Genomic DNA, 72089 nt, shown 5'->3' on the forward strand with positions numbered 1-72089 from the left:
CAGAGTGCTATTTTGAACAAAAGAACTATACACTTAGAGTAAAAAGAAAAAATAGAATTACATTCTCTAAGACTTTGCTTTTCTGGTCAGAAATTCTAAGTTCACATATAAAAAGGGTCCATTAATGTTCAGTTGTGCTTCACTTTTCAGGCCAGAAATACTATTAGAGTGATTACCTCTTATTTTGTATAATGTATGTCTTAATGGAAGTCTTTTTGTTGTATAATTCTTACAGTACGATTTCTTTATTCTTTCCTTTTTTTTTTTTTTAAGGTTTAAAATATTTTAGTCACCAATCTTTTGCGTGATTATGACTCTTAACATTTTCCACATTTGAGTGTGACTATAAATATAAGTTCCAATAAAATTTCCCTTAATCCAAATTAAAATCGAGTAGAGCAACATTGCAAGAGTCATGTTTAAAAGTTTTAGATTTCGTTTTGAACAATTCCTAGTCTAAGGCCCATGCCTAAACGGTGTGCAAGCCTGGAGATGACATGGGAAAAATTTAGTTGTATATCTGAAGATTGTGTTGACATGACATTTGGGTAATTGAATGAATTTCTTTGACTTCATCTGCATACTTGGCATTGAATACCCTCAGCCATGCTCTATTAAATAACGAAAATGACTTCACCATTAAAGGTGTCAATCTGGAGCCTTTTTGTGAGTTATTAATTATGTACTGTTAGAGGTCAATATGGTAAATTGTTACTTTGTTTTTAACAAGGTTATAATTTTAAGTGGACTAATAATACTAGTAATCATGCAAGCTGATATAATGTGAAGTGTAATCAAATCCTGTATTTATGGTACTAGCCTGAGCTAGTAGCACTAATGTCTTAGTTTATGCCTTTGCTTCCATGTATAGCTACTATGGCAACAGGAACCTAAAAATACCCAATGTGTAATGGACATATATTGTAGAATTGGATTATTTTCTCAATTGAGAGTTTTTTAAACTCTTTAATGGATTCTGTAGTAAACTAAAAATAGTGCTGTCTATTGGCAGTAGCCATAAAAGTATCCCTAAAACAGAGTTCATAAGCCCACTGAGTTGGAAATTATTCACTTTGGCATTTAACCAGTTACCGTTTTATTATTGTTTTTTTTTTTTTCCTGTCAAAAATCATTCAAGAAGGACAAAACAATCTGGCATGCGTAAACATGGTCAGAGACAAAGCAGAGTTTCCCCTTTAACCAGTTCCATTGCTCTTTGGTATATATTTAATTTATCTCAGGGTTAAGGTCATACCCAAATAGCAAGAAAAATAAAAAAAAAAAAAAAAGACCTATCACTTGTTAAGCACCTATTTGGTGCCCCTTCCTTTCTGTGGAAAAATGAAAAGCTATATGGCATAATAGTTGATAGTACTGACTAGCTTTAAAACCAAATGATTGTCACTTAACCCCTCTGTGCCTCAGTGGTCTCAACTGTAAAATGGGGATAGCAACAGCACGTAAAGCATAGATAGTTGGGATAATAAATAATAAGTGTCTGCCATATGCTAATGGCTTGATAAATATTATTATTATTATGTTATATTATTATCTTTAAATCTCACAAAAACATTGAAAGGTAGTTATTATTAGGAAAAGGAATTAGGTGGGTTAGTTAAGACCCACACAAGGATGTAACTCAAATGGAAATCTAGCTAATGCCTGATCTAGCTTATATGTGACACACAACTAAAGCTTAGAGAAGAGAAGACCTGCCTGCACCATTCCACCAACGGATATCTAGGCGTGCAATGGAGAAAGCGATTGATTCACCACTGACTCCAATTTTTACCTGTTTTTCTGTAAACATAAATTACATAAATTTATCCTAAAAGAAATTTTAAAAGACTATAATAAGATGTTTCAGGAGCCCTGGTGGCACAATTGTTAAGTGCTTGGCTGCTAACCATAATGTTGGCAGTTCAAACCCACCAGTGGCTCTGCAGGAGAAAAGACCTGGCAATCTGCTCCCATAAACATTTCAGCCTAGGAAACTCTATGGGGCAGTTCTACTCTGTTATATAGAGTCGCTGTGAGTTGGAATCAACTCAATGGCATACAACAACAACATAATAAGGTGTTTACAATGTGGCAAGCATTTTTTAAAACCTGTATGTGGGTTAAATTATCAAATATTCACTGCACAGAATGGTTCAATAAATTTCCAAAGGTCTCACAGAAAGGGAAGGACAAAGGCTGCACTCCTCAACACTATACTTTAAATAAATGAACCAACAAAACCAACCGGTTGCCGTCAAGTCAATTCCGACTTATAGGAACTCTATAGAACAGAGTAGAACTGCCCCCTTTGAGTTTCCAAGGAGCACCTGGTGGATTTGAACTGCTGACCTTTTGGTTAGCAGCCGTAGAACTTAACCACTACGCCACCAGGGTTTCCAAGTAAATGAAAAGACAGATTATTTTCCTGGATATGGAGACACAATAATAATAAGAATCTATTAATGCAGTCCAAATCAATATCCCAGCTATATCTATAAAAAAAAGTGGAATTTAAAATGATGACTTTAAAATTTACAAAAAAAAGTTCAATAATAGAAAAACATTAAAGAATAAGATCAAATCTTGCATTGGTCAAATCTGTTGCAAAAGACCCCTTTAAAGTGTTAAAAAGCAAAAATGTCACCTTGAGAACTAAGGTGTGCCTAACCCAAACCATGGTATTTTCAATTGCCTCATATGCATGTGAAAGGTGGACAATGAATAAAGAAGAGTGAAAAAGAATTGATGCATTTGAATTATGGCGTTGACAAAGAATATTGAATATACCATGAACAGCCAGAAGAATGAACAAATTTGTCTTAGAAGAAGTACAGCCAGAATGCTCCTTAGAAGCCAGGATGATGAAACTTTGTTTCACATACATTGGACGTGTTATGAGGAAGGACCAGCCCTTGGAGAAGGACATCATGCTTGGTAAAGCACAGGGTGTCATAGGTGAAAAAACCTACGAAGTTTAGAAGAGCAAAAAGAAAGTTTTATTCAGCATATATTCAAAAAGACAAAAGTGGGAAGCAGACAAGCATGCTGCCAGAGCTAATATCTGCCTGAGTCCGAGGAAGGTTAGAGAATCACCAGTATATAGTATCACAAAAATGGGTAGAATCATTGAAAGCTTCATCTTTTCACAGATTGTCTAGAAACTGTGATCTTACATTTTGAATTGCCTTTCTTAACCATCGTTGGTATAATTTTCAGTAACTGACAGTCAGGAGGGTCTTCATTGGTCCAACAAATTTCTATTCGCTAAATGTTAATAGAAAAAGATAAGAGTGGAAAGTCTTTTATGTTCTGTTTGATTGGCTTTATGTGAAAAGTTCCCTAAAAGATATTTTTCCTCCCTAAAAGATAATTTCTAAGTTTGTCCCATCCATTGTCTTTATCTCAGGGCCCAGTTGATGTGCCCTTGTGAGTCCTTGTGGGCCCAGCTCCAGCTGGGTCACATTCGCTGTGCTCAAGGACAGGGAATAATAATTCCAATATTATTTTCTAAATCAAGGGTCAGTTAAAAAAAGGAAGACCCTTAAAAAGATGGACTGAAGCAATGGGCCCAAACATAGCAATGATTGTGAGGATGGCCCAGGACCAGGCAATTTTTTTTTCTGTTGCACATGGGGCTACTATGAGTTAGAACCAATTTGACAGCACCTAACAACAACAGCAATACATATTATAAAAGATATAATAATTAAAATATTATGAGCCTGGTATAAGAGCAGAAAAACAGATAAAACTGGAAAAGTCTAAGGAGTCCTGAAATAGGCTTATACAGAGGTAGTCCCTGACTTATGACATACTTGAGTTACGATGAACCACACTTATGACTGTATGTTTGTTGCTGTTTTGTTTTGCTTTTGGTGCATCTGATCATTAGTAATATGTATTACGTACAATGTTAAAATATATCTTTAAGTTTATATGTTATGTTTCTAACCCCCAAAGACAAATAAAGATAGCATTTATAAAGATATTGATAATAAAAGGCAGTAATAAAGAAAACTGAAAAAAAAAAAAAAAAGGAGGTATTTGACTTATGTCAGAACTGACTTACAATGGAGTCATTGAGACAGAACCCTGTCATAAGTTGGGGACTAGCTGTACTTGTAAAAACTTAATAAATGGTCAAGTTTACAATTTAAACCATTTCAACTTCAAGGAGAGAAAACGGTGAACCCTTCAATAAACATCATTGTTTAATAGCAATACAACTGGAGGGGATGATACCTGATTGTTCATTCACAGGATGCCGAAACTAAATTCCTTATGGTTTTCTTAAAAAAAAAAAAAAAATTAAAAAACACACACATAAACATATTAGAAGAAATTTTAGAATAAAATTTTTATGATTATGAACAAAGAAAGGAAGGCTAACATATAAAATATATAGGCTATTAAAGCAAAATGAATAAACTGGCTACTTAGGTTTTTTCCATGACATTTTTAATATTGTTAACAAGGTGTATGTACATTTGCAATGTTTACATTGGATTCACTTTATTGAACTTTCCAGTCACTCACATAGTGTCTGCTCTTCTATTCATCTTGTTGATTCAAATCCAATTATACTCACAGTAATATAAAGAATAGAAAAGGAGCTAATTTTGGGGTGTAAAACTTAGATATTCACATTTTTTTTATAGTTTCTTGGGATAAACAACATGATGTGGTTGATTCTCTCCTCCATAAGTTACATGAACTTAAGAAAGAGGAATTTTTGAATCGTATTATATATCTTCATGATCATTTCCAGAATTTTGGGGTTTATGTAGCTACCTTTATTGAAGTTCTTTATTTCTTTCTATGACTGTTACTGCCTACTGTGCTTTCATTTTAGACTGAAAGAGTCCCTTTAGTATAAGAATATAGTGCAGGTCTAACCACTAGTTGCCCTTGGTCTACTCGTAATGGATTTCCTCAGCTTTCATTCACCTGGAAATACCTCAATTTTTGAAGAACAATTTTGCTGGATATAGAATTCTTGCTTGATAGTGTTTTTTTGTTTGTTCGTTTCTTTCTTTCTTTCAACACTTTAAAAATGCCACTGTACTTCTTTCTGGTTTCTATGGCTTCTTATAAGAAATCTTCCGTTAATCTTATTGAAGATCCTTTATACAGGAGGAGTTGCTTTTCTTTTGCTGCTTTCAAGCTTCCCTCTTTGTCCTTGGCTTTTGACAATTTGAGTACTATATATATATATATATATGTCTCCGTGTGGATCTCTTTGCATTATCCTTCTTGGAGTTTGTTGATATTCTTGAATGTGTAGATTCATGTCTTTTATCAAATTTGGGAAGTTTTCAGCATCATTTGTTCAAATGTTCTTTCTGCCCCTTTACCTCTTTCCTCTCCTTCTGGTATCCCCATTGTGTGTATATTGGTTCACTTGATGATGTTCCACAGGTCTCTTAGATTTTATTCATTTTTGTTCATTCTTTGCCCTTTCTGCTTCTCAGAGTGGATGATTTTAGTTGGCTTGTCTTCAAGTTCAGTGATTCTTTGATCTGTCTGAAAAATCTGCTATTGAAAACCTCTTTCATTTTGGTTATTGTGCTTTTTCAGCCCTCGAATTTCTGTTTGTTTTCTTCTTATGATTCATATTTTTATTGATACTCTCTATTTTGTTTATACATTGTACTCCTGGTTTCCTTTAGCCTTTTCAGCATATTTCAGACTGTTAATTTAAAATATTTTTCTAGTAAGTTCAGTATTTGTTCTTCTTTAGAGAGAGTTTCTGTTAATTTCATCTCTGAATGGGCCGTGCTTTCTTATTTCTTTTCATGCTTCATAACTTTTTGTGGGAAAATGGGCATTTTGAATATGTTCATGTGATAACTCTGGAAACCAGATTCTTCCCTCTGCAGTTTGCTTTTGGTTATAGCTATAGGCTCTTACGTTTCATTTGCTTGGTGACTTTTATAAATTATCTATGTAAAGTTTGCATTCTTTGTTATGTGCAGTCTCTGAAGTCTCTGCTCCTTTAGCGTGTGTTCAGCTAGTACCTTGACAGATATTGCTTGAGCACAAGAAGTTAAGGAGAATGAGAAAGGAAGCAGCTGTTGTAGTTGGGGGGTGGGGGCAGAGGTGTGAATTTTTAGGCAGTTCCTGCAAAAACTATAGGTACTCACTGCAGGAAGTGAATATCTAACCAGAATGCTTACGTAGGGAAACAGTAAAGTGAAGGGATATGGTGGAATACGAATAACATCTGATATAGCAATTTAGTACACTAGAGTCCCAGGAACAATATGTTTACTGCCCTGGACACAAAAAGAATGATATAAAGAACATAAGACCAGCTATGTAGATTATAAAACATAAGTCAGTCTGTTCATTTTACAAAAACTTAAAAAAAAGTACTAGATCATTGGATGTCTGATTATATAGTTAATAAGATAAAGGTGACAGAGGTAAATGTAAGCTCCTCTACTTAAATACTCCCCCCAGTTGTCCAATTATAGAAACACAGAGAAAGGGAATTCATTAGCTATAATATTAATGAGTAAACCATGTCTCACAGCTTCTCCTTCCCCCCCCAAAAAAAATCTGTGGAAATCACTGATTGAAGTATCATGTAATACTTATCTCTTTTCACTCTGCTTGTCAGATTAAACTTGGGTGCCATGGTCTACTCCTAAGTACAGCATGTAAAAAAGGACACAGACCAAGTAAAATATTCTTTAAGAAGGGGGATTAGTTACCCTGATGCCTGTGATAATAGGGAATTATTTGACTAGTATTTAGGAGCTTCTGTGATGGGTCAGTTTCTCAGGAAAGCTACTGAAGGCAGTAATATATTACATTCTATTCTCAACACAGCAGCAAAAGACAGGTCATGTCACGGCTCTGCTCAAAATCTACCTTTGGCTTCTCACCTTACATAGCTTAAACATCAAAGTTCTTTCCATGGCTACAAAACCCTGAAGGATACCTCCCATAACAACTCTCTGACTTCATGTCCTTCTCTTATTCCTCAGTCCCTCTATTTCAGCCACCTAGGATTCCTGGTTATTTCTCAACTACTCCAAATGTTCTCTGGCTTGGGCCCTTTGCACTTGTTCCCTGTGCTTGGGATGCTCTTGCCCCAGATATCCAGAGCTTGATCCTTCCTTTCCTTCAGAGTCACCTTATCAGAGAGATCTTCCCTGATAACCATGTATTAATCGACAATTTTCCATACTCACACACACACACACACACACATGCACGCGCACACACACACACACACACAACCTCATGACCTTGCTTTGTATTTTGGCAGGTACTTATCACCATCTGGCATAATATACATTTATAGACATATTTGTCTGCTGTCTCCCCCACTAGAATGCTAACTTCCTGAGGACAGGGATTTGGTCTCTCTTGTTAACTACAACTAGAATAGTTATTGGCATTCTATAAAGTAGTCAAAAACTATTTTGAAAAGCTGTATGATTACATAAATCTAAATATGAATAAGACATGCATGCACTATAAAATCAGACTAATAGAGATAACTTGCATGAACAAACATGATATAAGACAAGGTAATAACTCAAACAGTTATGTAGAATAAAGAATGCAGGAGGAGAGGGAGGAAGGGTATGTTTCACTTAGAAGATAAGTTGAAGAGTCAATACACTTTCTCTTTTATGTAGTCATATAAGAGTTTAGGAGGTGGGGATTAAGTATGGAGAAAAGGCATTGGAAGCACAGAGAACAATAACTGTAAAGACCTTGAAATATGAAACTGCTAGTAGATAGTTCAGTATGACTGGGGTGGTGATGGAAAGTGAGAGAAGAGACCGGAAAAGTGGGCACTGGCCAGATTATGAAGTCTTTGATTTCCATGCTTAGAAGTTTAGATTCATTCTATCCTGAAGGCAATAAAGAGTTACAAAGTAATCCTAAGCAGGGGAATGATATGTTTAGAATTTTGTGTTTCAAAGATAAACCTAAGATATACTGAGTGTATGATCTGGAAATTTGAGTAGATGGCAGTGTATTTATGCACGATAGACTAAACATTTTTTAGAGCAGATTGGCTGAAAATGAAGAATAAGTTTATTCTGATCTTGCGAGTTTGATGTACTTGTTGGCATCAGGGAGAGCTGAGCAGGAGGCAGGCAGAAACACAGGTGTACAGAGGGGGAGATACATAGTGGTTGAAGGCTTGCAAGTGAGATGACCTAGAAAGAAGATCTAGAGTGAGAAAGCAGGGCAGAGGATAAATGGGCTGAAGGGATTGAGAATAGCTTACCCAGAGAACAGAAGAATTAGATTTACTATCATATGGAATCTGATAGTTTGCTATTGGTGATGGTTAAGGTTGTGTGTCAACTTGGCTGGGCCATGATTCTCAGTGGTTTGGGAGTTACGTAATGATATAATTTGGTAGTTGTGTAATGATATATTTATCCTCCATTTGGTGATAGGCACAGTGGTTAAGAGCTAGGATGCAAACTGAAAGGTCAGCAGTTTGAATCCACCAGCCGCTCCTTGGAAACTCTATAGGGCAGTTCTACTCGGCTACAACAATGGGTGTGTGTGATAGTTAAGATTGTGTGTCAATTTGGCTAGGCCATGATTCTCAGTGTTTTGGCAGTCGTATAATGTTGTGATCACTTCCATGTTGAAATTTGATACATGATCACCCCCACAATGGTATCTGCAGAGAGTGGTACTGGTGGGGGTGGGGTCTGTGGCAGCTTATCACCCTCTCATCCTTCATCTCTCCACCGTCTGTTGCCTAGTCCTCCCTGCTCTCCTTGCAGGGGGTTTTGCTTATTCTTGATCCTGTAGCTGGTTCCTGTTCATCTGACCTTCAGTTCTTGGGAATTGAGCTAGCAGTCTTGCCTGCCAATCTTGAGATTCATTAATCTTCACAGCCTACAACAGCCCTGCTCTCTGCCTGCCAATCTTGGATTCACCAGCCCCTGCAGCTATGTGAATCAGAAGCCTGCAACAGCCCTGCTTTGTGGCCTGCCAATCTTAGGTTCACCAGCCCCTGTGGCTACATGAATCTGGAGAAGCCTCTTCCCTGTCCCACGGGCCTGGGACCTTACAGCCTCTAAAAACCGTGTGAGCCCTTTCCTTGATACAAATCTCTCTCTATGTATATGTTTATATGCTTTACTTCTCTAGAGAACCCAGCCTAAGACAGTGGTGAATCACCTCCATGGTGTGATCAGCCAATCAGTTGTAAGGGGAATTTCTTCAGAGGTGTGGTCTATATTCAATATATATGGACGTTTTGGCAAGGCTCACTGGCTTTTGCTTACTCTGGATCCTGTATCTGGCTCATTATCATCTGACCTCCGGTTCTTGAGGTTTGAGCCAGCGGCCTGCTGTATTGCCTGCTGATCTTCAGATTTGTCAACCTCGGCATCCTCTGAACCAGCAGCCTACCATCTTACCTGGCAATCTTGGATTCATCAGCCTCCACAGCCTCTGAGCCAGCAGCCTGCTGTCTGACCTGCTGATCTTTGGTTTGGCAGCCTCTGCAGTTATATGGGTAGGAAGAAACCTTCAGCCTAACACCTGCCGCATGGACTTGGGAGCTGTCAGCCTCTACAACCACATGAGCCATTTCCTTCAGATAAATTTCTCTCTTTCTTTATATATATATATATAATATGGAAACCCTGGTGGAGTAGTGATTAAGTGCTACGGCTGCTAAGCAAAAGTTGGTAGTTAGAATCTACCAGGTGCTCCTTGGAAACTCTGTGGGGCAGTTTTACTCTGTCCTGTAGGGTCGCTATGAGTCGAAATCAACTCTATGGCAACGGGTACAGTATGGTATAAATATATATACATTTTACTGGTTTTGCTTCTCTAGAGAACCAAGCCTAAAACGCTATGATATTCAATAATTTTCTATAACATGAAATCTATGAAATTGGGATTTAATTGATTTTCTAAGAGTTCAATGGGTGAGACAGGAAGAACAAAATGATTTTAATGCAATCTCTATCAGTTGTCACATATACTCCATAAAATATGCTACATAAAAAAAAAAATTACCCTAGATATAATAGCTTAAAACAACAATAAACACTTATTACCTCTCAGTTTCTATGGGTCAGGGTTTCAGGAGTGATCTTAGCTGACAGCTTCTGGCTTGGGATCTCTCACAAAGTTGCAGACAAGTTTTTGGCTACAACTATCTGAAGGCTCACTGAAGTTAAATGATCCACTTCCAAAGTGACTAGCTCATATGGCTGGCAACTGGCTTCTGTTTTTTGGCGGGAGGCATAGTGTCTCCTAACATGAATCTCCACACATATGGACCTCTCCACAAGGCTGTTTTAGTGTCCTCATACCACGGAAGCTGGTTTTCTCAAGAACTGGTGATCCAGGAGATAACAAGTCAAAACTGTAATATATTTTGACTTGGTCTTAGAAGTCACATATTATCACTTCTGCCATATCCCATTAGGCATGCAGGTAAGTTCTACTCTATTGTGGGTAGGACTAGCCAACCTGTATAAAAAAAAAAAAAAAAAAAACCTGTATACCGGGAGGCAAAATCATTGGGAGCCATCTTTGGAGGCTGGCTATCACAGAATAGTGGAGGCGGGGGGTACTTTATGATAGAACTGTCAAATGACTGAATAAGCTGCTTCATGAGACGGTAATTTTCTTGTCATTGGAGGGGTGTAAACAAAGCCTGGGATGAAACCAGGCAAAATGAGGGAGGTGAGATTAAGGATAGCACTGGAGATGATTAGCTACGACAAGATTCCTCCTTTCAGTACTGTTCTCTTAAGAATATTTAAACTGACTTTGAGGAAGGAAAAAAAAAATGATTAAAGGAAAGAGAGAGAAATTAAGAGAATTGAAAACATCCAGTTTTCATTTTTATAGTAAAAATATTTTATAAGGTATTTGAGGGTTACATTTATTAAGTGAGCCTAGAGGAGAGGGCAAACCAGAGCCATCCCTCAAGATGAGATGATTGGCAGTGTACCCGGGAGAATGTAGCAAGAATTTAAACACTGAGAATTGTTTAATTAGCCTAACTTCATTCAAGACCTCTCAGCCTAATTTTCACTGTTTGTATTACACACCATAACATCTTTCAATATCAGCCCATTTTTTTTGCAGCATCAAGCCCCAAGACTCCAAAACAGTGTTTTAGATAACCTACTAAGCATTTCATTCTCTAAAGAAACCAATTATATATGAAATTAATAATTAAAAATTATAAATAGAAAGAACAAGAAAACATGCACACACCATGTCCTGCGGGGAGATTTTTGCATGGTGTGTAGGGAATTAGGTGCAAAAAAATCCATTTATGTTAATGGCCATTGCATGTCTAATTTCTCATGCACCATACTGCCGATTTCCCCCTTGTGTCTTTGTCAGTACATGGGACCAGTGAAGGGGGGAATAAAAGTGAATGATTTATTTGATGGTCTGTCAATCATAACAGCAACCAGAGAAATTCCAAAGCTGTTTTTAACCTCTATAGAAACAGTTAGTTAGACCATATGCTTTTTTCTTCCTGCCAGATGCTGTCATTCATCAATTTCCTATTAAGAAAATGGGATTCTGCAAAAACCACTGAGGTTTCTCTCTCTCTGTCTCTCCTTTTTTCTCATTTGTAATAGATATCCCACAAAATCAGATTGCAAACATATTCTGCAGCTTCTGCAAAATAACTTTGGACGCTTAATCATATGCATATTAATTTGGACTGACCTTTAGTGGTGTTTCTTCTGTGTGGTCGGCACATCATCCTAAAATGTTATTTTATGGTTACCTTTCCTGGGATTTTAAGCCTAGAGATTCAATAGATCTGTTTGTGAGTATCCAATCTGTGAAGAAAAAAATATATATACATATATACATAAAAAAATTAAATGACTGTTCAAAAATATCAATGACCTAATAAAACATGTCTTAGAGAGTAAAGAGAAATAAAGAAATGTTCAAGAATTGAAGGAAGCAGCATGAACTGAACGTTGCTTACCCAAAGATGTCAAAGCAAGTGAATATAAAGATCATTTTGTTTAGAGCCAAGGAAGTACTTGATTGCTGTAAAATCCTGCATGGATTTGTTTTTTTGCCGATCTGTTTATTGCCAAGGATGAAAACACCTAGAAAACCTAAGAGCTCCTTCTCTTAGGGACAATAAAAATCCTTTCATGTTGTGTGTAGCTGCAGCGTGTCTTCGGGGCTTGGCAGGCCACTCTCACAATTGTATTTTGGTTTTAAAATTTCAGCGCTCTAGAAAGTTGGAATATATTGACAGTTGCCATCATTGCTAACACAGATTTTCTTAAAGTGTTCTTACAATAACATTGGGTGGCTTCAAATGTTTACTTGCCGTGCCATATTCACTGAGTAAGTCGGCTAACGTGGAAGTTTAAGGGAAGAGAATAGCTTTGCATAACTTAAGATCGGCAGCCTTTTACATCACCTTATTAATAGGAACGGACTCTTCCACAAACCCTGCAAATAGCTTATAGAACTGAGGAGTACTCTGAAAAAAAAGAAAAAAATCTTTTTTTTTTTTGCAGTGCGAATTTCTTTCAATAGTTAAGCATGGATCAAAATTCTAAATTTTCTTGGGCTGTCAGCCAGCAGGAAACATGCAGGGTCTGCTTATTGTTTAAGATTTTAGTAGAAAGCCATTCACAAAGGGGGAAAAAAAATCTATAACTTTATAGCTGTCAGACTTTGTTGTATCCACTTCGACCTAATATTCTGAAGTCTAATTTTTTGTAAAGGTCACAAACGAGCTATAATATAGTTTTTAACATTTTAATTTTCCGTTTTCTTCCCCTGCTGTTTTTTTCCCCTGCTGGGATGGCTCCGCTCATGAAGGTCAGGGGAATGATAATACTGAGATAGCCCTGTCTTTTTATTCTTAGACCAGGTAGAGAGTGCATATAGTCATAAACGTAAGCGTCCATCACCCGCCATTACTATTGACCTCTGCCCTGGGCTGAAGATTGTACCTTCTCCAGGGATAACAAATGATTCACTTTGCAGGTAGGCAGAGGACCGGAGCTTGCTAAGCCAGACACTGCCAATTTTCCTGAATGATCTCTTGTGATCGGTTTTCTCATATGAATAGACTGTTTGTGAGTACACCACTGAACTCTGTTTACTTAAGAATTTGTCTTTGACAGAAACAGCTGTCCTAGACTTGAGATGATTAGTACTTTATCTGCTAATGCACGTTTCTATTTGGCTGTTTGCTAGAAAACATATGTTTATCCTGGCAAAACATTGGTGTTACTCTTTGACACCAGAACAAATTTTTGGTGTTTTCAACAATTAAAAAAATAAATATATTTGAGGCCACCGTGGCTTAAACTCTAACTGCCAACTAAAGTTATAGTTCTGTGAAGTGACCCAGAAAAAGGAGACAGTTGTATATATAGATAAAGATTAGCCAAGTGCCCTCTTCTTTCTAACCCAGGTTCAACTGGGAGCATGGTCAAAGTAAGGATGGAGTAAGCACAAAGAGGGACAGCACCCTGATCCTGACCTTGGTTTTACTTAGGGAGAAAAGTCATTTACAGGGCCTATGAGAGGAGGAGAGAGTGGAGAGAGTCCCAGCAGAGGGATTATTTAGCCTAAACTCACATTCTGAAGGTCCACATCTTGTCAAAGTTGATGCTGTATTCAAATGTAGTTGTACAAATACACCTAACTGGTTAAATAAGATATTAAAAAGCAGCCATTGCTTTTTAAAATACTATTTCACCATTTCTCCATTTTGTAATATACCAGATGCCTTAAAAAAAAAAAAAAAGTCTACCTGAGCCCTCTGAAAAACCTTAGTCTTTAAGATAGGTATAGAGTAACCCACTGTCTTAGTCTTCTAGAGCTGATATGACAAAATATCACAAAGTGGGTGGCTTTAAAGAATAGAAATGTATTTTCTCACTGTCTGGAGGCTAGAAGTCTGAATTTAGGATATCAGCAGGGCTATGCTCTCTCTCTGTCACCCCTAAGGGAAAACTCCTCCTTTTCTGATAGTCCTGGGTATTTCTTGGCCTTACATGGTTTATAGACAAATGCTTACATGGTGTCTTCCCTTGTGTGTGACTCTGTTTCCCTGTCTGTTCACCCCTTTTATAAGATATGATTCACAAGGGATTAGGATCTACCCTACTGCTATTCCAGTATGACCACATTAACTTAAAACCCAAACCAAACTCATTGCTGTCAATTTGATTCCAACTCATAGCGACACCATAGGACAGAGTAGAATTGCCCCATAAGGTTTCCAAGGAGCGCCAGCTGGATTCAAACTGCCAACATTTTAGTTAGCTGTTGTAGCTCTTAATCACTATGCCACCAGGGCTTCCCACATTAGCATAACTGATAATAAGAGACTTATTTCCAAACAAGGTCACATTCGCAGGTATAGGGTTAGGACTTCGACATATCTTTTGGGGGGACATATTCAGTCTATAACACCCATCAAGAGTATAGATCTCAGAGGCCCCACTTGAACCTTAAAAGTCAGAATGAGCCCATCTCCCCTATTACCCGTTGTGCTCCCATCTGAGTTCTGTCCCAGAGAAGGAGGCTCCAAATCTTAAAAGTGACTTTTTAATCCTCAACTCAGAATATTCAAGTCCTCATCCGTTATGTTTTTTGCTTCTTTCTACTCCCCGGGTCTTACAAGTCTGCAATTTTATATTTATTTTTATTAATTCAAAATGTATTTGATTTTGTCTGAATTGAACAATGTCCAAGCCCTGACCGCCTCACACCTGAAGCACCTTTAACTAAGGTAAATTTTCCTGGATGGACCTGACAAAGCCTTTCTTCTACTCATCTAAATCCCTCTTTCCTGAAATAAGCTGAAGGATAACCAGAGTAGTAGGGAAAACAGCAGGAGCAGAGGTGTATCTTTTTCTGTTTAAAATATTTTGATGACCAGACTATTGTGGAGACCATAGAGCAAAGACACATAGAACACAAAATGCAAAAATAAGACTGAGAGACACAGACAGACAGTGGTCTCTGGGTGACCACCTCCCCTAACCAAAGACTTGGCTACACTTAACACTTGTCCCTGACACAGAAGCCTGCCTCATGGTGACCTAGGGCACAGGAAGATGTGCTAAGTGAGCACTGGAAGCCACTGTATACTCATAACACATCTTGGAGCATCAGTCATATTCAATTACATAGATTACTGAAAACAATATTTTAGTTTTTAAAAAAAGACAGCTTTTTAAAAAGAATATTTTAATTTTAAGATTTCTATTACCAGGGCCTCACAATCCATAGATGCTCATTCACTCTCTTCTGTCATGAGGATGATTTCTCTGGAAAAGTTCACATCCATTCTGCATGACCACAATCAGATTAATCTCAAAATGCTTCTTGTGTAATAAAACTTCAATAAAGATTTGTTAGATTAATAAACCACTCTAAGGAATTGCTCTGATTCTGCCAGTCCTAAAGCAAGAAACTCATCCAGAGTTTCTCATTTTTCATAGAGGCCCCAGAACTTTTCCTAAGATCTAAATTCTCCTTGCAGGTGCATCTCCTCCCTGAGCTCTTAACTGTTATTCTGCTGCCCAAACCAAGCAAGAATGGAGTGCTTTCACTCGCAGGAATTCCTTTCTACCCAAAATGTGAACATATTACACAGAAAAAAGTCTAATAATAACAGTTACCTTGGAGAACTACCAGGTAAGAATGAGTCAATGATTTGCCATTGGTTCCATAATCTGGTAGCTTCCCCCGCTGTGAACTCAGACGACAAACAAAATAAGCAGCACAAAGTCTTTTCAAAGTCATTCTCCACTACCATCCCTTGCTTGTCCTCCTTCTCCTCTTCCTACTCTTTCCCGCTTCTCTTCCTTCTCTCACTAGTTTTGATCTTTCTCTTTTCTTTCAATATAAAATTTCATGGGTCCTGCGATTGGTTCATTTGTCCTATTTAATAGCTTCTTAGCCTATTGGATTTGTATGTCAGTGTGAAGAGTCCTAATTCCAGATGTTAGTTCATTCTACTTACCCCTTCCTCTTTGCTCACCTGAATACAAACCAATGAGCATTAACTAAGGATCTACTCCCCTTTATTAGTTATGGTACAGGCTAAGTAGGTATAAAGCAGAGGCACCCAAATGCAGTGGCTCTAACAATATAGTAGTCATTTATTTCTCCTGTAACAATCTGGAGATGGGTGGGTGGTTCAAGAAGTTGCTGCTCAGCAAGGTCATTCACTCAGGGACCTAGCTCACTCCTGCCTTGCTCCTCCACCATCCGCTAGGATGTTGTCTTCTTCTCTGCGATCAAAATGGCTTATTAGCACCATGTCCACATTCAGTCTTTTTGGATGAAGAAAGAGAGGACATGGAGGGCAAACAGCTTTCTTTAAAAACTTGATCCAGAAGTGCACACATCACTTCTCCTCACTACTCTCAGTGGCCAAAACACAGTCACACAGCCACCTCCAGCTTTAAGGGGAATACAATCTCTAACTGGAAGTTTTAGTTCTAAATGGAAAAGGGAAATATTGGATCTGGAGAACAGTTAGTAGTATGTGCCCAGTCCCTACCCTTCTTGACAATCCCAATCTGGTCCCAACTCCATGAAGAATTCTCCCTGAAGGCTTCAGCAATTATTAATACCCTTCATTTGGCACTTATAGTACTCTATATTTAACTATCAATTAAAATATGTATCTTAATTTTTAACTTTAAACCAAATTAAAAAAAAAAAGGAGAGTAGGGATTATTATATATTTTACGTATTTCACAGAGATTGGCACACAGTAAGCACTCGATAAGTGCTTCCTGGTTCAAATAATATATTGGAATTGAGTGGGGATTCTATAGCTCCCATCCTTAACTGCCTTTTGTGGTACTTGCCCTAATGTGTTTCATACTCAAGCTTCTTCATTAATATTCAAGAGAGGGAACTGTTATCTTAAAGCAAACTGAACTTTGCTATCTTCAAAGAAGAGATAATAAACTATGGAGCTCACTATGGACGAGTGTCTTTGAAGTGAGTATATAAGCAAGGGGAAATAATCAGCAGCATTAGCTGCTTCTTGGAGGCTTAGAGAAAGCAACGTATTTGTAGAAAAGAATCATTCACTTAGGGGAATGATGGAGAGATAGGTTAAGAGAACCACAGAGGTCAATGGCTTATGCAGCCAGCTCTAGATTCTGAGGATTAAGAGGGTGTGACCCAGGAGACCTAGAGGCTAGGAAATTGAAGGTCCACTGCACAGGAAATAAAGAATAGGATTCCAGAGGTTATATGCCTCCATCAGTGTGAATGATGAGAGTTGAGTCATATAGTGGTAAGAGGTGCTTTTTTTCAGAATCCAATCATTTTTTTCTCTATACATTTGACTTTTCACAGTCAGCTTTACTCATTTTTCTCTATAGTTGTGCTAGTGGTACATATACAACAACCCTGTTTTCTAGTTGCAGTAATGGTCACTATATCTGAGGAGCAGATACGTATTCTGATCTAAAAGATCAGGATATCCTCTGTCTCTGACAAAGAGAAGCTTTTTCTATGAAAGTAGAATAAATCAGAAAAGTAATTTCTGTGCAACTGAAATCGTTTTAGGTTGACTCATTAACCAGTAAATGGAGATAGTGTTTTAAGAGTAATGTTAACATCCATCACCCAGTAGGTGCTAAAACTACTGCTACGGCCACACCCTCCTTTCCGTGGTTTGATGAGATTCTCAGCAAATAGGGATCCAAGAAGCATCAATACCTCTCCTTACTCCTGTGTGGGAGAAAGTATAGTAAATAAGAGCTGGAGTCAGACTGATGGGGTTCTAACCTTAGCTCCCCAACTCTGTAAATATGTGCTCTGAGTAAGTCACTTAGTCACTTTAAATCTCAGTTCCCTCCACTCTAAAGTGGGAATAATAGTGCCTACCTTCAAGTTACTGCCCTAATACAAGTGACTGTCATCTCACTGGAATCCATGCCACAGACTCTCTGCTTTCATTTTTGTTCCCTGGCACTGCTGAGCACCTAGGAGGGTCTTTTGAAATGGTAGATTAGGTCATGTCACTCACCTATGTAGGATTCTCAGATGATTTCCTATTTACTCAGAGTAAACTCTATAAATACCTCACCCAGTTACACAAGACTCCAGAATGATCCTGACCTGTTGCCCTATCTTCTTCCCTAACCCAGCTCCAACCAGCTGGCTTTGCTTTCATTTTCTTAAGCACTCAACTCATTCTACCCATATGGCCTTTGTGCCTGTTTGTCACTCTGCCTGAAACCCTCTGATATCTTCTTTCAGTGGCTGGCTCCTTATAACTTTCCACTTTTAGCTCAGATATCACCAGAGAGAAGCCTTTCCCTGACCATCCACCTAAACAGTTCCCTCACAGTCACCATCTGGCTCATCACCCAATTTAGTTTCTTGTAGAGCACATATCCCTATCTTAAATTACCTGCTTCACTTATTTCTCTGCTTGTTTATTTTCTGTCTCCTCCATCTGGATGGTGGGCAAAGACTCTCCTGCCTTGTTCGTCCCTGTTTCCCCGACACTTAAAAGAGTCCCTGTAACATAATAGACGTTCAATCAATATTTGTTCAATGAAGGAATGGGTAATGGATGAATTGGCATCTCACAGATTTGTACTACAGATTAATCAAAATAATACACAAAAGCATTTATAACAGTGTTAGACACACAAGTGCTTTAGAAATACTAGCTGCTGCTATTCGCCTTCCACCTCCTCAGCTCCCACAGCAGATAACTTTACAATCCATTGTTCCTTCCAATTCTGACAACATTCATGCCATAATCTTAAGGATTCACAAAGTGAAATGGAGTTTAAAGAATCCTGGTTTGTTATAGGAATTAAATAGCAGTGATATCTACCCATGCTTGTTAAACCTGTTGTGCGTGGGTTTTTTGTTTCTGTAGAACTAACAGTTGTTGAGGGTGGGGCCATGGTGTAGAACAATTCAGGCATAGGTTCTAATCTCATCCCTCTGGACACTTGCATTGTTTATCTGTGCGAGCTCTGGAAGTTTATATAATTTCTCCAATCTCCCCTTGAAGGTTGTTTAAAGGATTAAGTAAAAAGAGCTATTGCATACAGAGAGTCAGTGGCACACAGTAGGCACACAAACCTAAGGCTATTATTAGTACTAAACGATGATGTTCATGTGTTTAACTGAGCTTCCAATTTCCAGGCATCGTTATTGTTCCACATACCTTTGTGGCTAACAGCAGCTTCAGGGTCACGCTTCCTGGAGTGTGTGCTCGGTGGCCTTAGTGAAGGTGGAAAGACCCTTTTTCTTTTTTTTCCTCAATAAAGGATAATGCTCACCTTTGACAATCTCACTGAATGTCGGTCATTCCAAAAAGATAAAGAATGAGATTTTCATCCTGAATCAGAGAGAGTCAATGCAATCCAACATTATGATTGATCAAGTTTCTAAACTGTGGGAAACAGAGATGTTGTTATTTTTAGTTCAGAGAGCTGTACTACTGACTGTGAGGGGAGGATAGTAATTGAGAAAGTGCATAAAATGAAATAATCACTTCTTTAGATCTCCTTTGTGCACAATTTACTATACGCGTAGATGTGACTCAATGGTGTGAAATGTGCTGAATGGAAATTAAAACTTAACATCCTCCTAGACTATGCTGTGGAGCTCTTGGGCACAAAGGTTAAGAGTTACAGGGAGCTACGGATGCTAACCAAAAGGTCAGCAGTTCAAATATACCAGCTGCTCCTTGGAAACCCAATGGAGCAGTTCTACTCCGTCCTATAGAGTTGGTATGAGTTGGAATCGACTCAATGGCAACAGGTTTGGTTTTTTCCTTTTTTTTTTTTTTTTTGGAGACCATGTTATAGGAGGTGTGGACTTATTTTAAATAATATTCTTGGTAGGACTGATGATACCTGGCAATATTTTAAGACCAAGTCTGTATTGAGGGAACACGTGCGGAATTCAGGCTATTATTTACACCATCCAGATTTTTTAAAAAATCAACCCCATGCTTGAGAAAGATAATTTGGAAATTTTAAAGCACTCTATTTAAGGACCCTCAGGAAAATTTAGGTTCTATGCACAGATATGAGGAATAGCCACTCATCCCGTATGTAGATGAATTTACCATGGGCCAGGATAAAAGGTGAATAAGACATGGAGAATGCAAACAATGGTGGTGATATTCATTGAGAAAAGAGGGTTAAAAATTAAACAGAAATTTCAATGAAAAGTAGATAGTAGAAAGCAGATACCATGTAAGTGCCCATTATGATGATTCACAACCTTACAAATAGATATTTCTGTGTCTTCTCTTGTACTAGTCTCTGTGCTTTTTAGTGGGGCCACCATGGTAAAATATATACTCCAACTAGAAACAGATGAATTAGTTAATTATGTCATGAAAATTGTGTCAAGCTCTATATGAAGAAAAATTAGGGCTGCTGTGAGAACTTCAGCTAGGCACACAGTTATTTAACTGCTTTGTCTTTCCTTCCATTAGTAATAAGACAGTGTCGTTGTTGTTTGTTGCCATCAATTTGCTCCAACTGTTGCAGACCTCATGTACATCAGAAGGAAACATTGCGCGGTCCTGTACCATCTTCACCATCGTTGGTATATATAAGTCATGGTTGTAGCCCCTCAGAGGCTTATCTTCCAGTGCTATATTGGACAATATTCTGTTGTGATCCATGAGCTTTTCATTGACTAATTTTTGGAAGTAGGTTGCCAGGCATTTCTTCCTACTCTGTGTTAGCCTGGAAGATCTGCTGAAACCTGTCCCCCATGGGTGATCCTGCTGGTATTTGAAATACTGGTGGCACAGCTTCCAACATCGTAGCAACAGGGAAGTCAACACAGTACAACCAACTGACGGAAGGGTGATGAAATAAGACAGTAGTGGCATCCAAGTTATAAGCATAACTTCTTTAGACAGAGGAAAAGAGAAATTAGTGACAGGCTGGTTCATACAGGACAACCTACCTCCTATACACTACACTACTTTCAGTCCCCTATTTTGCATAAGAAAGGAGGAATCTGCCCCAAGGTAATTTTTTTTCTCTCTTAATGCCAAACTGATAAGGTTTTTTTTCTTCTTCTTTTATTATTTTTTTTCATAAAACTCATAGTTAATACAATTTGACACACTTATATTTTTAAAAAGATGTTTCTATTCAGTATCACCTACATATCTAAGAATTCTCCATCTATTCAATTTTAAATTTATCCTTTTTCTTTTCCAATTGAATCTTTTCTAGAATAGGCAATTAAGGAGTGGTTCAGAAGTGGCATTTGAAACCCACTGTACTTTTTTCAAAATAGAATTCATCGTTCCCTCAGCTAATGTGTACGAGACATTTAAATTTTTATAAAAGATGGCCTTGCTGGTTGTACATGACACCAAGAACAGGCAAAAGCTGAAATCCTGAAAGGTAGCATACCATGTTATCAAATGCTCATTTCCCTTCTGGGTACTATTACTTACATTGTGCAAATATGTTATGCAAAAGAATCTTAAAACTGATTCTGCATCTTTGCCTCAGGTTCATACAATATTCATTGAGAGTTTTACAAAAAAAGAAATTAATTTAGTATAAAAAATCAAGCATTTTAAAATGCCCATGCATATCAATGCAACAACACTCCAAATGGAGGCTCAGAAAAAGCTAGGAGGAGCTCAAAAAACAATTTCGTAGATCTTATTTAATTATCTGTCCATATATGCCTTATTTTTATGTTTCTAGCATTTGGAGGGAAGATGAAAACCCGCAGGTGGGAAGTTCTGAGTATTGCTGGCTTCATAGACTTAGACAATCCAGTGTAGTCTATGGAGTTCACTTCCTTGAGTTGGAATCGACTCACTGGCAATGAGTTTGGCTTCTTTGGTTTAATCATTTAAATGGTGCACCTAATACTAACACAAGCTATTTCATAAGATTTTTTTTTTTAAAGATGAGATGAAATTGTATTGAATGGTAAGAGCGTTTTGAAAACTGAGAAAGTGCTGTATAAACCTAACTCACTGAATTTATTATTAGTGAACTTCTCTGACCTATAGATAGAGCTTTGGAGAATTTGATAAGCATATCTATGTTATTACATCTAAAAGCAAAAGCAAGTCATGGGGAATCCTGGCCTCTCTGTATGTGCAGAGTGTGTAATTTTGTCATTTGGCTGGGCCAGAGAAAGGAGTATTTTTCATTTGTAGCAATAAGGTACATTTTCTAAAATTTCTGTAACCTTAGAAGTTTTTCTTCTGTAATTTATTAGACAGGTATACAGTAGGTCCAGGAGTCTTCTATAATTTTAATATTTGAGACTTGTGAGCTTTATATTTCCGATGTTGCAATTATGTGGGTTGGAAAGGATTACATGATTGCGAATCACCTTATGTAAGCAAATTTTTAGATGAATTTTCATTGTGTATTTTATCTTATAATCCTAAGATACAAAATTACATCAGATGCCTCATCTTTTGGAAAGAGATTTTATATTATAATCCTTCATTCAAATCATAAAATGAAAGTTCCCTTTTTTTTATTTTCAACTAAAGCTGCTTTGTTTGTTGACTTTCGTGCTTTATGAGTTAGTTCATACTGTGTATATATCTATAAAAAAATATGTACTTACACATATATATGTCTATACATGTACATATATATATATTTTTGTATTAGATAATTCATTCTTTGTCCAGACTATTATTTAGTGTCATTAAGCGATCATTCCACTGGGAAGTCTCATAGGCTCTGTAGATTCTTTCTCATGACCTGATTTCATACTAATGGAGTGTTCTGCCCTTTGGCAATTAAATACATTTTGGTCTGAAAGCAAAATTGTCCCTAAATAAGTAAACATTACTAATAAACCACCATTTATTTATATCAACTTTTTTGTGATAGCTGACGACTTTGCTAATACAAGCACTTCACAAGTTTCTTTTTTCTCACCTATATTAACAGTAAAATAAAGCACATTTGAATTACATAATGGGGTTGTGGGGGAGGGGTATATAGGGAAGATTAAATATTTCAGATTGTCCTTAAGACTGCCAGAAACTATGTTAAAAAGTTAATCATCCATATAATTTGCTTTTTTGAAGACCAGGTTTTTGAATTTGTTTATGTGTATTACTACTTGATACGAATATGCATACAATTTAACAGTTGTGTGATTCACTGTCACATGGAAATGCAGTAATCCTTATGCCCCAGGTACCAAAATACCTAATTGAAATGCACTACAAGGAAAAGTCAAGTTTATTACCCTTGCCTACAACTTGTGGTGTGACATTTTGCTTTATGGCATTTGGAATCTTTCACCTCCCAAGAACAATGAACTTCAAAAACATAATACAAGTGGGAAAATTGCCTTAAAAATGTAATTTTAGAAACGATTATTTGAAAATACTGTTAAATAAGAAAGTTTGGTGAAAAGATGAAACTAATATTCCATTCATCTTCTATTGATTCATATTTAAACCCAATGTAAAGTTCAGGTGTTTAGGGGAAAGAGCGAGAAAAAAAAAAAAAAATAAGCTGTTTGAATGAAATAAGTCAGAATGACTCCTCAGAGTTTAACTCTGATATTGTCAGAGAGTCTTTGCTTGTGTGGTTTGTAATTTTTTGTTGTTGTTGTTTTTCTCTTGGTAAAGCATGTTTTCAAAGAAATAGTACAATTATTAAATCCATAGTTTCTGCAGGGGATTCCATTTTCATTTAATATGGGACGATTTGTTCATATGCAACAAAAAAAAAAACAAATGAGTGCTATCATAAAGGAGGTGTGACATAACTGAGTACATGAGCAGTGGTGATGCTAAGTGGTTGCAGAGGGGTCTTGAATAATGCAGTGGTTATAATAGGCAATACTTAGAGCCCTGGTGGCACAGTGGTTAAAGTGCTTGGCTGTTAACTGAAAGATTGGAGGTTCAAACCCACCAGCCACCACATCACAAAGACTACAGCTTTGGAAACTCTACGGGGCAGCTCTACTCTGTCTTATAGGGTGCTATGAGTTGGAATTGACTGGACAGTAACAAGTTTTTTCTTTCCTTCTTTTTTTTTCAATCCTCAGTGAATTCTTAATTATATGCCAAGTACTATACTTTTTTTTTTTTTACTAAAGACTACATATATTACATCATTTCACCCTCACATCAATGTTGAGGAGTGGATATGTTTATTACCCCATTTTTCAGATGATGAAATTGCAGTTTACAATATGCTCTATGTTTTAGCAGGGACTTCCTCACGTTGCCCCCAATTTGTACTCCAAATAAGCTTATAATAAACCACAAACATTTAATCTAAGTAAAAACAGCCTGTTCTCTATGCATGCACTTCTTTAAACCTCCGACACTCCTTGAGGACCCCACGCACCCCTTCTTCAGCTTCCAATCAACTCTCTCTTACTCCCTTCCCATATTCAAGTTATGGAGCCAAAGGCTGAATCTGGCTAATGTTTCTCATTACTCAAGGCAACCTATAAACTTCATGTCTTCTGCAGGCTCAGTGCACATTTTTTTTTTAAATAGCCAATGCAAAATTTAGTCTATCTTCTACTTAGAACAAAAGAGAGACAAATCAAAATTCTGAAACTCACCTTCTATCGCTAAAGCAAAGATTGACCCAAGCTCTGGCACCAGGTCTGAGTTCTGAGGAGCAGAGGGCTAAAGAGATTTCAAGCCCACAGCTCCAAGACCCAGGAAATTTTTCAGAAATTGATTACTTAATAACAAACAAACACAAACCCAGATACATGTTCAGGGAATCTGTCGAATTACTTCAGACAACACATACAGTGTCCTGCTTTCTCTCACTATTTTATTCTTGCATGTGAAATTGAGAAAAATAAACTGAATTACGAAAATGCCCAAGGTTCCAAAATTTCTAAATGGCACTGATACAGACAGGCCACCTCCTTATACACCATCCCTTCTCTATAAGGACATTAATAAAAGTACTGCTACTTCAGAGATGTCACTTTCAGGACTAAGGGGTGCCTGATCCAAGCCATGATGTTTTCAACCACCTCATATGCATGTGAAAGCTGGACAATGAATAAGGAAGATCAAAGAAGAATGGACACCTTTGAATTATGGTGTTGGCAAAGAATAGTAAATATACCATGACTGCTAGAAGAATGAACAAGTCTGTCTTGGAAGAAATACAGCCAGAATATACCTTAGAAGCAAGGATGATGAGACTTCAGCTCATATTCTTTGGGCATGTTGTCAGGAGGAAGCAGTCCCTAGAGAAGGATATCATGCTTGGTAGAGGGTCAGCAAAAAAAAAAAAAAAAAGGAAGACCCTCAGCAAGATGGATTAACACAGTGGCTGCAACAATGGACTCAAGCATAACAAGGATTGTTAAGATGGCACAGGACAGGGCAGTGTTTTGTTCTGTTATACACAGTGTCGCTATGAGTCAGAACCAACTCGACGGCACCCAACAATAACACTTAGGAGAATGTCCTGAAGGTTCCCGAGATCGGAGACCAAAGAAAGGTTATAAATAAATCAAGAAATAGAGACCGAATCATCTCACCACTCTTATTGTTTAAAAAAAAAAAAAAATTACAACCTCTAAAATATAAAGTTATGTCTTTATCAGGCCACAAATAGGTTGCCCGGAATTTGAATTCTTTTATTATGCTAAAACCCCAGGAGAGAATATTGCCTTGTTTATCTGATAACTAAGTGGGTTGGCAGTTCGAGTCCACCAGGGGCTCCTTGGAAACTCTATGGGGCAGGTCCACTCTGTCCTATAAGGTCGCCATGAGTCGGAATTGACTCGACAGCACTGGGTTTATATCAAGTTCTGTAATTTTAAAGTAAATAACACTATTTATATATTCCCAACCCAGTATTGTGTCTATTCTTCATACAAAATCCATGTAATTTTCTCTACAATTCAAGACATACCTGGATAGCATTTCCCAAACTCATTGCTGTTGAATCATTTCTGACTCATAGTGACCCTGTATGACAGGGTAGAACTGACCCATAGGGTTTCCAAGGAATGACTGGTAGATTCAAACTGCCAATCTTTTGGTTAGCAGCTGAACTCTTAACCACTGCACCATCAGGGCTCTGGATACCATTTCAGGGAGAAGGAAAAAAACGTGTTTTACCTGCATTATATTCCAAGGAGAATGTTTTACTTAGTTAAGAACTGACACACATGAATCTCTGAGAATATTAAAAGTGAAATTAACCAATAACAACTGTAAGTTACATTACAGTTTAAGAACCCTGGTCGCCAAAGCTATAAGCCTTCTTTCTCAAGCAAGATGTACTCAAGTGGTCAACAGGACGGTATTCCTGGAAAGTTAGAAGAGCTATAGAATTTTTTAATGGGGACCCTAAAAATCTGCTCCGAGCCAGGCATAGATATCTATAAAGGAATAGATTGTCCAAATGGTGTGGCCTACAACATGCCTACTACAGAAAGCACCAGATGCCACATTGCAAATGAAATGAAAATCACCCACCAAATCGAGTGCCTGGATTCAACTTGGAGCTGCATGTTCAGCGGGAAAGGATTGGTTCTCCTTAAGAGTCAGGAATCCTAAAAGGGCACCAATATACAAATAATTATTAGATACCGACCACATCCCAGGCACAGTTTTAGGCTCTGAGGACATAATGTTGAGGAAAAGAGGCCTGGTCTCTGCTCTCGTGGAATTTACATAATAATAGAGAAAATTAGCTATAAAGGTTGTTTTTGTTCTTAGCTGCCTTTGAGACAGCCCCCAACTCATGGAGACCCACGCACAACTGATTGGTTTGAGATCAGACCATTGTGATCCATAGAGTTTTCATTGATTGATTTTCGGAGGTAAATCACCAGGTCTTTCTTTCTAGTCTGTCTTAAGCTGCAAGCTCTGATGAAACTTTTTTGGCATCATAACAACACGCGAATCTCCACTGACAGACAGGGGCTGGCTGTGCCTGCGATGCATTGGTGGGATACTAAAGTTTGGTCTCCTACATGGAAGGCAGGAATTCTATCACTGAACCACCTATGCCTCATGAAACAATAACTCAGATAAGTGCTATGAAGATCATCAGACAGGGCATACTCACTGAGGGGCTATTTGAGATAGAGTGAAAACTCTCTGAGGGGGGACCGAACAAGCTGAATGACAGTAAGTGAGGCATGGAAAAATCTGGAAAAGAATGTCAGGCAGAGGAAACTGCAGTAAAAAAGATCTACACTAAGAAACACATTCGTTTAAAAGCAGGAGGGATTAGATGCCCCTCTCCCTGCCAATCCTGTCTCTAACAATTGGACGGAGGTGCAAATTTGGGGGTAAGATGATAAAATTAGCCCCTGATTCAGCCTGGAATGGGCTTTCTTTCTTTCTCTTTGAAAACGTGGGTTAACAATGATAATGCCCTCCTCAACTTTCTCTGGAGCGTTGCCAGGGTGACACTGTAATTCAAAGGACAGAATATCAATAAAGCCAGGATGTACAGGAATGTAAACAAGCTTTAAAAAAATAGTCCAAGTGTTTGTTAAATAGACCACAATGGGACAGGTCCATTATCATTGCAGAAAGCTCTGTACTTAGTATGTCCAATTATCTAAATAGCTCAAAAACATAATCAATCCATCAGTAGTATTCAGCTTTCTAGCTCTGATATCTGATTGTGAATTCTCTGTGTTTATTCATATTTCTGCCAAATGTCGATCCAGAAATGTATTAGCATCTGCCAGTGATGAATAAACATAAGATTGTGCTCCTTCTGCAGCTCTTCTTCTGGCTGGTGGAACAAGGGCTAGCCCATTTCAGAGCCCACGGATGTTTCTTCACATCACAGAACTGCGTTCATTCCGTAATAGAGTCAGCAGAGTCAAGAATGACTCTAACCTTGAATCCTTGGCCTTTTGCACAGCTCCTCTCTTTTTTCCCTTGCCTACTCAGAGTTATGCATTTTAAAAGAATAGCTCAGCTTCCTTTCTTCCCTTTCAGTTTTCTTAACAGGCAAATACTTGTGAGATACCAGAGATACTGATTTTGAAAGCCTCTGGGGGCTGATGCATCCAGTAGCGCTTGGTCAGAGAGGAGCTGGAAGGGTGAGACCAGCAGCAATGCCCAACTGCCCAGGCTCCTGACTGTGAACGTGCTCCATGGTTCTGGGAGACTTCTTTTATGCTTGAGTGACATGCACTGTGGTATGCTGAATGCCTGTTAATTAGTCCCTTCTGTATATATGGGGATGGTGTAGGTTCCAGTTGTTCTGAGGACAATGCTACAAGTCCTCACAAATCCCCAGCCCACACCACTTGTGAGTCGTATGCCCTCTTTCATCTCACTACTTTTGTTTCCATGGTGTGTGTCCTTTGGCCCAGGTAAAAATCTACTAGAGGAGGGACACATCAGAAAGTTCATCTGTTGGTCTGTCTTTTGCCAGTCTGAGTAGGCACAGGGCCTTTGAAAATTCACATCAAAATTCCCACTTTTATTTTCTAGAGGCCCTGCCTTAATATTGAGGTTTCCTGTCTACGTAGGATGATGTGAGATACTCACACAGTGCTGTCTAGTTCAAAAGAAGGGCATTCTTAGTGGCATTTCTTTGCCCATGGGAGTGTCTGTGTGAGAGAGAGAATGTGTGTGTCAGAAGGGAGATCGTTGTACTTCACCAGTATTGTTACTTATCTATTAACATCTATTACTGAGTGGAAACCCTGGTGGCGTAGTGGTTAAGTGCTATGGCTGCTAACCAAAGGGTTGGCAGTTTGAAGCCACCAGGCACTCCCTGGGAACTCTATGGGGCAGTTCTACCCTGTCCTATAGGGTCGCTATGAGTCGGAATTGACCCGACGGCGCTGGGTTTGGTTTTGAGTTAACTGCTCCCACCTGTTAAGAGTTTTAGACTTCACCGCCACCGCCACCAGCTGCTACTGAGTCAGTTGCCCAGGTGTGTCAGAATAGGACTTGCTCCGTAGGGATTTTCAATAGTTGATTTCTTGGAAGTAGATGACCATGCCTTTCTTCTGACTCATCTCTGAGTGGACTCTAACTGCCAACGTTTTGATTAGCAGCCAGTTAAACATTTGCTCCTACAAAGAGACTCCAAGAGTTAGAATGCTATTTATTAAAATAATAACCCCGTTGCTCTGGTCATAGTCAATTCTCTCCATTTCCTCACATTCTACCTTCTTTTATATTTTCTCATTTTGTTTCCTTTTGTTGTTACCCTTTGTCCAAACAATGAACCCCTACTTGTCTGTTAAGGTCCAGGTCAAAGGTAACCTTTCTGTAAAAGCCTTCCAACTTCCCCAGATAAAATCAGTCACCTTTTCCTCAGAGTCCCCGCAGTTTCTCTGTATCACTGCTACAGTGCTTAATACAAAACTTCATAACTGCTCGCTTGCATATCTACCCCATTTATAGACTGTGACATCCAAAGTCAGCTACCTAGCAATTTAGTGAAAGGATTAGGCAGGGAATTTCTAGTGTTTTGTTCTATTTATTCAGAAAGCTAGTTTGTAAAGAATAGAAGAAAAAAAAAAAAACACTTTTTTTGTTGTTAAATTGTTTTCTGTTAGACTTTCATATCCTCAAGTGCAGCCATTTTTAATTTCATGTCTCGAAAGCTAGCACCACATCTGGAACAGGGATCAGTAAATTTTTGTTCAATAAATAAATGCATGGTTGTCAATTTCCAGCTGAAAATCTTTCAATGACACTCTACTGCTTGCCGGAAAATATTAAAATATGTTTGGCTTCTTATACTCTGAGGCTAAAGAAACTAGAAATGTGTTAACATGGAATAGAGAAGGCAATCTCTACATCTTCACATATTTGTAGAGTTGTGTCATCTCCCAAATGCGATTAAGTCTTTTCCTTCTCTAAGACTCAGCTTGGTGATGCTCTCTGTATACCCTCACAAAATTCTTAGAGGCAAAAGTGTTCTTCCTCTTTCTCTCTCTCTATATATATCCTTTCTTTCTTCTCTCCTTTGTATTACCATAATTCATTTAATGTATCTCAATTATGGAACATTCTAGAGTATATTGCAAATATTTGTGAACACATTTGCCTCTTCCAGTATATCAGTGGTTCTCAACCAGGCCAATTTTGCCCCCTCAGGGACATTTGGCAATAATGTCTGGAGATCGTTTTGGTGTAACAACTGGGGCAGAGTGCTACCAGCATCTAGTAGGTAGAGGCCAGGGATGCTGCTAAACATCCAATAGTACACAGGACTGTACACCCACCACAAAGAATAAATTGGCCCAAAACAACGATAATGTCAAAGTTGAGAAGCCCTGAGCTAAACTATGCACTCTGAAGGCAGAAACTGTGTCTCAGTTCATCTCTAGATTTTTTTTTTTTGTCTTCCCAGAGTTTAATACAGTCTTGTCCTATCATCTATGTTCAGATAATGTTTGATAAATGAATAATTGAATAAATGAACAGATGCTTGGTTAGATAGCCAGAAGGATGGATGAGCAGACAGGCAGATCAATGGATGAGTCAAATAATCAATCAATTTAGGACCACTTTCTAGCTCTTTATGTTCTTGGCAACCTTTCCTTTCCAAGTCAGAATTGCTATTTATTATCTGAATTACAGTCTAATCAAGCCACCAACCAAGATGTTGACCTGGCCAGCTCTCATTTTAAGCATTTGCTTGACCAGAAATCTTAAGACATTCATGCTTAGCAAATATTACTAGCCCTATTCTGGTTGTTGGTGACAGGCTCATTTGTATGTTCCCCTTTTGTGCTAAACACGTGTTTCCCCTATTTTATCATCTATATTACTGTTGTGATGCTTTACCTGCATTATCCCCTAAGGCTGTTAAAGAACCCGATGTGACTCACACTTAAAAAACCATCTGAAATTCTCTACATTCCTCCTGGGCAATAGGATTTAGTCATGATTTCTGAGGTAGAAAACAAATTTATTCATTTTATTATTTTATGTTATTTATTTATTTGTTTTTGGTCCAGCCTAACCAACTTATGTTTAATCAACTGCCTTGTGTTTTGGTCTGTGATTTTCAAAATAATCAAGTACATCTAGAGATGAGAATATATTAGTTCATCTAATCTGAAAAGGTCTCTCAATCAAAAGCTGTCCAAATATTATGAAGTTTTTACACAAATGCCCCATGGATTTTAGGTCAAGAAGTGTGTGAATCACAAGTGATTTTTTTGCTTGGCTTCTGAGTGGTTGCCAACTGTGCACATCCTCACTGTATTATGAGTACTGCATTCTGGTCAATGAACACAACTGCATGATCCAAAACTTGAGCTGGTACCCTTCTTTACAGGTCAGCTATACTATTTCAAACAACAACAACGACAACAACAACAAAGTAATTAAACACACATACACAGAAAGAGAAAAAAAGAAGCAGCAGATCTTCTCTGGAAAAAAAAAAAATCCCACCAATAATTTGGATTACTTGATACTAGCTTTTTTTTTTTTTTAGCACTAGTAAGTGAAAAAGCTAGGGAGAATTCCACTCCAAGGGACTTTCTGTCTAGATTGACAAACAATGAATTAATTTTATTAAAGATTAACTAAAAAAAAAAAAAGAGGGAGAGGAAGGATGAAGTTTAGATATCTTGGTGGATTTATATTCCCTCTATCTGGGCCTATTTACTCCCAGTTTTTTTTTTTTTTTTATATATATACATAAGCTATTGTATACATGAAATCTTGCATGAAAATGTATATGTATTACTTAAAGGGTAAGTGATCATCATGTATCCACTGCAAGACTAAGAAATAGAATGTTATCATATCTTCAGTAACTTTATGTACACTTCCTTGAATTTATCTCTTTCTTCCCTTCCTGTCTCCCTATGCTATCCTGAATTTTGTGTTAATCATTCCTTTGATTTCTCAAAATGAGAAGAAACAGGATGTATAATCATAATAATAATCAGAACCTGGAATGTACAAAACGTGAATCAAGGAAAATTGGAAGTTGTCAAAAATGAAATGGAACACATAAAGATCATTATCCTAGGCATTCGTAAGCTGAAATGGACTGGAATTGGCCATTTTGAATCAGACAATCATATGGTCTACTACGCTGGGAATGACAAATTGAAAAGAAATGTCACAGCACTCATTGTCAAAAAAAGAACATTTTAAGATCTATCCTGAAGTATAACACCTCCGATGATAGGATAATATTCCTGTGCCTACAAGGAAGAGCAGTTTAATATGACTATTATTCAAATTTACTCACCAGCCACTAATATAAAAGATGAGGAAATTAAAGGTTTTTACCAACTTCTGCAGTCTGAAGTTGATCAAACATGCAATGAAGATACCTTGATAATTACTGGTCATTGGAATGAGAAAGTTGGAAACAAAGGAGAAGGATTAGTAGTTGGAAAATATCATATTGGTGATAGAAATGACACCGGGATCACATGATAGAATTTTTGCAGGGCCAATGACTTATTCATAGCAAATACCTTTTTTCAGCAACATAAACAGTGACTATACAAATGGACCTCACAGAATGGAAAACGCAGGAATCAAATCGACTACATCTGCTAAAAGAGGCTATGGAAAAGCTCAATATCATGAGTCAGAATAAGCCCAGGGACTGACTACGGAACAGACCATCAATTGCTCATATGCAAGTTTAAGTTGAAGCTGAAGAAAATTAAAACAAGTCCCTGAGAACTAAAATACAACCTTAAGTATATCTCACCTGAATTTGAGACCATCTCAAGAATAAGTTTGACTATTGAACACTAATGTCCAAAGACCAGACAAGTTGTGGGATGACATCAAGATCAAGGATATCATACATGAACAAAGCAAAAAGTCATTAAAGAGACAGGAAAGAAAAGACTAAAATGGTTGTCAGAAGAGACTCTGAAACTTGCTCTTGAACATAGAGTATCTAAAGCAAATTAAAGAAATGATGAAGTAAAAGAGCTGAATGGAAGATTCCAAAGGGCAGCACAAGAAGACAAAGTGAAGTGTTATAATGAAGTGTGCCAAGGCCTGGACTTAGAAAACCAAAAGGGAAGAATATGCTCAGCATTTCTCAAGCTAAAAGAACTGAAGAAAAAAATTCAAGCCTCAAATTACAATACAGAAGGCTTCTATGGGCAAAATATTGAACGACACAGAAAATATCAAAAGAAGATGGAGGGAATATACAGAGTCACTGTACCAAAAAGAATTGGTCAACATTTCACCATTTCAGGAGGTAGCAAAAGATCAGGAATCCATGGTAGTGAAAGAAGTCTAAGCTGCAGCAAAGGCATTGGTGAAAATAAGGTTCCAGAAATTGATGGAATGCCAATTGAAATGTTTTAACAAATGAATGCAGTGCTGTAGGTACTCACTCAACTATACGAAGAAATTTGAAGACAACTATCTGTCCAACTGACTTGAAGAAATCTGTATTTGTGCCCATTCCAAAGAAAGGTTATCCAACAGAAGGCAGAAATTATCTAAAAATATCATTAATATGACACAAAAGTAAAATTTTGAAGAAGATAATTCAAAAGTGATTGCAGCTGCATCTACAGGGAAGTCCCAGAAAGTCAAGCTAGATTCAGAAGAGGACATGAAATGAGGGTTACTACTGCTGACATCAGATGGATCTTGGCTAAAAGCAGAGGATACCAGAAAGATGTTTACCTGTGTTTTATTGACTATGCAAAGGCATTTGACTATGGGGATCATAACAAATTATGGATAACATTGCAAGGAATGGCAATTCCTGAACACTTAGTTTTGCTTATGTGGAACCTGTACATAGACCAAGAGGTAGCCAGTATAACAGAACAAGCTACACTGTGTGATTTAACATCGGGAACACTAAGCGTCAGGGTTGTAGCCTTTCACCATACTTATTCATTCTGTATGTTGCGAAAATAATCCAAGAAGCTGGACTATAGGAAGAAGAACACAGTATCAGGATTGTTGGAAGACTCATTACCAACCTGTGCTGTGCAGATGGCCCAACCTTGCTTGCTGAAAGCAAAGAAGGCTTGAAACACTTACTGATGAAGATAAAGACTACAGCTTAAGTGTGGATTACACCTCAACATAAAGAAAACAAAAATCCTCACAACTGGACCAATAAGCAACATCATGATAAATGGAGAAAAGACTGAAGTTGTCAGGAATTTCCTTTTACTTGGATGCACAATCAATACCCATGGAAGCAGCAGTCAAGAAATCAAAGGACATATTGCATTGGGCAAATCTGCTGCAAAAGACTTCTTTAAAATGTTGAAAGGCAAAGATGTTACTTTGAGGACTGAGGTGCACCTGACTCAAGCCATGATATTTTCAGTCACCTCATATGCATGCGAAAGCTGGGCAGTGAATAAGGAAGACAGAAGAAAAAATGATGCCTTTGAATTGTGGTGTTGGCAAAGAATATTGAATATACCAGAAGAATAATTGGGCCTTGATAACACAGTGGTTAAGAACTCAGCTGGTAACCAGAAGGCCAGCAGTTTGAATCCATCAGCCATTCCTTGGAAACCCTGTGGGGCAGTTCTATTCTGTCCTATTGGGTCGCTGTGAGTCGGAATCGTTGAAGGATTTGGTTTGGTTTTCTACCAAAAGGCTGAACTAGCCTATATTGGAAGAAGTACAGCAGAGTGCCCCTTGGAAGCAAGGATGGTGAGACTTCGTCTCACGTATTTTGGACATGTAGTCAGGAGGGACCAGCCCCTGGAGAAAGGCATTATGCTTGGTAAGGTAGAGAGTCTCTGAAAAACAGAAAGACCCTTGACAAGATGGATTGACACGGTGGCTCCAATAATGGGCTCAAACACAACAACAATTCTGATGCTGCCTCAGGACCGGACAGTGTTTCATTCTATTGTACACAGGGTCACTATGAGTCCGAACCGACTGAATGGCATCTAACAATAATAACATTTGTATTTTTTACCCTTATATATACTTCTCTACACAATATATTATTTAGTTTTACCTGCATTCAAAAAATATGTGGAATCCTATTCTATATATTTTTCTAAGTATTGAATATTTCAATCAATAATATATATACCTCTGAGTATTGATTATTTCATTCAGTAGTATGTCTTTGAGACTTGTCAATGTGGATGTGTGTAGCTGTAGGTCTTTATCTTTATTCCATTTTGTGGATGTAACACAATGTATTCATTTTACTGTTAATGAAGTTGTTTTTTTTTTCCCCCCTACGCAAGCAGTAATGCTATAAACATTTTGAAACAAATCCTGATGTACATTTGTGATAATTTGTGTAGGATGCATTTCTGGTAAACTGTCTGGTTGTAGGATATGTGCATGTATCAGTCAGAATATGCTGAGTTGTAATTAAAAATGGACAACAACAAATCTCCGTGGCTTACTCTAGCAGAGGCTTATTTCTCTCTCCTGTTATTTGTGCATTATGGGTGGATAGGGGTTCTACTCCATGTTTTCTTTACTCTGATATCCAGTTTGAAGGAGAAACCCCAACATCCCAGTGTTGTGCCAGAGAGAAAAGACCACAATATATCCCTAACTGGCACATAAAAGCTTCTACTGGGAAGTGGCACACATCATTTCCACTCACATTTTATTGGCTAAAGGAAGTCACATGTCTGTGCTTGAATTCAATAGTGTGGGATGTAAGTTATAGGGAGGGGCACTGCAGAGAAGTGCATCAATACATTGGCTAGCAGTAATATAAACTACCACTGTGCATATTCAACTTCGCTAATGATGTCAAACTTTTTTCAGAGTAGTTGCACCAAAATGCACTCCCCTCAATAGTGGACCAGACTTCCCTTGTCTGCATCCGCATCAGTGCACCATATCACCTGAATAAAATGTTTGTCAGTCTGATGGGGATGAAATGGTATTGTTTTAATCTGCTTTCCCTAATAATTAATGAGATTGAACATTTTTTTCATATATAATAGGCCACTTTTTTAGAAACTTCTCTGAAGTTCCTAATTGGTCATTCTGCCTATTTTTCTGTTGGATTGTTGTTTTTCTATTAGAATGTTTCCTCTTGGATTGCCTGATCATTCTGCCTTTTTTTTTTTTACTAATTCCTAGGGATTATTCCTCTAGTTGTTAATCTTTTCTCAGTTTTGTGTTGCAAATATCTTTTCTCAAATTGTGGCTGCAATTACATCATATTGTAAGAGGAGAATTTAAAGGTTTTCATTTTTTTGAAATAAGTTAAAATTTATACATAAAAGTTACAAAGTATATGCAGAGATCCCATGTACCCATCACTCAGATTTGGTCATTGCTAACAAGTCTGAACCATTTGAGAGTAAGTTGTGAAATAATATCCCAACACCTCTTAATACTTCAGTGCATATTTCCTCTGTTAAAGAACATTCTTCTACATAATCATAGTACAACTGTCAAGATCAACAAGCTAACATTACTCTAATATTCTGACATTACTATTAATATATACAGCCCATTCAATTTTTTTTTTTTTTTAGTATTCCCTCCTTTTCTTTTTCCTTTTGAGTTTATTTATTGTGCTTTAGGTGAAAGTTTGCAAATCAAGTCAGTCTCTCATACAAAAATTATGCATGCCTTGCTGCGTACTCCTAGCTGCTGTCCTCTTAATGAGACAGCACATTCCTCCTCTCCACCCTGTATTCCCCATGTCCATTCAACCAGGTCATGTCCCCCTCTGCCTTCTCATCTCACCACCAGACAGAAGTTGCCCACATAGTTTCAAGTGTCTACTTGAGCCAAGAAGCTCATTCTTCACCAGTATCATTGTCTATCATATAGTCCAGGACAATCCCTGTCTGTAGAGTTGTCTTTGGGAAAGTCCATTCAAATTTTGCCAACTGTCTCAATAGTGTCCTTTATAGGCCCAGAATCCAGCCTAGGAACATATGGAAACATTTAGTTCTCAACAAGTGTCCTTAAACCTAGAACAGTTCTCCTGTCTTTCTTTTTCTTTGTACCTTAACATTTTTAAGAGCACAGAACAGTTACTCTGTAGAATGTCCTCAATTTGGGATCTGATGTGTCCTCATGGTTTATTCTTTTTGATAGGAATTTCACACATGTGATACTGTGCTCCTCTTGGTGCATTATATCAGAAGCCATATAACATTGATTTGTCCCATTACTGTTGATGTTAACTTTTATCTCTTGGTTAGGATGTTAGAGAGGACGCTCCACTCTAATGTTCATTAATTAAGATGTTTTACTTAAATTGATAAATAATTAATGAGTACTTTGTGGGGAGATTCTTTGAGACTATGTAAATAGTCTGTTCATCATCATCAAATTTTATTCATCCACCAAATTTAGCATCCATTATGATTCTTACCTGACTCAATTATGATTATGATGCCTGCCAATAGGTGAGTTTCTAATTCCATCCAGATTTACTAGGTGGCATTCTACTGGAAGGTAGAACTTTCTTTCCACTAGTTAATCTATTTATTTATTATTGTCAATATGGATTTGTGAGCTACAGCTGCTAACTAAAAGGTCAAATCCACCAGCCTCTCCTTGGAAATCCTATGGGGCAGTTTTGCTCTGTCCTATAGGATTGCTATGAGTTGGAATTGACTCAACAGCAATGAGTTTCATTTGGTTTTTGGTTTATTTTACTCAAGAAAGATCCCCGGTGGTAAAGTGGTTAAGTGCTCAGTTGATAATCAAAGGGTTGGTGGTTTGAACTCACCAGTTGCTCCATGGGAGAAAGAAATGGAAATCTGCTTGCATAAAGATTACAGCCTTGGAAACCCTATGGGGCAATTCTACTCTGTTCCATGGGGTTGCTATGGGTCAGAATTGACTTGATGGCAATGGGTTTGAGTTATTTTACTCTAAGGTTTACAGTCCCTTACTACCATTATTTATTTTCATGCTCAAATTATCCAAGGAGTATCCAATGGAAGTCTGTTTAAATCAGCTTCTGTGGTTTTTGACGTTGCCATCATTCTTTTAGCACTTCCTTACTTTATGGCTCACCTCGTATTTTCCCTATCAAGTCAGCCATTTCTCTAAGGAGTCTCTAGGAAATATGTGTATATATGTTGTCATAGTTATCTAGTGCTGCTATAACAGAAATACCACAAGTAGATGGCTTTAACAAAGAGAAATTTCTTCTCTCACAGTCTAGGAGCCTAGAAGTCCGAATTCAGGGTACCAGCTCCAAGGGATAGCTTTCTCCTTCTTTTGGCTCTGGAGAAAGTCCTTGTCATCTATCTTCCCTGGTGGAGGAGCTTCTCAGTGGAGGGGCCCCGAGTCAAAAGGACACACTATTCTCCTGGCTCTTGTTTCCTGGTGGTATATGGATTGGTTTAAAACACACTCTAATCTTGTAGATCGAGTCCTGCTTCATTAACTTAACTACCACTAATCCCATCCCATTAACATCATAGAGATAGGATTTACAACACACAGGAAAATCACATCAAATGGCAAAATGGTGGATAATCACACAATACTGGGAATCATGGCCTAGCCAAGTTGATATTTTGGGGGACACATTCAATCCATGACATATGTGTACACACACATTTATAAATTTCAGTACATAGATAGATAGGCCACAACCAGAGTTTACACTGCTAATCTACACTGCTAATCAGACACCAGAGTTTATCCTAGCCTTTCTAGTCTCAGATCCCCACAGAGAAGAAGGAGAACAGGAAGAAAGAACATGTAATTTTGATGTAAACAAATTTATCAGTTCTTTCCATTATGGTTCTTAGTTTTAACATCTTGTTCAAGAAATTCCCTACTCCCAAGAACATTAAGATGTTATCAAATATTATCTTCTGAATGTTATGTATTTTTTTGCCTTTCAAGTCTCAGTCTTTTAATGTTCTTGAAATTGATTTTTTTTACTATGTTGTAAATTTGGGTTCCAAATTATTTCTCTGTTTCCATATGGATAACCAACTGTTTCATCAGCATTTATGGAAATGTCCATCCTTTCCCCAATGATATGAAACACTATCTTTCATGTATATTTTTAGGCTGTCTATATTGTCCTATTGGAAACCCTAGTGGTGTAGTAGTTAAGTGCTATGGTTGCTAACTAAAAGGCTGGCAGTTTGAATCCACCAGTCACTCCTTGGAAACTCTATGGGGCAGTTCTATTCTGTCCTATAGGGTGGCTATGAGTCAGAATTGACTCGATGGCAAGAGGATTTTTATTTTTTTTATATATATACTGTTCTATTATCCTATTGGCTTATTCCTGAACCAATACCATATTGCCTTAATTATTACAGCCAGGATGTGGTACATAATTTGTACGACCCAGTGTGAAATGAAAGGGTAAAATTCCTTGTTCAAAAATTACTAAGAATTTCACAGGAGTGACAACAGAACATTAAGCCAAGCACAGGACCCTTCTAAGCCTGGGGCCCTGTGAGACTGCAAAGGTCACAGGCCCGTGAAGCCAGCCCTCACTGTCTTGTTGTCTGGTAGGGAATTACCCTACCAGAAGGGTCTTGCTTCTTCCTCTCGTAAGAACATTCCTTTTCTTTCTGTAAATATCCACTAAATATCCATCGTGCAGGTTTTGCTTCTCTAAAATTGATCTATCTCTTTTATCGTACTTTTATAAGAAATAATTTTCTCTTTCTTTTTGAAGTCCTGCTTTTTTTTTTTTCTGTTTAGATGGAGAGATGTTTAGATATATACACACATACATATATATATACATAGATAAGTAGGGCATTATTTTGCTTTTGATATCTTGAAGCTCAGAGTTAAATGTGAAGCTCAACAATAGCCACTGTGATTTTCATAGCTGTGTTCATTTCTTCATCCTTATTTTCTAGTTCTTAGTTATATTTTACCAAGACCTGATTATTTCCATTTCAATTTCTCATTTTTTTTTTTTTGTTTTCATATGCCTTTGTTAGAACCAGCTTAAATCTTTTGTGGAATGATGCAGACAGTGAATAGATACTTAAAGTCATATAAGTAAACTTTGTTATATTGTTCAATTGTCTTAAAAACCTGCAAATTGATCTACAAGGTTCATTTTGAGGAAGAAGAATATTATGATGGTTGTGATTTAAGTTTCTGCAGTTAGATTGCTGTAATTATGCACATGTTTAATCTTTTTTAAAGTTATATAACCAACTTAGGTCTCAGTTTTTCTGAATTTAAAATAAGAATGAAAGTCATATCAACGTCTAGTTCCTATCACATGATAAATCCAAAAAAAAAAAAAAGCAAACCCATTGCCATTGAGTTGATTCTGATTCACAGTGACTCTGTAAGGACAGAACAGAACTGTCCCATAGGGTTTCCAAGGCCATAATCCTTGTGGAGGCGGACTGCCACATCTTTCTCCCACAGAGACCCTGGCGAGTTTAACCACTGAATTACCAGGTCTCCTCGTCACGTGGTAAGCATTCACGATCTTTCATTAGATTTTATTAGTATACTTACTATGCTTTAGAATGAATATATACATTTTATAAAGTATGAAACATAGTGTCTGGTCCAAGTGACTTGAAAGGAAACTCAGCTATTTCTTTTTTCAATAGTTATTCTTGAATGTGGGAGAAATGACCTGGTGATCTACTCCTGTAAAGATTACAGCCTAGGAAACCCTCTGGGGCAGTCTACTATGTCCTATAGGGTCACTGTGAGTTGGAATCTACTAAACAGCACACAACAACGACAGTCGGAATTGACTTGATGGCATCAGGTTTGATTTTTTTTTAGTGAATTTTGGGAGTCCCTGAGTGGTGTAAATGGTTAGCATGCTCGTCTGCTAATGAAAGAGTTGGAGGTTCGAGTCCACCCAGGAGCACCTTGGAAGAAAGATCTAATGATCTGTATCTGGAAATCTGCCTTCAAAAATCCTATGAAGTGCAGTTCTACTCTGACACACATGGGGTCGCCATGAGTCAGAGTTGACTCGACAGCAACTGGTTAGTGAGCGATGGACATTGTCCTAGGCATACTCATTTGTTCTCTAACCCTAAAAGACTACCCAGCACATAGTAGGTGTGCATATGGAGTTGTTGAATGAATGAAAGCAAAGTCATAGAACTTACAATCTAGTTGGAAGAAACAGACACTGAGTAAATAAATACATAACACAATGTGCTGCTAAGTAGTGTAAAGAAAAATAAAGCAAGGTGAGGAATAAGTGATGGGTTAGGAGTAGGAAGGTATTTTTGAAAGGGTGGTCAGGGAATGCATTGCTGAAGAGAGATATTTAAACAGAGACCTAAATGACCCCAGGAGCAATCAAAACAGGTAACTGCCTGCTAGATCAAGGAACTAACATCCAAAACTCTGAGGTGGAATGTGATTGACAGGTTTGGGGACTAGCAGGAGGCCATTAAGTTGGTAATATAGAAAGTTCTTTCCACTTAAGATAACTTCTGATGACAAATAAAAATAACCAAACCAAACTCATAGCCTTCGAGTTGATTCCAACTCATAGCAACCCTATATGACAGAGTAGAACTGCACCATAAGGTTTCCAAGTAGCGGCTGGTAGATTCGAACTGCTGACCTTTTGGTTAACAGCCTGAACTCTTAACCACTGCACCACCAGTACTCCATACTAATGGCAAATACTAATATATAAATATAAAAGAGGAGTTCCAAGCAGGAAGGGAGAACTTGTTGTGGCTGGAATGGTCAGTGAAAATCTTGCAAAAGGGGAAAGATTTAAATGTAGAAGAGAGTACCTTTTTGCTTTGCTGCTCAAAGGGTGGTCAAGAAAGAGCAGCATCAGCATCTCCTGGGATCTTGTTAGAAATGCAGAGACTCTCAGGCCTCACCCCAACCTGCTCCCTGGAGGTGGGGCACAGGAATAATCAGTCCATTAACACGCTCTCATGGTGATAACTTATACCTTCTGAAGCTGAGACTCAGCAGTCCAGCACTGCTTCTCTTATTTTAACATGCATGCACAGCACCCAGGGATCAGTTAAAATGCAAGTTCTCATTTAGTAGAACTGGGGTTCACGCCTGAGAGTCTACATTTCTAACTAGCTCCCAAGTAGAGGAGATACTACTAGTCTCGAGGTTGGAAAACTTTTTGTGCAAATGGCCACAGATAGTAAATATTTTAGATTCTGTGGGCCATATGGTAACAGGCACAACATTATAGATAGAGGGAGAGCAGCCATAGATAACACATAAACCAATGAGCGTGTTCCTGTATGACTTTATTGATGGACAGTGAAATTAGAATTCCATAAAAATTTCACGTACCTCAAAATATTCTTCTTCTTTTGATTGTTTTTTAACCATTTAAAAATGTAAAAACAATTCACAGTTCACAGGTCATAGTTTGCCAACCACTTGCCTAGTATATAGTTACATAAAGCCATTGCCATTGAGTCGATTCCAACAGCGTTCTTGTGCTCTCGTTGCCTAGCATGGAAACAACCGTTTACACAGGATCAATTTTTAAAAAGATAAATTTGTTCAAAAGAAAAAAAAAAAAAGACTTCAGGAAAAATGTTTAATCATTGTTAATAGTATGTAAAGAATCAGTAAATGTAAATTATTTATTAAAATACAGTGCTTTTTATTATACATTTATACACAAAATACGAGGTTGAAGGATCTGGAAGGGGTTAACCTACAGACAACAAAAGATAAAAATGATAGTTGATTTCAAATACATGAAAGGTTGACTTGGCATAGAAGGCTAAATAGTCTGCTTGTCTGCAGAAGTCAAAACCAGCATCAGTGGGTGGAAGTTAAGGAAGTAGATTCCCATTCACCTAAGAACTTGCTTAACAATTGGAGTTATGTAATAATGGAATTCGTTTCTCCAGGAAGTAATGCTTTCCCCATCACTTGAGGTACCTTAGAGAGACTCTACCTGTCTGGCGAACATGACAGAAAAGGAAATTCTATGTTGTATCTAGGGAAAATTCTGTGTGTAAGATTCTCCCAGGCATATTCTTCTTTACATTTTCTTCTATAGTCTTCATCATCCTTATGTCCACTCTACAATGGTTAACATACTTCGCTGCTAATTGAAAGGCTGGTGGTTTGAGTCCACCCAGAGGTGCCTGAGAAGAAAGGCTTGGTGATCTACTTCTGAAAAATCAGCTGTTGAAAACCCTGTGGAGAACAGTTCTACTCTGACACACGTCGTTTGCCATGAGTGGGAGTCAACTTGGTGGCAACCGATGATGGTGTTAGATATGTATGTATATTTGTTGTTGTTAGTCGTTTTCAATTTGGTTAATATATATATACGTATGTATGTACGTATGTACGCATGCATGTGTGCGTGTGTGCGTGTGTATCTTACTGATTCTTTTTCTCTGAGAATCCTGACCGAGATACTTGTATATAATTGGCTCTCCTGCAAAACTACTAGAACATAAGGTCCATAAAAGCAGGGACTTTTTCTACTTTTTAAACTACAGTCAAGTACTAGGAGCATGGTAGACACTGGATGAATGAGTACTTGCACGAGCAGATGTGTTTGTGAGCAGATGCAGGAGCCCTAGTGGCGTAGTGGTTAAGAGCTGAGCTGCTAACTAAAAGGTCAGCAGTTTGAATTCACCAGCCACTCCTTGGAAACCTACGGAGCAGCTCTACTCTGTCCTATAGGGTCACTATGAGTCGGAATCATCTCTATGGCAATGTTTTTTTTTTTTGTCTGCTTATTTTTAATGAGCATATACATTATCTTGTTCATGCTTTCCTTCCCACTCAGTCATTAATGCTTGAAAAAAGGTCCAAGATAGCTACTGGGATGTTGTGAATAAACTCTGCTCTATGAAAACCCATCACCTTTCTAAGAAACGAACATCAATAATGAGCCAAAGACTAGTTGAGATGAGAGATACTTAATAATAAGTTACAGTAGATCATGAGTGATTAAAGCAAGATTCAGAACAGTGTGTCTAAAATGATCTCATTTTTTTGGTAAAGCAAACAATGACCAAAGCTTCAGTTCTAAAGAAAATTATGGAAAGATACATCTCAGGCTAGGGGCATGGAGGTAGAAGATTGTATGAAAAAGACAGAAAAAGAAAAAAAGACTAATAATTTTTTTTTTTTAAGTGAAAATCAAAAGCACTGTTGAAGAGCACATATGGAAAAAGAACTTTCTTTTAAAATAACACATGGGTTAAGGGTAGGGGCTATAAGAGCTGATAGTTTAATGTAGATCTTATTTCAGGAGTATAGGTCAGGAAGAGAGGCGGGGGGAGTAGGCTTTAATTTTTCCAGTACTTCTGATTTGATGTTTCCTCAATAATACATCAGAGACACTTGGGCAGGAATTACACTGTTGGGCGCCTGCTTCTGCTGAGTTTAAATGCTTTAGCAGAGAGAATAACTCTTTTGGTCTATGCCTTCTGAGAAGTTATGATGAAAGTCATCACAAGAGAATAAATAAGGAAAACTAGCGGGCTAGTTTCAAGAGTCACTTTCCTGATTACGATGGCAATTTTAAGTACAGGGAAGAAGTCCAAGAAAAGGAGGAAATATTGTCAGAAGCAAAAAACTATACTTTGAAATATAAGAGACGCTCCTCTTTAAAGATCCCCATTGCAAGTCATCTGAGGGCACATGCCTGCGCCAAAATCCTGAGGGCTCTCAAACTTGAGAGGCAAATGAAATGTCCACATCAATTCCTGTGGCACACACATGAAGCACTCTCAGTAAATGCCCAGTAGATGGCACAGGCCCGGAAAACAAGGAGCCATTCACATTATCTCTAATTGTGTATCATGTGCTTTGAAAACCACCCACAAAAATATCCCACTGGAATTACAACGGAACAGTCCTCATTATCCTTATTATCTTCCTCTTATGGAATTAAAGAAATAACAGAGTGCACAGTAATTTACAATTTTTCGTAGCATTAAAAACACATCAAAAACAAGCTTTGTTGAATCAAGGCAAGTTCAAGAAACAAAGGCAATGCAGACAAATTTTCAGGTACTTATAGTGTGTGGTTAAAAGTGGAGACTGTGGACTTGCAGAACTTAAGTGTGAATGCAATCTCTTTCCACTTAGGAACTGTGATCTTGGACAGGTATATCAACTCTCCCTACACCTCAGATAACTCATCTATAAAATATGAATAATACCGGTACTTACATCAATAAATCATTGTTAGGAATTATATAAAAAAGTGTCTATCAAGTCTTAGCATATGCTAAGCACATGATAAGCCATAGATGTTAGCTATTCTAATTGCTTTCTTATTGTACTGAATAACACTCAACCACATCTTTGTTGAGTTGGCTTGATAGTTAATGCCTTTCAGGAGGAATGGATTTTGGTTCAGGGCGTCTCATTTTATACCCAAGACATATTCCTGAAAAGATCTCATAATTCAACACTGATATAATTTGAGACGAATTTTGCCATAGTAACAAAGAAAAAGTAATTGGTATGCATGCTAGAGGAGCTTAGATTTGTAATCATTGTAGCTTAGGGGTTGATTCTGTGGCCCTATCACAAAAGCAAAGTGGCATTCTTCCCACTTTCTTTGTCTTGTAATAAGATGACTTTTGCAAGCCCAAAGTGTAGCTAATGAGAGTTGCTTTTTATTTTCTCAACATCATCTCCAGTAATTTATAGAGTACCCCATTCTAAATTAATAGCGTGATATAGCATGGTAGTTGTTTTATAGCATTCATTACACCTAAATTTTTTCCAAAGTTACTATTTTCAGCTGGAGAACTAGGATGACCACATTCTTGACATTATTAAAACAGATTTAAAGTTATAGTAAGAGTGAATGCTAAAATAATAACACAATAGTTCACCAAATCACTCAGCAGCTCTGATACTTGTGAAAAACCATTTAGTTCACCTGATGTTGACAAAGGACAGTAAGTATCTCCCTTTACCAGCCAAAGTGGAGCCAACACATGCCAATAGCAGTAACATAATTTATAACCCACTTGATCTAAAACACTGAAATGATGCAATGATTGACAATTTTTTTTAATTGTGAAGATATTATTTCAAATTTTAGGTATGTAAAAAATGTATTGAAAACTTACTAACATTTGTATAGAATGTGACCAAACTCTAATAGCTCCAGCAAGCCCAATTAGTAACCAGACCTCTAGAAGCCTATTTAATAAATAGAGACCCACATGGTCTTAGTTGTCTATAATTGATTCTGGCAAGTTCCCCATAGTAAGAAAATCCTTACCATGATGATAATGTGTCAGCAGTTCCCAGGGCTTAATCATTTTATAATGTTCATGTATGTGTCTGCTTTTCCAGCTATGCTCAGCATAGAGGACTCAGTGCATAAAGTTTCCTAGCCTATGAATCTTCATGAGGTAAACCAAAACCCAAACCAAACCCACTGCCATCGAGTCGATTCCGACTCAGAGCAACCCTGTAGGTCAGAGTAGAACTGCACCATAGAGTTTCCAAGAAGCACCTGGCAGATTCGAACTGCGACCTCTTGGTTAGCAGCTGTAGCACTTAACCATTATGCCACCATGAGGTAAAGGAGATGAAAAATCCCTCCACTTCACCATTGATATGTAGGTGTGTCAATGAGAGTTCCTCGTAGTGACTGAATTCTGTAGCCCCTCACTCTAAAGGATAGGTGTATTCATTCTGCCTAGGAGTTCTTTCCACATTCTCTCAAGTAGTGATGTGAGCCCTCTTTATATAGATTTCCTTTGTTACTGTCATATTGCCTAAAAATCTAACAATAGTGGGTACAGTGGGTTTGAAGTGAGGTGGAATTTCATGTGATTTTATAGCCCATTTTTTAGTCAGTCTGGAAAGCAATAGAAAGAAGGTGCTTTTGCCTAAGAGTTGACAAAGAAAGATCTAGAACTTTTTGAGGTTATTGGCAAATTTCTGTCTTAAATTGTAGTGTCTAATGGCGGGGGCCAAGATGGCGGACTAGGTGGACGCTACCGCGGATCCCTCTTGCAACAAACACTCGGAAAAACAAGGGAATCGATCACATACATAACAATCTACGAACTCTGAACAACAAGCACAGACTTAGAGACGGAAAACGAACAGATACGGGCAGACAGCGACTGTTTTCAGAACTAGGAGCCAGCGCACCAGCTGACTACTTGGAAAATCTAGTTTCCCAGTGATGGCTCGGAGACAGCAGTCCATATCAAACCACATAAAGAAACAGACCATGACAGCTTCTCGAACCCCCCAAACAAAAGAATCAAAATCTTTCCCAAATGAAGATACAATCCTGGAATTATCAGATACAGAATATAAAAAACTAATTTACAGAATGCTTAAAGATATCACAAATGAAATTCGGATAAATGCAGAAAAAGCCAAGGAACACACTGATAAAACTGTTGAAGAACTCAAAAAGATTATTCAAGAACATAGTGGAAAAATTAACAAGTTGCAAGAATCCATAGAGAGACAGCATGTAGAAATCCAAAAGATTAACAATAAAATTACAGAATTTGACAACGCAATAGAAAGTCAGAGGAGCAGACTCGAGCAATTAGAATGTAGACTGGGACTTCTGGAGGACCAGGGAAACAACACCAACATAGCTGAAAAAAAATCAGATAAAAGAATTAAAAAAAATGAAGAAACCCTAAGAATCATGTGGGACTCTATCAAGAAGGATAACTTGCGAGTAATTGGAGTCCCAGAACAGGGAGGGGGGACAGAAAACACAGAGAAAATAGTTGAAGAACTCCTGACACAAAACTTCCCTGACATCATGAAAGAAGAAAGGATATCTATCCAAGATGCTCATCGAACTCCATTTAAGATTGATCCAAAAAGAAAAACACCAAGACATATCATCATCAAACTTGCCAAAACCAAAGACAAACAGAAAATTTTCAAAGCAGCCAGGGAGAAAAGAAAGGTTTCCTTCAAGGGAGAATCAATAAGAATAAGTTCAGACTACTCAGCAGAAACCATGCAGGCAAGAAGGGAATGGGACGACATATACAGAGCACTAAACGAGAAAAACTGCCAACCAAGGATCATATATCCAGCAAACTCTCTCTGAAATATGAAGGAGAAATTAAGATATTTACAGATAAACACAAGTTTAGAGAATTTGCAAAAACTAAACCAAGACTGCAAGAAATGCTAAAGGAGATTGTTTGGCCGGATGACCAATAATATCAGCTACCAGCACAATACAAGGTCACAAAACAGAACGTCCTGATATCAACGCAACTCAAACAGGGAAAGCACAAAAACAAACAAATTAAGACTAATTCTAAAAAATAAATAAATAAACAAAATAATACACACAACAGGAAATCATGGAAATCAATAGATAAATGATCAAAATAATCAAAAAGAGGGACTAAATATAGGAGACATTGAACTGCCAGATGGAGAGTGATACAAGGCGAAATAGAAGGATACAAGTTAGGTTTTTACTTAGAAAAATAGGGGTAAATAAAAAGGTAACCACAAAAAGGAATATCAATTCCATAACTCAAGAAAAAACCCAAGAAAAACGTAACGATTCAATAAACACAAAGTTAAACATTATGAAAATGAGGATCTCACAAGCTACTAAGAAAAACGTCTCAGCACAAAAAAGCATGTGGAAAAATGAAATGGCCAACAACACACATGAAAAGGCATCAAAATGACAGCACTAAAAACTTACTTATCTATAATTACGCTGAATGTAAATGGACTAAATGCACCAATAAAGAGACAGAGAGTCACGGACTGGATAAAAAAACACGATCCATCTATATGCTGCCTACAAGAGACACACCTTAGACTTAGAGACACAAACAAACTAAAACTCAAAGGATGGAAAAAAATATATCAAGCAAACAATAAGCAAAAAAGAAGAGGAGTAGCAATATTAATTTCTGACAAAATAGACTTTAGACTTAAATCCACCACAAAGGATAAAGAAGGACACTATATAATGATAAAAGGGACAATTGATCAGGAAGACATAACCATATTAAATATTTACGCACCTAATGACAGCGCTGCAAGATACATAAATCAAATTTTAACAGAATTGAAAAGTGAGATAGACACCTCCACATATATAGTAGGAGACTTCAACACACCACTTTCGGAGAAGGACAGGACATCCAGTAATAAGCTCAATAGAGACACGGAAGACCTACTTACAACAATCAACCAACTTGACCTCATTGACTTATACAGAACTCTCCACCCAACTGCTGCAAAATATACTTTTTTTTTCTAGCGCACATGGAACATTCTCTAGAATAGACCACATATTAGGGCATAAAACAAATCTTTCCAGAATCCAAAACATCGAAATATTACAAAGCATCTTCTCAGACCACAGGGCAATGAAGCTAGAAATCAATAACAGAAAAACTAGGGAAAAGAAATCAAATACTTGGAAAATGAACAATACCCTCCTGAAAAAAGACTGGGTTATAGAAGACATCAAGGAGGGAATAAGGAAATTCTTAGAAAGCAACGAGAATGAAAATACTTCCTATCAAAACCTCTGGGACACAGCAAAAGCAGTGCTCAGAGGCCAATTTATATCGATAAATGCACACATACAAAAAGAAGAAAGAGACAAAATCAGAGAACTGTCCCGACAACTTGAGCAAATAGAAAGTGAGCAACAAAAGAATCCATCAGGCACCCGAAGAAAACAAATAATAAAAATTAGAGCTCAACTAAATGAATTAGAGAACAGAAAAACAATTGAAAGAATTAACAAAGCCAAAAGCTGGTTCTTTGAAAAAATTAACAAAATTGATAAACCATTGGCTAGACTGACTAAAGAAAAACAGGAAAGGAAACAAATAACCCGAATAAGAAAAGAGAAGGACCACATCACAACAGAACCAAATGAAATCAAAAGAATCATATCAGATTACTACATAAAATTGTACTCTAACAAATTTGAAAACCTAGAAGAAATGGATAAATTCTTGGAACAATACTACTTACCTAAACTAACACATTCAGAAGTAGAACAACTAAATAGACCCATAACAAAAAAAGAGATTGAAACGGTAATCAAAAAACTCCCAACAAAAAAAAGTCCTGGCCCAGATGGCTTCACTGCAGAGTTCTACCAAACCTTCAGGGAAGACTTAACACCATTACTATTGAAGGTATTTCAAAGTATAGAAAAAGACGGAATACTACCCAACTCATTCTATGAAGCTACCATCTCCCTGATACCAAAACCAGGTAAAGACATTACAAAAAAAGAAAATTTTAGACCTATATCCCTCATGAACATAGATGCAAAAATCCTTAATAAAATTCTAGCCAATAGAATCCAACAACACATCAAAAAAATAATTCACCCTGATCAAGTGGGATTTATACCAGGTATGCAAGGCTGGTTTAATATCAGAAAAACCATTAATGTAATCCATCACATAAATAAAACAAAAGACAAAAACCACATGATCTTATCAATTGATGCAGAAAAGGCATTTGACAAAGTCCAACACCCATTTATGATAAAAACTCTCACCACAATAGGAATTGAAGGAAAATTCCTCAACATAATAAAGGGCATATATGCAAAGCCGACGGCCAATATCACTCTAAATGGAGAGAACCTGAAAGCATTTCCCTTGAGAACGGGAACCAGACAAGGATGCCCTTTATCACCACTCTTATTCAACATCGTACTTGAAGTCCTAGCCAGAGCAATTAGGCTAGACAAAGAAATAAAGGGTATCCAGATTGGTAAGGAGGAAGTAAAGCTATCACTATTTGCAGATGACATGATCGTATACATGGAAAACCCTAAGAAATCCTCCAGAAAACTACTGAAACTAATAGAAGAGTTTGGAAGAGTCTCAGGATATAAAATAAACATACAAAAATCACTTGGATTCCTCTACATCAACAAAAAGAACACCGAAGAGGAAATAACCAAATCAATACCATTCACAGTAGCCCCCAAGAAGATAAAATACTTAGGAATAAATCTTACCAAGGATGTAAAAGACCTATACAAAGAAAACTATAAAACTCTGCTACAAGAAATTCAAAAGGACACACTTAAATGGAAAAACATACCCTGCTCATGGATAGGAAGACTTAACATAGTAAAAATGTCTATTCTACCAAAAGCCATTTATACATACAACGCGCTTCCAATCCAAATACCAATGTCATACTTTAAGGGAATAGAGAAACAAATCACTAATTTCATATGGAAAGGAAAGAACCCCCGGATAAGCAAAACATTACTGAAAAAGAAGAAGAAAGTGGGAGGCCTCACTCTACCTGATTTCAGAACCTATTATATAGCTACAGTAGTCAAAACAGCCTGGTACTGGTACAACAACAGGCACATAGACCAATGGAACAGAATTGAGAATCCAGATATAAATCCATCCATTTATGAGCAGCTGATATTTGACAAAGGACCAGTGTCAGTCAATTGGGGAAATAATAGTCTTTTTAACAAATGGTGCTGGCATACCTGGATATCCATTTGCAAAAGAATGAAACAGGACCCATACCTCACACCATGCACAAAAACTAACTCCAAGTGGATCAAAGACCTAAACATAAAGACTAAAACGATAAAAATCATGGAAAAAAAAATAGGATCTACCCTAGGAGCCCTAATACAGGGCATAAACAGAATACAAAACATTGCCAAAAATGATGAAGAGAAACCAGATAACTGGGAGCTCCTAAAAATCAAACACCTATGCACATCTAAAGACTTCACCAAAAGAGTAAAAAGACCACCTACAGACTGGGAAAGAATATTCAGCTATGACATCTCAGACCAGCGCCTGATCTCTAAAATCTACATGATTCTGTCAAAACTCAACCACAAAAAGACAAACAACCCAATCAAGAAGTGGGCAAAGGATATGAACACACATTTCACTAAGGAAGATATTCAGGCAGCCAACAGATACATGAGAAAATGCTCTCGATCATTAGTCATTAGAGAAATGCAAATTAAAACTACGATGAGATTCCATCTGACACCAACTAGACTGGCATTAATTCAAAAAACACAAAATAATAAATGTTGGAGAGGCTGCGGAGAGACTGGAACTCTCATACACTGCTGGTGGGGTTGTAAAATGGTACAACCACTTTGGAAATCCATCTGGCGTTATCTTAAACAGTTAGAAATAGAACTACCATACAACCCAGAAATCCCACTCCTCGGAATATACCCTAAAAATACAAGACCCTTCACACAAACAGATATATGCACACCCATGTTTATTGCAGCTCTGTTTACAATAGCAAAAAGCTGGAAGCAAACAAGATGTCCATCAACGGACGAATGGGTAAATAAATTGTGGTATATTCACACAATGGAATACTACGCATCGATAAAGAACAGTGACGAATCTCTGAAACACTTCATAACATGGAGGAATCTGGAAGAAATTATGCTGAGCGAAATGAGTCAGTTGCAAAAGGACAAATATTGTATAAGACCACTATTATAAGATCTTGAGAAATAGAAAAAACGGAAAAGAACACATACTTTTGTGGTTACAAAGTGGGGAGGGAGGGAGGGAGGGAGGGAGAGGGCTTTTTATTGATCAATCTGTAGATGGGAACTGCTTTGGGTGAAGGGAAAGACAACACTCAAAACATGGAAGGTCAGCCTAATTGGACAGGATTAAAAGTAAATAGGTTTCCGAGATAAAATGAAAGCTTCAAAGGATAGCGAAGCAGGGGCTGGGGTCTGGGGAACTTGGTTTGAGAGGACTTCTAAATCAATGGGCAAAACAATTCTATTATGAAAACACTCTGCATCCCACTTTGAATTGTGGCACCTGGGGTCCTAAATGCCAACAAGCAGCCATCTAAAATACATTAATTGGTCTCAACCCACCGGGAGCAAAGGCAAAGGAAGAACACCAAGGTCACACGACAACTAAGAACCCAAGAGACAGGAAAGGGCCACTTGAACCAGAGACCTACAATATCCTGAGCCCAGAAGAACTAGTTGGTGCCCGGCCACAATCGATGTCTGCCCTGTCAGGGAACACAACAGACAACTCCTGAGGGAGCAGGAGACCAATGGGATGCAGACCCCAAATTCTCATTAAAAGACCACACCTAATGGTATGATTGCGACTAGAGGAATCCCAGAGACAATGCTCCCCAGAACTTCTGATGGCACAGGACAGGAACCATCCCCGAAGACAAATCATCAGGCATGAAAAGGACTGGTTAGTGGGGGGGAGAGAGATACTGATGAAGAGTGAGCTAATTAAATCAGGTGGACACAGGAGAGTGTGTTGGCAACTCTTGACTGGAGGGGGGATGGGAAGATAGAGAGAGAGGGAAGAAGGTAAAATTGGCACGAAACGAGAGACTGTAAGGGCTCACTCAATAGGGGGAGAGCAAGTGGGAGAAGGGAGTAAGATGTATGTAAACCTACATGTGACAGACTGATTGGAATGGTAAATGTTCACTTGAAGCTTAATAAAAATTTAAAAAAAAAAAAAATTGTAGTGTCTAAGGATTAAAATTGGGCAGATGGTGAATTTAAAATAGAGTAGATTTGCTGCACTTGTCCCTCTCTTTCTCCCATCCTGTGTCCCTCTGAGTCCCCTAAAAACCCAGATGTGTCTCTCAGAGGAGCCCAGCTGGGTTATACAAAACCCCATCCTTTGATTCTCTCCCTCCCCACTCAAAATGAATTATTCCAAATGTTCTTTGCTCCATCTGAACCTTAATTTCTGTTAGTTGACAATGGTTGGTAAATAAATTATTGAGAGAGAACACCATTTTCCAACACTATGTCCCCTGGAACACCTTGTTCTAGAAAGATGCTCTTTGGGGAGGAGGGGACTTTTGTGGTTTCATCAGTATGGAAAGTGCTTTATACTGCACTTTTTCTCCTGGAAATTGAAAAGAGACATTTCTCATAGTAAAAGTTCAGAGCAGTACTGAACCCTGCTTAACTTTGCTTAACCTAATATTTTCCAGAATTTCACCTTGCCACCACCCCACCACCCACATTTTTTTTTTTAAATATGACACCTTTAGAGACACTGAGATAAAACAATCCTTGCTGAGGTGCTGACTAGCCTTACTGAGAAAGATGGAATATGCTAGGTGGCACTTGCCTTTAATGGGCAATTCATAACTGTCATTATCTTTAGTCCCAAATTAGCAATTATCAGATAAACTCTTGAGTGTGAGTGTTTGTATCCACACACATGTATTTATCTGAGACAGGTGCCTTCCATTCTCTATGAGTGAGGTTTTATCATTTTAATTGTCTGGTCAATGTTGACGCAGCATCTCAGTAGCCTCTAAATTGTAAGTGGTTGTCTTCATTTGTCACCTTTCATATTATGCCTCGTTTTATTTTTGTTATCTTAATTTTCTAAAGGTTTCTTTGTGGTTCATGGCCGGCTGCCAGCATTCTGGGAAGAATGTGTTTTTAATTTTTTTTTTCTTTTTTTTTAACATCCATACACTTAAAAAGCTCACAGTAAGAAAAGCCATCCGCAAAGCCGGCTTTGTTTTACTTTGCAAGAACAAGTTCGAGTTGAAAGAAGCACCACCAATATTTACTTTTCATGGGCCTGTCTTTTGGCTCCTTCTCTGGGAAAATCCTTATACCTTCGGACCGAAGAAGAGAACTGCCTCCCAAATGCATTAGAATACAATCCACGCTTACCCACAGTACCACATACTGGTTTCAGAAATCTGGGCTTGTACACATCTGGGACATGATGGCAGGATGCCCCTAGTTAGAACAGCTTTCAGCATTCAAGTGGAGGGTTTTGATTCCCTCTGCCTCATTTCTCATCTTTGCCTGCCGATTCCTTGTTCTATTTTGTGCTTTACTCTTACAAAAACCTCTTTCCCCTGTCCAGGCCTTCCCAATACACACACACACACACACACACACACACACACACAGCCAAGCCACAAAAGCCAAGGGGGAATAAGTGAAAGGTCACCTTCACAATGGGTTTTCTAGGATTATTTAGATGTAATGAATAAAATTGCAAATTCTATTGAGGCTTTTAGAACTAATGAAAATTATCAATGTGTTACACAGCTGCATTTCAGTTTTGTTTGTCTGAGCCTGGAACAGAATAGATTTTATAAATAGAACTTAAATGTGACCACAGAGTATGCATACTAATCAGTTCATTTTAAGATATTGTTTTGCAATACTTTTAAGATGCACACACGCTGGGAAAAATTACTTGTCAGAGGAACAATGTGAAACAATTTCTTACCAAAGTTGCTAATGGAACTACTTTTTTCTTTCTTTTATTTATTTATTTATTTATAACATGAAACATCTATCGTTATCCATCTTTTCTTTCAGGTAAATGTTAAAACGGGAAAGGTTTAGAAAGAGGCAAGGCTTTGTTCCAGTAAATTTGTAGAGGAAATGTGACTTATTTGTGGAAAAGAGTCCATTAATCTAGGAAGGTTAAGATAAAGGTAATCAAAATATATTGGTGCGCACATGCTGAGTTGTATCATCTATGGCACATTCTTGTTCGACATAAATGTGAGGGGCTTTTTTTCCTCAGCTCTAAAAAGATTAGAGGCATGGGGGATGAGTGCTAAGTGGTCCCCCACTGAAAGTATTCTCTATCAGCCACTGATTTGCTCTAAGTAGGCAATCCTATCTGAATAGTCCTGATATCTGGATATGTTCGCTCCTCTCTGACAGCACGCCCCTCTGCGGGAATGCATTTGTTTCACTTGTTTGAAGGTAGAAATCCCAGGGGTGGGTTTTGATGTGGGATGAAGTACTAAGCCCAGAGCTTCCCTAAAAGGTGAAACGCAGGCCCTCTTTTCCAAGAGAAAAGGTGACTAAAAAGAAAGCAGCACTTCCCCAATCATTAGCAGAAATGTATGTGAAAATGTTAAAACTCAAATGTATTTTAAAAGCCTACGGTGGCCTTTGTTAAGGTGCGTCTCCTCCAGTTTTTACCCACTGGGCTGCAGGAAGGAAATCTGAACTTCTGAGCACCAATGGAAGCAATCAACCACAGGGCGTTCTGAGGAAGCTGTCGTAGCGGGAGGGAGAGACATGATCTGGGTAATTAAAATCCACGGAAAATGGAGCCATTTCATTTTAGCCATTCTCCACCACCAAAAATCTCACTAAAACTGTCAACAAGGAGAAGAAAATGGACTTATGCATACCAATATCCCTCTAAATCAAACCAATATGTATCTGTAGTGTGTCCACTACATATTAAGTACTATATGTTTACCAAGCTCTGCTGGGCAAGTAATTGTCTTGTATGGGAGGCCAACAACTACGGCCTGTGAGCCAAATCCAGCCCATGGCCTCTTTTTGTATAGCTGAGCAGCTAGGGAAGCTTTTTACAAGTATAAAACATACAAAGAAAGAAAGAAAGAAGCATATGCAACACAGACGATATGTGGCCCCCAAAACCTAAAATATTTACCTTCTAGTCCTTTTCAGCAAATGTATGCTGACCCTGCATTACTCTATAGACAAAAATCAAGAAAAAAGCCTGGAAAATTATATAGTCCTTCAATGATTAAATGCTACCTGAAGAATCCAGAAAGCAGAAAATTTAATCTAGGGGATACTGTGTGGTTTAAAGTCAGGAAAGGTGTGCGTCAGAGTTGTACCCTTTCACCATACCTATTCAATCTGTATGCTGAGCAAATAATCTGAGAAGAGGGACTCTATGAAGAAGAATAGGGCGTGGGGATTGGAGGAAGTCTCATTAACAAAGTGCTTTATGCTGATGACACAACCTTGCCTGCTGAAAGTGAGGAGGACTTGAAGCACTTACTAATGAAGATCAAAGACCACAACCTTCAGATGGATTACAACTCAACATAAAGAAGACAAAAATCATCACGATTAGACCAATAAGCAACATTATGATAAATGAAGAAAAGATTGAGGTTGTTAAGGATTTCCTTTTGATTGGATCCACAATCAACAGCCATGGAAGCAGCAATCAAGAAATCAAAAGATGCATTGCACTGGGAAAATCTGCCGCAAAAGATCTCTTTAAAATGTTGAAAAGCAAATATGTCACCTTGAAGACTAAAGTGCACCTGACCCAAGCCATGGTGTTCTCAGTCACCTTATATGCACATGAAAGCTGGACAATGAATGAGGAAGACCGAAGAAGAATTGACGCCTTTGAATTGTGGTGTTGGTGAAGAATATTGAACATGCCATGGACTACCAAAAGAACGAACAACTCTGTCTTAGAAGAAGTACAACCGGAATGCCCCTTAGAAGCAAGGATGGCGACACTACGTCTCACATACTTTGGACATGTTATCAGGAGGGATCAGTCCATGAAGAAGGACATCACGCTTGGTAAAGTAGATGGTCAGCAAAAAAGAGGAAGACCATCAAAGAGATGGATTGACAAAGTAGCTACAATAATGGGCTCAAGCACGATAAGGATTGTGCGGGTGGCGCAGGACTGGGCAGTGTTTTGTTCTGTTGTACATAGGGTCGCTATGAGTTGGAACCAACTCAATGGCACCTAACGACAACAACAGAAAGCACCAGGGTAGTCAGTGTTTTCTTTCCTGGACCTGTAGAATCCTGGAATTGAAAGAAATCTTCAGGGTCATCTAATCCAACGTTTGCTAAAATGCAACCACTATATGAGATTGTGCAAAACGATTGCAATGGTACCTGAAAGAATAGGTTTATATACTACTATAACTAGCAATTCAAACACATGATTTTCCAGATTTTATTGCTTGGCGTGAAGCTAAAGTATTAAGTAAATAGTAGTACAAAATGGAAGTAGATATGTAAAAAAGCATTAAGGTGGCTTGTGAATGAGTGTAGGCTGTAAAATACAGATTCTAGTCCAATCTCTTTTCTTTCCATTTGTTCAAAATTGTGATGGGTAGGCTAATATTATACCTGTATCTTAAAAAAAAAAAAAAAAAAAAGAAATTCACTTCAATAATATAAAGTAGTACATGCTCTGAAATTAGATTATTCTTGAAGGTATATAGTACAGGCACTAAAAGTTTTCAATAATTCTCCTTCCAGAATTATCCACTGTTAATAATTTGGTATATATATATATCTCCAGATAAAATTTTTCTAGGTATATACTAACATATTAATACTTATCTAGAGCACAATTTTCTGGTTTGGTTTCTGATATTTCTGATCTATAAATTATTAGTGGTCTTGGGTCATGTCTAGATTTTTAAAGGAAAACATTGCACTTAGAATTACAATAAAAAAATTCGTATTGTGAAAAACCAAAAAAACTCAGCGTATTGTGAAGCAGGGTACAAATTGGAAAAAAAAATTTGCCCATTACATGTAGACACAAAAAATGTTGGAAAGGAAAATGAGTGATAGCGAGCAGTTTCTACAGTTCTGCCCTACATTCTTCATTTTTGCCTTGGCTGCAGGTTAACCCGAAAGGTTAACACACCTGCTGACAGCTTGTGGGCTTCGGATGAGGATGAAATTTACCCCCTCTTCCTTTTTTTTTTTTTTTCCTCTGAGGAGCTCCCGCTTCTCTTCAAGCTCTTCTTGCTTCATATTTACACTAGATGTTCTCAAACTTTTTAGATCACAATCCATTTTTTAGACAAGACAAAGATCCAACTTCTCCTCCCCCTGCCTCCGGGTAAGTTTTAATGGAAAATGAGCTTGTTGAGAAACAATTAGCTCAAAAGGACCAAATTAAATAGCAGCAGTACAGTTTTGCAAGGGACATATATGAATCAGGTATCATTTACTTGAAAAGTATAAGCTTGTTCTAAGCGTACAGAGCAATTACAAACAAATGTCCTATACACTTAAAAATATATACTCACTTTTATAGTATGTTGCAAGTCATATTACGTATCAGAAAGGCATAACATCACTGTAACACAACTAGTTTAGCAATAGGAGTATGACTGATTCATTTTTGGACAAACACATGTTTGAAGTATGATTATTAGAAAACTATAGGCCAAAATACTGCTAATGAAGATATGTAACCTATACACTTTAGGGCTAACCATGGTAAATTAATAGATTAATAAAGTTTAATGAAGATTAAACTAATAGTAATTTATAAATTGGAGTTCCTGAATGGTGCAAATGGTTAACACGCTCCTCTGCTAACAAAAAAGGTTGGAGGTTTGGGTCCACCCAAAGGCACCTTGGAAGAAAGGCCTGCAATCTACTTATGAAAAATTAGCCATTGAAAACCCTATGGAGCAGTGTTCTACTCTGACACACGAGGAGCTGCCATGAGTTGGAATTGACTGGAAGAAAACTAGTTTAATCTATAAGTAAAAAGAATGAACAACAACTGAAAATCACAACCACACTATGTCAGCTCTGATGATGGATTGCTAATAAAATGTCTTGCCAAAAAACTCCAACTAAAACCATAATGACGTACTCAGTGTGTGCTTTCCAACATTGGCAAGCACAGTGTGATACCTCAGCTTAATACTAAGTTAGAACCTTTGATAGACTGTAATTTTAGAATACAAATGCCAAATTTGGTAACCCGTAACTTACCTATAAGGAGCCCTTGTGGTGCAGTGGTAAAAGTGATCCACTGCTAGCTAAAAAGTCAGTGGTTCGAAACCACCAGCAGATCCGATGGAAAAAGATGTGGCAGTCTGCTTCTGCAGAGATTTACAACCTCAGAAGCCCTATGGGGTCACTATGACTTGATGGCTGTGGATTTGGTTTGGGTTCAACTCATTATTATGTAAATTAAAGTTAGCTTCCCTTTCCCACTCCAACCCCCGCCCCCTTCACCTAAATGCAGCTTCACCCTAAATGGGTGGAGGCTCTTTCAGGAGAAGCAGGGGACTTGGGAGGGGCTTCTCTTCTGTAGTCTGCAGTGGTAATCACTGAGATTGTACTGTCCTAACTCCCATGGGTCTATCAGAAAGTAGGCAGTTCAACCATCACTCAGCACTGAGTCTTTTGCTGGGGATCTTAGGGTTGCAGGAATTTTCGGTTTAAGTGCCCTCTCTCCTCCATCTACATACCTGGACACATGTTTGGTCACTTTAGAAATAAATTATGAGTTCCCTAGAGCCTGGCTGCTCTCTGTAAACAAAGAATCCTCTCTCTTTAAAATACACACTTCTCTTTCCTTTATAGAGCCTAGGCTTAAAATAAAAGTAAATAAGTAAAAAGAACAAAAAGAGAGACAGAGACAGAAGGAAAAGGAACCAAAGGGAAGGACAGGACAGGACATGGCAGGAAAGGAAAGGAAGTTATTTCTCCTCTGGCAATAGGAGAGCCTATACTTTCAAGACCCAAAACTGAGGCTTCCCTGAGCAGGGTGGAGATGGGGACATTTTATTTCCTCATAGCCAGCCTATACCCACTGCCATTGAGTGGATTCGGAGTCATAGCGACCCTATAGGACAAAGTAGAACTTCCCGATAGAGTTTCCGAGGAGCGCCTGGTGAATACAAACTGCCGACCTCTTGGTTAGTAGCCATAGCACTTAACCACTACGCCACCAGGGTAGCAAGCTTAGAGTGAAGAAGAAGAGATGGAAGCCATTTACCTCTCCACCTGGACTTCCTGTTACACTAGACGCTGCCTTCCATTTTATATAGAAATCTATGACTCCAAGAACCAATTCAAACTCAGTGAAATTATTCTAAAATGGACAATACGCTCAGCTGAAGAAACTTTAAATTTACAAGCTGAGCTGGATTTTCTAGAAAAGATTGGTGTTGTCATTGTTAATTGCTGTTGAGTCGATTCCAACTCCTGGTGACCTCATGTGTGCAGAATAGAATTATACTACGTAGAGTTTCCGAGGCAGTGCATCACCAGGCCTTTTTTTTGAGGTGTCTCTGGGTGGTTTCAAACCAGCAAACTTCCGGCTAGTAGTGGAGACCTTAACCATATGTGCCACTCAGGGACTCATAAAAAGATTACCAGTTGTATTAATTTCCTAGATTCCCCATAATTAAATACTACAAATTGGGTAGCTTATAAGAACAGAAATGTATTGTCTTACAGTTCCGTAGGCTAGAAGTCCAAATCAGAGTTCCGCCATGTTAATTTCCTCTTAGGGCTCTGAGAGTGAAACTGCTCCATACCTCTCTCCCAGCTTCTGGTAGTTCTAGGTATTTCTTGGCTTACGATTACACCATCACATGATGTCCTTCCTCTGTCTCCCTGTCTCTGTGTTTCTACTCCTCTTTTATAAGGACACCAGTCATACTGGATCAAGACATGCTCTTCTTCAGTATGACTTCATGTTAACTTAATTGATAGTATCTTCACAGACACTATTTCCAAACACACAAGGTCACAGTCACAGATATGGGAGTTGGAACTTCAACATATCTTTTTAGGGGGCATAATTCAATCTGTAACAGTTGCCTGTATGTTTTGTGTCATGGATGCTAATGTCAAAAGACACTGTGTCAATAATAAAATTAATCTACTAGTTGAGGTTTATCTGGGTAGAAAATTCATGAATTGGGTAGCACCAAACCATATGTGGAAAGGCACTCTACTGAGCATCAGCAGTGATTGACTTATATTGACAAAATGAGGAAGCAAAAGAAGCTTATTTCTCATTGGCTTATACAATTTATTATGTAATGCTGTCAGTATTCATTGATCAACAAGGATGGGGGTAACATAAGTATCTCATTGGTCAACAAGGGTGATCTGATTTACAGGAAGCCTGGGCTTCAGTTTCAGTAAAGGCAAATCTCAGGGGTGTTGTTCACTGGACTGCAGATGCCTGTTTTTCAACCACATGACTCCATTTTGATTTCATTTAACACTAAGAAGGCTGGTTTCAAACAGGCTCAGAATGGGCTGCATAAGATTCCAGGAGGTCTAGGATCTTTCAGCAGACATGTTCCTATGTGATCCCTCATTGCTTGAAAAGATGTTCCTTGAACACTCAATAGCGAGCTGGTTAATACTACAGATCGTGGGGTCAGATTGCCTAGATTTGGATCTTGGTGTCTATACTAGTGTTTTCGTCATGTTGGGCAAGTTATTTGACCTCTGTAAGCCTCAGTTTCCTCATTTGGAAAATGGGCGTATTCTAGTGCTTACCCCATTGAGTTGCTGGAAGGATTAATGAGATAATCCATGTAATGCTCCTAGCACAGCACCTGGCACATAGTAACTGCTACTTTTGTTGTTGCTGTTGTTACGCCTTAACTGCCTGAAAGAATGCAGAAATCATGTTCCTGCTTTTAAGAAGAATCTTATAGAAATATAAAAAATGAGGTGAACGGAATTGTATTATCCCTGGAAAATTAGTGTGCTTTTCACATATTTTGCCATGGCCAGAAGCCTTAAAAAACAATCTTAGCAACAGCACCTTTGAGTCCCATAGAACGTTATTATCTCTTTTGACTCTCATGCAACATCAATTCTACTAGTAGCCAGCACATATTTAACACATTTAAACAAAATGTAATTCATAAGTGTGTTAATAATATCTGGTAGGGTAGTTTTTAGGATCTAAGCACAAAAGTGACAGTTGGTGCAGATTTTTACTTATTATCAATATATGTTTCCAAATTTCTGTTTTATGGCTGTAATTGTTACTAATCTTGATATTCTTAATTTTTTTTTTTTTTATTCTTGGCTAATTTTCTGACATATTGATTCTTAGCAAGAAAAAAAAAATGATTCGGTAACAGTAGACATGAATTCTACTATCTCTTCACAGCTCACTAGGCCCAGTAATAGATAATGGCATAATTACTTTTTGAGTTTAAAAAAATCCAATCGGATTGCCCGCAGGTGTATGTACATTTATTTGGTTTGGAACTTATTTTTTTAGAATAATTCATTTGCTGTATTTGGTATGATGGATTCAAATGAAACCAAGCATCCAGAGGAAATTAATTCTTAATATAGACTCATAAGCCGGGTATTAAGAATATTTCTTGTTTTTTCTCACCCGAAGGCAGCAAGGCAGTTTTCCTCCTCACACCCATCATCAACAGCAATCAAGAATACTTATTCTTTTTCTTCTTAGATTTACCCTGTTTCAATGGTGGCATTCTGTGTATTGAGGCAAAGCAGAAGAACGCCCTCTGATCCAATCATTTATTCATTTCAGTGGAAATGTTTTGAATGCCTACTATGTCCCAGGCACTGTTCTAGGCACTAGAGATAGAGCAGTGAATATGAAAAAAAAAAAAAAAAAATCATCCTCATAGCGCTGTCATTCTACTGACATTATATTACCATATTACCACCATTCGATGGTTAGAGCAAAAGCTGGCAGATACTCTCCATAATGTGGGTGGACCTCTTCCAATCAGTTGAAGGCCTTAAGAACAGAAAGAGAAGGTGTGTTCTGCCTCCAGACAATTAACAGACATTTTGCCAGAACCCCTTCACTCTTCGCTCTCCCTGTCACCTGACCTACAGATTTGGGGACGCAAGACTGTAGGAATCTCCAGCCTGTAGGCTGACATACAGATTTTGGATTTGCCAGTCTTCACAGCTGTATGAACTAATTCCTTAAAATCTCTCTCTCTCTCTCTGTATATATATCCCTATATATACATAAAAAAAAAAAAAGCTGTGCTATGTATGTTGTTGTTGTTAGGTGCTGTCAAGTTGTTTCTGACCCACAGCAACCCTATGGACAACAGAACGAAACACTGCCAAGTCCTGTGCCATCCTCATAATTGTTGTTGTGCTTGAGCCCATTGTTGTAACCACTATGTTATTCCATCTCACTGAGAGTCTTCCTCTTTTTTGCTACTCCTCTAACTTACCAAGCATGATGTCCCCTCTCCAGGGCTAGACCCTTCTGACATATATATGTGTGTGTATATATACATCTATATGCATGTATGTATATACATATATGTACATTTCTATATATGTATGTATATATATAAAGCTGTTGCCATTGAGTTGATTCTGATTCACAGCAACCATGTAGAATAGAGCTGAACTGCCCCAAAGGGTTTCCTAGGCCGAAATCTTGATAGGAGCAGATCGTCAGGTCTTTTCTCCTGTGGAGCAGCTGGTAGATTCAAACCACCAACTTTTTGGTGAGTTTTTTGTACTTTTTTGGTACTTCTAGCAGCTGAGTGCTTAACCATTGAGATACCAGGGTTCCTCTCTCTGTCTCTCTCCATCTCAGTCTCCTTGTCTCCAGGCATATATATATGGAGAGAGAGAGAGTTAAAATCAATGCCATGGAACACAGCAAATATAAGTATAAAAAATAAATATATATAATAAATATAAGTATAAATATATATATATATACACACACACAACAGAGTAGAACTGCTCCATAAGGTTTCCTAGGTTGTAACCTTTGTCTCTTTTACTTTCGACATGTTATCAGGAGGGACCAGTCCCTGGAGAAGGACATCATGCTCGGTAGAGGGCCAGTGAAAGAGAGGAAAATCCTCAGTTGGATGTATTGACAGAGTGGCTGCAACAATGGGCTCCGGCATAGCAATGATTGTTAGGATGGCACAGGACCAAGCAGCGTTTCATTCTGTTATGCATAGGGTCACTATGATTTGGTACTGATTCAAAGGCACCTAAAAGCAACAATCCTTATGGGAGCAGATAACCAGGTCTTTTGTCTCATGAAGCCACTGGTGGGTTCAAACCAACAACCTTTTAGTTAGCAGCTGAGTTCCTTGACCATTGCACCACAATACTGGTTCTGTTTATCTGTTGTTGTTGTTAGGTGCCATCAAGGTGGTTCTGACTCATAGTGACCCTGTCTATGTACAACAGATGGAACACTGCCCAGTCCTGTGCCTGTTTATCTAGAGAACACTAACTAAGGCAGTAAGGTAAGGCTGCTAACTAAAAGGCTGGCAGTTTGAATCTACCATGCACTCCTTGGAAACACTATGGGGTAGTTCAACTCTGTCCTATAAGGTCGCTTGGAGTCAGAACCAACTCGGTGGCAGTGGGTTTGGGTTTGGTTATTAGCAAAGGCCACACCCTGTTTGTCAGTTTGATGTACTATGATGGCTCGCATTCTGCTGTGATACTGGAAGCTATGCCACTGGTATTTTAAATACCAGCAGAGTCACTCATGGTGGACATGTTTCAGCAGAACTTCTAAATTAAGACAGACTAGAAAGAAAGGCCTGATGGTTTACATCCTTGAAAATTAGCCAGAAAACTTTATGGATCACACGAAATATTGTCCTATATAGTGCTGGAAGATAACCTCCCTAGGTTGGAAGGCAGTATGCAATAGCTTCAAAATACACTCAAACATACCAGCAATCATGGCCAGACAACATTTCATTCTGTTATACATAAGGTAGTCATGAGTCTGAGCCAACTCAGCATCAACTGACAACAAACAACAACAATATGAGCAAGGCAGAAGACTGTGAAAGTGTGTTGGTTGGGCTGCTGTTTAAGGTGATATCATGGGTTGAATTTTGTCCCCCCAAATTATCTGTCAACTTGGCTAGGTCATGATTCCCTTGTATGATTGTCTACGATTTTATCATCTGATGTGATTTCCCTATGTTTTATAAATCCTATCACTGTGCTGTAATAAGAGGGATTAGCAGCAGTTATATTGATGAGGTCTACAAGATTAGACAGTGTCTCAAGCCAATCTCTTCTGCAATACAAAAAGAGAGAAGTGAGCAGAGAAACAGGGGAACCTCATACCACTGAGAAAGCAGCGCTGGGAGCAGAGTGCATCCTTTGGACCTGAGGTTCCTGTGCTGGGATGCTCCCAGACCAAGGGAAGGCTGAGGACAAGGACCTTCCTCCAGAACTGACAGAGAGACAAAGCCTTCTCTTGGAGCTAATGCCCTGAATTTGGACTTGTAGCCTACTACACAGTGAAAGGACAAATTTCTCTTTATTAAAACCATCCACTTGTGCTATTTCTGTTATAGCAGCACTAGATGACTAAGACAGGTTGTATGAGTTGTACCCTACAAAGAGGAAGTTGGGTTTAGGATGTTGTGATTCTTCAACTTAATATACACACAAGCTTCATATGCAAAAGTGAAGGCCCTACCCAACACTTAATACTTCATCTGATGTTTACAATCCTGTAAAGCAGGTCAAGTGAATCTTTTTACTGACATTTGACAGGTGAGAATACTGAGACACTATCCCCAATGGTTTGTTCAAGATCCCATATCTAGCTGATAATATAGAATTACTAAAGTCTAGATGCCCTAACTTCTACAACCATGTCCCTCCCCCTCATATTCCCAATGGATTCTTCTCTGGAATTTGGGACTTTGGGTATATCTGTTGAATGAGAGGAAACCCTGATGGTGTAGTGGTTAAGAGCTATGGCTGCTAATCAAGAGGTCAACAGTTCAAATCCACCAGGTGCTCATTGGAAACTCTATGGGGCAGCTCTACCCTGTCCTGTAGGATCGCCATGAGTCGCTGTCAACTCCATGGCAATGGGTTTGTATTTTTGGTTGGGTGAGAAGCGCTGGATGGAGGAGAGGGTGGGAGTTTCTTGTTTCTTTAAATATAAATCACATTTATAAACATTCACCTGCATTTTCTCGTGAAATTACCCCTATGGGCTTCAGCCAAAGGGTACAAGTTGATGGCAGTCCGTGTTCGCGGGGTGAACACCTGGACCCACGCCAACCCTTCCAGCCAGCAAGCCAGTGTGAAATGAAAGCAACTCCATGTTGACAGCTTTGACAGAAGGTGCTACATACAAATTACAGTTAGTTCAAAAATTAGCTGCCAGAGTATTAATTTGAAAGAAATGTGCACAGTGCAGTTTTCCCCTCTCTAGATATCTGGCTGAGTTTCTGAGTCTGCCGTTGATGCTGATCTCTCGGCGTCCTCTAGCTCCCTATCACAACACGGAGACTCTCAGCATCCGTGCCAGGAGAGATTCGGGAGGCAGGGAGAGCCAGGCAAGCTTTGCTCTTTTGAAGTTTCAACTGGGCCTTGGCTCTTTGCGCGTCCTTCTGAAGAATTAACTCACTTGTGGAACCCATCCCGTTAAATCCGTGGACCTCAGGTTGCTCCTGCATTAAAAAAAAAAAAAATTTAAAGATTCAAATAGGTTAGGGCTGATAATCTTCCAGTTTTCTTTACAAAATTTCTTTGTTTCCTAGTATTCAAAAGAAGGAGCCCTGGTGCTTGGGGACTAAAGTTCTCTGCTGCTAACCAAAAGGTCTGTGGTTCGAATCCTCCCAGCTCTCCATGGGAGAAAGATGTGGCAGTCCACTTCCATAAGGATTACAGCCTTGGAAAACCTATGGGACAGTTGTACTCTGTCCTACAGAGTCGCTATGAGTCAGAATCGGCTCCATAGCGGGGGGCAGAGGGTATACATGAGTATTAAATGAATTAAAATAAAAAGTTCCCTATAAATCTACCTTATCAAAGATAACTCTTATAAATACTTTGTTGTAAATTCTTCAAGATTTTACTTTCTGTTCACATAATACAGGTATCCTTGTGTAATACAAACAGTTAAGTGGTCAACTACCAACCGAAAGGTTGATGGTTCAAACTCACCTTGCAAGAGAAGCCAGGAGATGTGTTTCTGAAAGGGTCCTCATAAGTTGGAATTTATTTGATGGCAATTAGTGTGTGTTTATATATATATATATAACCATATTTATGTGTTATGGCTCCTTTATACTGTTTTGCAACGTATTTTTTTACTTAGTAATTGGACATACTTTCACTTCAATAATACAGATCTATTTCTTTCTTTTTAATGACTGTATAGTATTCTATTCTATTGTTATTCTATCATTTATTCCCCCAAACTCTTATCAGTAGACTTTTATTTGGCTTCCAATTTTTCACCATTGCACAGAAAGGTGTAGTTAATGCCTTTGCACACTTGTTTATGTATTTCTGCAGGATAAATTCTTTGAAAAGGAATTGCTAAGCCAAAGGCTGAAGACATTTTTCAACAACTACTTAAGATGCGGGGTCACCTAGGCAGCAAACTCAAACCAGATCCTGTCTTTAAGGGAGAATTTCCTCTCCATGTGATGGCCTGGAAATTAGTAAATTTCGAAAACTGTGCTTCTGATGGTTCTTTTCACTTCTTATCCAACAGGCAGGTCTAAAATGAATCCTTTTTTGCTCATTTTTATGGGTGATAATGTGTTCCTCCCACCCGGCACTTCTTTTTATTTCACTACAGCTATAACAAGCACTTATAATAACAGCAATCTAGGTTACCTGAAAACCTTTTCCTTGTTAACTTGGCTCAAAAAACGAAGACTAGAGATAGAACTGGAAGGCAGTAGCTCTCAGTTCTGGTTACATAAAGCTGCCCTTGGGCGTATCATTAACTTTTCCTCCTTGGTTTATCTGTTAAAAAATAGGGATACAATCCATTTATTAAGTTTTAGTGGACAGACTCAGGCCTTGTTAGGAAGCACACACATTATCATCCCCCTTCCTCTGCACAAATTTAAGGCAGTTTACTTTAGGAAAAAAAAAAAAAAAAAACTAAGCAAATGAGATGCTTAATGATAATAAACAAGTATCTTAATACTCTGTGATTAGCACTCAGTAATGACTAATGTTTAGACCTCCTTGTTTCTGTCAAAAATCCATTTTATCAGAGATAGAAGTGGCCTAAATTATTTGATATGCATTAGCTATGAAAAAGACCTCTTGCTGCACTAGATATTCAAGTCTATGACCCCTCCGAGGCTGGAGCAGCAATTAGGAGAGCTATCTGTTCCATTCAGAGCCAAAAAAGAAAGCATTCAGTGCCAGCAAAATAAAGCACATTCATTTCACACTCAAGATACTTTCATTTCAATATTTATTCATACAACCTCTCCCACTACCCGTTACCCCCAAATTGCCCTTATTACCACCCAGCCACCTAGCGTTTCTCAAAGATATTGCAAGACTATCTAGGTAAAAAAAAAAATAGGTACGTTTGTTAAATTGCAGACTTCTGGGCCCTGCCCTCAAGCTAAAACAGCATAGGCCTAGGAAAACGCACTTTTTAATATGTACCCTCCAGTTAATATTGACACACTCTAATATTTAGAGACCTCTTTTTTTTTTTTTTTTTACCCTCCTAGACCAATACATCTGAAACATTAACATAGTTCCCAGGTATCTGGGCATCTTGTTAAAATGTAATTCTGATTCAGAAGATCTCGGGTAGGGCCTGAGATTCTGCATGTCTAACGAGATCCCCGGTGACGCTAACGCCCCTGGTCCATGGATCACACTTTAAGTAGTGAGGACCTAATATGGGATACTTATAGAGCAAGACTTTCTTATGCATCTCTGCAACTCTAGAGGATAATAGTACAGGGCTGTGTCCAGTGTAGGCTTCTCTGACTGTCAAACTAGGTATGGTGAGAATACTGGAAATGTCATCTAATCTGTAACTACCTTGAAAATACTTTAGCACACACAGTGTGATATGTATGCATGTGTTCCTTTTAATATGAAACCTAGGGGAGTGGTTAAGGAGACCTAGTGGTGTGGTGGTAAAAACACTTGGCTGCTAACAGAAAGATCAGAGGTTCAAACCCACCAGCCGCTCCACAAAAGAAAGGTGTGGTTTTCTGCTTCCATAAAGATTACAATCTTGGAAACCACATGGAGCAGTTCTACTCTGTCTTTATAGGGTCACTACCAGTGAGAATCGACGTGACGGCCACAGGTTTTAGGGAGTGGTTAGTTGGTCAAATCAAGTGAACATATTTCACAAAAAAGGCCACACTCCAGAGGCAGCTATTACAAGAAATGTCAGCTATCTTTATCTATGAACAACACCAAGAGTTGGTTAAAAAAGAAAAGAGATGTGAGCAAAAGAACATCATTGGCTGCCCTGACAGGGAACACTACAGAGAACCCCTGATGGAGCAGGAGAGCAGTGGGATGCAAATCTCAAATTCTCGTAAGAAGACCAGAGTTAATAGCCTGACTTAGACTAGAGGGACCCTGGAGGTCATAGTCCTCAAACCCTTTGTTATCCTATGACTGGAACCATTCCCAAAGTCAACTCTTCAGACAGGGATTGGACTGGACTATAAGACAGAAAATGATACTGGTGAGCAGTGAGCTTCCTGGCTCAAGTAGACATATGAGACTATGTGGGCAGCTTCGGGCTGGAGGGGAGATGAGAAGGCAGAGGGGGACAGGAGCTGGTTGAATGGACATGGGGAATACACGGTGGAGAGGAGGACTGTGCTGTCCTCACTGGGGGAGAGCAGCTAGGAGTACACAGCGAGGTGTGTATAAGTTTTTGTATGAGAGACTGACTTGATTTGTAAACTTTCACTTAAAGCACAATTAAAAAAAAAAAAGAAAAGAACATCACTGGGAAATCTGTGATGTTCAAGACATGTGTATTGATAAAATATCATAAAAGCATCCCCTACTCTTGTAAGGAATTAAGGACAAAGAGAAAATAGTAGATGGTATTTGCTGACTACTAGGCCACTGATTTATTAGGTCTCCTAACTCTGTGTTTAACCAAATCTTACTGCGAGCACCTTGCTTTGATGATGTGCTTTATGCAATGTGCTCATACAGCACCTAAAAGGGTGGTGACCTGGCGTTTGGGCATATGACTATGCTGTGTCTGCATGCTAACAAATGCCTATATGTGGGGGTGAATTCACCCTCACCCTTGCGTTCACTGTAACCTGTCACTGAAAGTGTGAGTAGGGGGGCTACAGCTCACATCCAACTCTACCAATGGTAAAGAACCAAATCAGCTCGGGTCAGAAGGCAGGAGGCAGTATCTGGGTCCAGATCCACAGCCATCTGTATATTTGATTTGTACACATACATTGAAAATAATTAAAGTGACCACCAAGAGTTATGGAACCAACACTGGCAATGTTAATTGGAATCTACATCCAGGCAATGCTTCTTCTCTCTTTAGCAAATCCTTGACACAGAAAGGTAGATGGTTTGCAAAGACTGAGAGTCTACATTTAGAGTGTCCATTCTTAGTACATTTCAAATTTGGGGAGGGAGAAACAAAAAGGACCATGAGATGGCTCTGGCTCAATTACACTAGTGATGTATCCTCATACAGTTGGAGGTCTATTGTGGTCCCAGAAGCCATGATTCTCATCTCAGCTCCAGAGAAGCAGGGTAAAGATAAGAGGCTGTGAGTTAAAGTCACAGGAATGAGGTGGCTTCAATGTATTCTACTCTCTCCTCCATTCACTTGGTAAATAGCCAGTGTCTCCTTTAATGAAAACTTTTGTCTTGAAAAGCACAAATAGGAATCTCTCAGCTTGCTGTGGTTGTAGATTCAAAGCAAAATAATAGTACTAATAATAATGATAATAATGGCAACAACAATGATAAAAATAATTAGGATTCAAGATAATAAACATTTTTATCACAATATTCTCCCTGGGTCTATATTGCTCAGAAATCATTAGGAAATATTAAATTTTATAATATCTGTGAAACTCCTGTCAATCATCTTCATGTATCTCCTTCTGCAACTCTCTCAAAGAAAACTCCATAATGAAAACCTGCTTAATGCTTTTTTTCTCAGTATATTTTGAATTCTCTAGAAATGTATGCATAAATTTTAGGCAAAACAATACATAAAAAATATCAAGAGCAATCAAGAAATTTGAGAGTCATTATTTGTTTAGCCTTAATTATTCAACCTATGCTTCATTTTACTCACCGGGCTATAAAAAATTTAAATAGTTGAGTTCGTTCCCTTGAATTGCTCAAAGTCTTAATAAAAAAAAACAAACCAAACCCAGTGCCATCGAGTCAATTCCGACTCATAGCGACCCTATAGGACAGAGCAGAACTGCCCCATAGAGTTTCCAGGGAGCACCTGGTAGATTTGAACTGCCGACCCTTTGGTAACCAAAGTCTAACAGAGAAGATATATTGTTTTTGCTGGCAAGTGTGGTCAGTTGCTTCCCACTCATAGTGAGCCTATGTGCAACAGAAAGAAACACTGCCTGCTCTTGCACCATTCTCACAATTGTTGCTATGTTTGAGCCTATTGTTGCAGGCACTGTGTCAATCCATCTCATTGAAGGTCTTCCTCTTTTTTGCTGACCCTCTGCCAAGCATGACGTCTTTCTTCAGGGACTGGTCGCTCCTGATAACATGTCCAAAGTACATGAGATGAAGTTTCATCATCCTTGTATCTAAGGAGCATCCTGGCTGTGCTTCTTCCAAGACAGATTTGTTCATTTTCCTGGCAGTCCATGGCATATTCAATATTCATCACCAACACCAAAATTCAAAGGCATCAGTTCTTCTTTGATCTTCCCTTTTCATTGTCCAGCTTTCGCATGCGTATGACAC

The sequence above is a fragment of the Elephas maximus genome, chromosome 2 (genome assembly GCF_024166365.1).
Source record: "Elephas maximus indicus isolate mEleMax1 chromosome 2, mEleMax1 primary haplotype, whole genome shotgun sequence".
Classification (NCBI taxonomy): Eukaryota; Metazoa; Chordata; class Mammalia; order Proboscidea; family Elephantidae; genus Elephas; species Elephas maximus.